The sequence below is a fragment of the Cetorhinus maximus genome, chromosome 25 (genome assembly GCF_964194155.1).
Source record: "Cetorhinus maximus chromosome 25, sCetMax3.hap1.1, whole genome shotgun sequence".
Taxonomy (NCBI): domain Eukaryota; kingdom Metazoa; phylum Chordata; class Chondrichthyes; order Lamniformes; family Cetorhinidae; genus Cetorhinus; species Cetorhinus maximus.
Genome location: NC_135903.1, coordinates 41,292,011 through 41,364,099, shown reverse-complemented (window position 1 = coordinate 41,364,099; position 72,089 = coordinate 41,292,011). Strand labels below are relative to the sequence as shown.

At 45.5% G+C, this 72,089-nt stretch overlaps 1 protein-coding gene across 1 annotated transcript; it reads left to right on the top strand.

Moving 5' to 3' along the window:
- The first annotated feature begins 18,588 nt into the window (after positions 1–18,588).
- On the top strand, positions 18,589–46,571 carry LOC144668075 (proline-rich protein 29-like). The gene is made up of 6 exons (XM_078529846.1): positions 18,589–18,782; positions 24,088–24,178; positions 26,426–26,544; positions 28,870–29,096; positions 37,506–37,576; positions 46,401–46,571. Exons 1-6 carry the CDS (start codon positions 18,702–18,704, stop codon positions 46,430–46,432), a joined length of 621 nt encoding a protein of 206 aa, XP_078385972.1. The 5' UTR covers positions 18,589–18,701; the 3' UTR covers positions 46,433–46,571.
- Positions 46,572–72,089: the final 25,518 nt, after the last annotated feature.

Genomic DNA, 72,089 nt, shown 5'->3' with positions numbered 1-72,089 from the left:
GCACTCGAATCCCCTCGCTATGAAGGCCAACATACCATTTGCTTTCTTTACCACCTGCTGCACCTGCATGCTTACCTTCAGCGACTGGTGTACGAGGACACCCAGGTCTCGTTGCACATTTCCCTCTCTCAATTTATAGCCATTCAGATAATAATCTGCCTTCCTGTTTTTGCTACCAAACTGATAACCTCACATTCATCCACATAATACTGCATCTGCCATGCATTTGCCCACTCACTCAGCTTGTCCAAATCTCTGCATCCTCCTCACAGCTCACCCTCCCACCCAGCTTTGTGTCATCTGCAAATTTGGAGATATTACATTTAGTTCCCTCATTTAAATCATTAATACATATTGTGAATAACTGGGTCCCAGCACCAATCCCTGCGGCACTCCACTAGTCACTGCCTGCCATTCGTAAAAAGATCCGTTTATTCCTACTCTTTGTTTCCTGTCTGCCAACCAGTTTTCTATCCATCTCAATACACTACCCCCAATCCCATGCACTTTAATTTTACACGCTAATCTCTTAAGTGGGACTTTGTCGAAAACCTTCTGAAAGTCCAAATAAACCACATCAACTATCTCTCCCTCATCAACTTTACTAGTTACATCCTCAAAAAATTTCAGTAGATTTGTCAAGCATTACTTCCCTTTTGTAAATCCATGCTGACTCTGTCCGATTCTGCCACTGTTTTCCAAGTGCTCAGCTATTAAATTATTTATAATGGACTCTCGAATATTCCCCACTACCGACATCAGGCTGACTGGTCTATAATTCCCTCTTTTCTCTCTACCTCCCTTCTTAAATAGCAGGGTTAATTAGCTACCCTCCAATCTGTAGGAACTGTTCCAGAGTCTATAGAATCTTGGAAGATGACCACCAATGCATCTACTATTTCTAGGGCCACTTCCTTAAATACTTTGGGATGTAGATGATCAGGCCCTGGGGATTTATCGGCCTTCAATCCCATCAATTTCCCCAACACCATTTCCCTGCTAATACTGATTTCTTTCAGTTCCTCCCTCTGACTAAACCTTGTGTTCCCAACATTTCTGGTATGTTATTTGTGTCCTCCTTTGTGAAGACAGAACCAAAGTGTGTATTTAGTTGGTCAGCCATTTCTTTGTTCCCCATTATAAATTCCCCTGTTTCTGACTGTAAGGGACTTACATTTGTCTTCATCAATCTTTTTCTCTTCACATACCTATAGAAACTTTTACAGTCAGTTTTTATGTTCCCCGCAAGCTTACTCTCGTACTCTATTTTCCCCTTCTTAAACAATCCCTTGATCCTCTTTTGCTGAATACTAAACTGCTCCCAATACTCAGGTCTGTTGTTTTTTTCTGGCCAATTTGTATGCCTCTTCCTTGGATCTAATACTATCTCTAATTTCCCTTGTAAGCCATGGTTTAGCCATCTTTCCTGTTTTATTTTTGCACCAGACAGGAATAAACAATTGTTGCAGTTCACCCATGTGCTCTTTGAAAGTTTACCACTGCCTATCCACCGTCATCCCTTTAAATAATGTTTCCCAATCCATCATAGCCAACTTGCGCCTCATACCATCGTAGTTTCCTTTATTAAGATTCAGGACCCTAGTCTCAGAATCAACTACATCACTCGCCATCTTGATGAAGAATTCTATCGTATTATGGTCGCTCATCCCCAAGGGGCCTCGCACAACTAGATTGCCAACTATTCCTTTCTCATTACACAATATCCAGTCTAGGATGGCCTGTTCTCTAGTTGGTTCCTCAATACATTGGTCCAGAAAACCATCCTCCTCTACGGTATTGTTACTAATTTGATTTACCCAGACTATATGCAGATTAAAGTCACCCATAATTACAGATGTTCCTTTATTGCATGCATCTCTAATTTCCTGTTTAATGCCATTCCCAACATCACCACTACAATTTGAGGGTTAATATACAACCTCCACTAACATTTTTTGCCCTTTAATGTTTCTCAGCTCTAACCATACAGATTTGACATCGTCAGAGCTAATATCTTTCCTCACTATTGCATTAATTTCCTCTTTAACCAGCAATGCAATTCCACCGCCTTTTCCTTTTTGTGTGTCCTTCCTAAACGCAGAATACCCCTGGATGTTCAGTTCCCATCCCTGGTCACCCTGCAGCCATGTCTCCATAATCCCGACTATATCACAACTGTTTACATCTATTTGCGCAGTTAATTCATCCACTTTATTGTGAATGCTCCTCGTGTTAAGGCACAAAGCCTTAAGGCTTGTCTTTTTAACATTACTTGTCCCATTCCCACTATTTTTCACTGAGGCCCTGTTTGATTCTTGCCCTTGATTTCTCTGCCTATCACTTTTCTTATTCCCCTTTCTGTCTTTTGTTCTTGTCCTTTATTCCCCCTCCTCTGATCCTTGCATTGGTTCCCATCACCCTGCCATTTTAGTTTAAACCCCCCCCAACCATTCTAGTAAATATTCCCCCAGGGACATTGGTCTCGGTCCTGCCCAGGTGTAACCCTTCCAGTTTGTGCTGGTCCCACCTCCCCCAGAGCCGGTCCCAATGTCTCAGGAATCCAAAACCCTCCCCTTCACACCATCTCTTCAACCATGTATTCATCCAATATATCCTACTGTTTCTACTCTGACTAGCACATGGCACTGGTAGTAATCCTGAGATCACTACCTTTGAGGTCCTACTTTCCAACTTATTTCCTAACTCCCTATATTCTGCTTTTAGGACCTCATCCCTATTTTCACCTATGTCATTTGTACCAATGTGTACCACAACCACTGGCTGTTCACCCTCCCTTTTCAAAATGTCCTCTAGCTGCTGTGAGACATCCTTGACCCTAGCACCAGGGAGGCAACAAACCATCCTGGAGTCTCGTTTGCGGCCACAGAAATGCCTATATATTCCCCTTACAATTGAATATCCTATAACTATTGCATTCCCACACAGTTTACTCCTCCCCTGTGCAGCAGAGCCAACCATGATGCAATGAATTTGGCTGTTGCTGCTTTCTCCTGAGAGGCCATTCCCGTCAACAGTATCCAAAGCGGTATATCTGTTTTGCAGGGGAATAGCCACAGGAGATTCCCACACTCCTTGCCTAGTCCTCTTGCTCTGCCTGGTGGTCATCCATTCCCTTCCTGCCTGTGGACTCTTAGCCTGCGGATGCTCCACAGTGTCCCCAGCCACCGCTCCACTCCGAAACCCGGGCTTTCAGGAGCTGCAGCTGGAGACACTTCATGCACACGTGCTGGCCCCGGGCATTGGAAATGTTCCCAGCTTCCCACATAGAGCAGGAGGAGCACACCACAGATTTGAGCTCTCCTGCCATGACTTACCCCTTTAAATTAAATTAAAGCTTTTGGAAGATACTAAATATCAAATAATATCAATTACTCTAGGGCCCTTCTCCCCTGCTCCTTGTTGTTACAGAATATAGCCCTTACCAATGATGAACCACAAAATAAGACCTTAAAAACCATAAGCGATAAAAGTAGTAAATACTTACCCGACCGTACTCAAGGTGCTCAAAGGATCACCTCGTTCCCTCCTCACCAAACTCCCTCAGTCACCAAACTCCAACTTAAGCACTCTACTGCAGCCCAAAGCAGCACTCTAGTGCAGACAAAGTCAGCCCTGTAAAATGGCCTTGTTTTTATACTCTCTGAATCTAGCCTCTGAAAACCTGTTTAAGCCAGATATCTAATTAACTAGTTGTAGCTGCAGTCAGAGCCTGCATAACCCCTGTTTTAAAGCTGGCCTAAAACTCACCTTCTTCCAACCCAAATAGCAACTTTTAGTTAATTACTAAATTAAAGAAATACTAGACTTTAGGTAGAAATTAACCCTTATGTTCCCTTAGTCACCAAACTCCAACTTGAACACTGTACGTGCACTGGAGTGCAGCCCAAAGCAGCATTCCAGTGCATGTCAATGGCAGTATAGGTAGGAGTCACCTTCGCACAGTGCTTGTGGAGCCAAAGTCCCATCATCACATTGAGAATACCCTCCATCGTGCTATGTGGCACTACCACTGTGCTAAATGGAATAGATTTCAAACAGATCTCAACTGGACATCCATGAGTTATTGTGGCCATCAGCAGCAGCAGAATTGTACATACCGAAAATCTGTAACCTCATGGATTGGCATATGCCCTACTCTATCATTACGAGGAGGGCATGCCAGGAGCAGCACTAGGCATACTTAATAATGAGGCGTCAACCTGGTGAAGCTACAACTCAAGACTACTTGCATGCCAACCAGCATAAGAAGCAAGTGATAAATAGAGCTAAGCTATTCCACAACCATCAGTTCAGATTTAAGCTCTGCAGTCCTGCCACATCCAGTCGTGAATGGTGGTGGACAATTAAACAACCCGCTGGAGGAGGAGGCTCCAAAAATATCCCCATACTCAATGATGGAGGAGCCCAGCACATCAGTACAAAAGATAAGGCTGAAGCATTGGCTACAATCATCAGCCAGAAGTGCTGAGTGGATGATCCATCTCGGCCTCCTCTGGAGGTCCCCAGCATCACAGATTCCAGTCTTCAGCCAATTCAGTTCACTCCACATGATATCAAGAAATGGCTGAAGGCACTGGACACTGCAAAGGCTATGGGCCCTGACAATATTTCGGCAATAGTACTGAAGACTTGTGCTCCAGAACTTGCCACACCCCTAGCTAAGCTGCTTCAGTACAGCTGCAACACTGGCATCTACCTCGCTATATGGAAAATTGCCCAGGTACGTCCTGTACACAAAAAGCAGGACAAATCCAAGCTGCCCAATTACCACCCCATCAGTCTACTCTTGATAATCAGTAAAGTGATGGAAGGGGTCATCAACAGTGCTATCAAGTGGCACTTGCTTAGCAATAACCTGCTCACTGGTGCTTACTTTGAGTTCCGCCTGGGCCACTCAGCTCCTGACCTCATTACAGCCTTGGCTCAAACATGTACAAAAGAACTGAACACCGAGGTGAGGTGCGAGTGACTGCCCTTGACATCAAGGCAGCATTTGACAGAGTGTGGTATCAAGGAGCCCTAGCAACACTGTAGCCAATGGGAATCAGGGGGAAAGCTCTCCACTAGTTGGAGTCATACCTAGCACAAAGGAAGATTGTTGTGGTTGTTGGAGGTCAATCATCTCAATTTCGGGACATCATTGCATGTGTTCCTCAGGGTAGTGCCCCAGGCCCAACCATCTTCAGCTGCTTCATCAATGACCTGCGTCCCATCAGAAGGTCAGAAGTGGAGATGTTTGCTGATGATGTTCACTGATATTCAGCACCATTCATGACTCCTTAGATACTGAAGCAGTCCATGTTCAAATGCAGCAAGACCTGGACAATATCCAGCCTGGGCTGATAAGTGGCAAGTAACATTTGTGCCACACAAGTGCCAGGCAATGACCATCTCCAACAAAAGAGAATCTAACCATCATCCCTTGTCTTTCAATGGCATTACCATCACTGAATCCCCCACTATCAACATCATGAAGGTTACCTGGATTGACCAGAAACTGTACTGGACTAGCTGTATAAACACTGTGGCTACAAGAGCAGGTCAGAGACTGGGAATCCTGTGGTGAGTAACTCACCTCCTGACTTCCCAAAGCCTGTCCACCACCTATAAGACACAAGTCAGGAGTATGATGGAATACTCCCCATTTGCATGAATGAGTACAGCTCCAACAACACTCAAGAACCTTGACCCAAGACAAAGCAGCCCTCTTACTTGGCAACCCTTCTGTAGACGCTCACTCCTTCCACCACTGACAAACAGTAGCAGCAGTGTATACCATCTACAAGGTGCACTGCAGCAACTCACCAAGGCTCTTTAGGCAGCACCTTCCAAACCCACGACCACTACCGTCTAGAAAGACAAGGTAGCAGACACATTGGAACATCATCAACTGCAAGTTCCCCTCCAAGCTTCTCACCATCTTGACTGGGAAATATATCACCGTTCCTTCACTGTCACTGGGTCAAAATCCTGGAACTCCCTCCCTAACAGCACTGTGAATGTACCTATAACACTGGGGCTGCAGCACTTTAAGAAGGCAGCTCATCATCACGTTCTCAAGGGCATTAGGGATGGGAAAAAGATTCTGGCCTAGCCAGCAACACCCACATCCCGTGAATGAACAAAAAAAAACAAGTTGTGTTGAAAGACCACCTATTGAATATCAATGGCCATTAATCATGTGATTGAAACTGTTTTCCTGATACAGGACCCCTTTTATCCCAAAACCCAGAGAGACCTAGGAAGTCTGTGGAATAACACCAACAAGACCACAACAGCAGAGAAAGGCTGTGCCACCTTCCCCTTTCAGGGACTGCAAGACTTTAAGGGTTTTTCAAAAATCCCAGCTTTATTCTTACAATTGCAGTGTGGGAAATGGTTCCTCTTTGTCAAACTCTCAAAGACACATGAACTGTTAACTATTCTTGTGGTTTAATACTTGTAGGAAGGCACAATCTTCTTTAGCTGTATCGTTATTGAGTATGTGCTGTGTGACTGACGTAGTGTTTAGATCTTTCAGGGTAAGTGAGTGTATCAATAATCATCTTTTTAAACCCACAAACATCTGCTACTGGTGCTTTTAAATTGACCACACACTAATGGGGGCTTAGAAACAGACATCTATCTATTCCAAACTAAACCACATTGATAATGGACAGAAGCAAGGGGAATTCGGTGTTTCAGTTTATCTAACCTTGAACCGCTGCAGCCCATGTGATGTAGGTATTCCCACAGTGTTGTTAGGGAGGAAGTTCCATGTTTTTGACCCAGAGACAGGAAGGAATGGTGATATAGTTTGAAGTTAGGATGGTATCATGACTGATGCAGTTGGTAAAGTGGAGTTATTTTTAAAAATCCCAGAGGGAAACTTTAAACAACTGTCATAACCAATAATTTAAGTGTTATGTTTGAGATGCGACTCTAAATTCAGGAAGCAGACCACCAGTTCTCAAGGTTTTACATTAAACTAAATGGAACCTTTTATTAATTTACACAGGTTAAAATATATGTACACATGGCTACAAATTACTACTATCATAACTTTTAACAAATCCCCAAACTAATCTCCATTAAGGCAACAGCAACCCATAGACTTAACCAAACACCAGGCAAAGCATTTTCACCTTATAAATTCAAAATGAGGTTCTTTTCACAGTGGAGCCAGTTGGAGGCTTACAGCTGCCTTTTGATCTTACATTGCCTCTGCCTGCACACCCGAAAACTACTCAAGTTATACCTACCAACACTGATTGAATTCAAATTCTCATTCTTTCACCAGCCTCTTTGAACCTTATCTTTTAACAATGAAACCCCTTTCATAGTACTAATTTTATTAGTAATATAAACATATTGCTTGGTAGCTGTTAGAAAAACTTCAAGTTTTCACCCCACTTCTTGAATGCTCTATTCAAAAAATGCAAATGCACATTATCTCCCCCACATATCAAAACTAGTACATATCAAAGCACCCAGGCTAGCTGGCTTTAATCCAATTGAGACACACCCACAGACTAAGCCTCTATTTTAAAAGAAAAATATTTTCTAAAATATTATATACATTAATAGCTTCATGATTTGATTGAATTCTTTGAGGAAGTGACAAGAAGGGTTGATGAAGGTAGTGCAGTGGATGTTGTGTACATGGATTTTAGCAAGGCAATTTGACAAGGTCCCACATGGCAGATTGGTCAGGAAAGTAAAAGCCCATAGGATTCAGGGTAATGTGGCAAACTGGATAAAAGGTTGGCTTTGTAACAGGAAACAAAGGGTAATAGTCGATGGATGCCCTTGCGAATGGAAAGTTGCCTCAAGTGGTGTTACACAGGGCTCGGTGTTGGGACCCTTGCTGTTTGTGTTATATATTAACGATTTGAACGTGAACATGGGGGGCACGATTGGGAAATTTGCAGATGACACGAAGATTGGCCAAGTAGTGGATAGTGTAGAGGATAGCCAGGATCTCCAAAACGATATAGATGGGTTGGTGGAGTGGGCGGCAAAGTGGCAGATGGATTTTAACATAGAGAAGTGTGAGGTCATACATTTAGGGAGGTCAAACAGTTACAGGGATTACGCAATAAATGGAAATATACTAAGAGGGGTAGATGAAGTGAGAGGTCTTGCGTACAAGTACACAGGTCCCTGAAGGCAGCAGTTCAAGTAGACAAAGTTGTAAAGAAGGCATATGGAATGCTCTCCTTCATTGGCAGAGGTATAGAATATAAAAGTAAGGATATAATGTTGGAATTGTATAAAACACTGGTGAGGCCACAACTGGAGTATTGCGTGCAGTTCTGGTCACATTACAGGAAGGACGTAATAGCTCTGGAGAGAGTGCAGAGGAGGTTTACAAGAATGTTGCCAGGGTTAGGAAAGTGTAGCTACGAGGAGAGATTGGATAGGTTGGGGTTATTTTCCTTAGAACAAAAAAGGCTGAGAGGTGACTTGATTGAGGTGTACAAAATTATGAGGGGAATAGATAGAGTGGACAGGAAAAAATTGTTTCCCTTGATGGAGAATTCTAGAACCAGGGGACATAGATTCAAGATAAGTGGCAGAAGGTGTAGGGGGGACATGAGGAAGAACTTTTTTTTACACAGAGGGTAGTGGGTGTCTGGAATTCGCTGCCCAAGTTGGTGGTAGAGTCAGAAACTCTAAACTCTTTTAAAAAGTACCTGGATCTGCACCTAAAGTGCTGTAAGCTGCAGGGCTATGGGCCGGGTGCAGGAAGGTGGGATTAGAAAGGGCACCTGGGTGTCCTCGAGCTGGCATGGACAAGATGGGCCAAATGGCCTCCTTCTGTGCTTTAACCTTTCTATGGTTCTATGACACATGGTGTGTGACTTGGAAGGGAACTTGCAGGTGGTGGTGTTCCCATGGATCTGCTGCGCTGGTCTTTCTGGGTGTTAGAGGTCGCGCATTTGGACGGTGCTGTCTAAGGAGCCTTGGTGAGTTCCTGCAGTGCATCTTGTAGATGGTACACACTGCTGCTACTGTACGTCAGTGGTGGAGGGAGTGGATGTTTGTGGATGGGTTGCTTTGTCCTCGATGATGTTGAGCTTCTTGAGCGTTGTTAGAGTTGCACTCATCCAGGCAAGTGGATAATATTCCATCACACTCCTGACTTGTGACTTGTAGATGGTGGACAGGCTTTGGGGAGTCAGAAGGTGAGTTACTCACCACAGAATTCCCAGCCCTTGTAGCCGCATAATTTATATGGCTGATCCAGTTCAGTTTCTTGAGGCAAATGAGGAGAAAGTTAACAAAATAATTTTTGGCACCTTTCCCAAACTCAGGACATCCCAAAACACTTTATGGCCAATGAACTGTTTGAAGTGTAGTCATTGTTATAATGCAGGAAATGCAGCCACCGATTTGTGCACAGCAAGATCCCACAAGCAGTAATGTGATGATGGCCAGATAATCTCTTTCACTAATGTTGGTTGAGGGTTAATTATTGATCAAGGTACCACAGAGAATTCCCCTACTTCTCCTTTAAATATTATCATGGAGTCTTTCATGTCCACCTGAAAGGATATAAATGGGACCTTGGTTTGAAGTCTCATCTGAAAAGCGGCAGCTCTGATTGAGTGAGGTGCTCACTACCACCCTGAAGTGTCAGCCTGGATTCTGTACTCGAGTCTCTGCAGTGAGGCTTGAACCCATTACATCCTGATTCAGAAGCTTGGGTGTTACCCATTGAGTCACGACTGACACCTTAAGACAACTAGCCAAAATTCCTCCCAGAGCGGTGTGTCAAAACCAACACTAACTTTAACTAGTCTGTGAGGCAATAGGTTCAGGATTTTATATTATACAGATGCAGACCAATCCCAGAAACCTGTCAGGCTGGAGAAGGAGAAAATGGCATGAATAAACCCAGAGCTGAAAATACCCAGCATGAATCACTGCTCCCAGCCAATAATCTGAAATAGCCAATGCCTGCAATGGGAGTTTTGAGGCTTTTTAAATGGTGGCCTGGAAGTGCAAAACACAAATTCAAAATGCAGAGCAGAAATGCACCAAAACAAAGATTAGATAAACTGGAGATTCTCACAACGAAGCTGATAATGTGCCCCTCAAAATGGCTCCTTTCAACCAGATGAACAAACTCCATTCGCAGATCGAGGACCAAAGGTTATAGTCACTGCTTGAGTTGCCAACATTACAAGTAGACACGTCTCAGAGTCACTGCTACATGTGATGCAGATGAGATTTCAGTTGCTGTGGACAGTATAAACAGTTGTCTTGCCTGTGGCATGAAATTTTGTTTATTGTTTGATTGGAAGAAATGACCATCGCAGAAGAATCAAATCATGTAGTTCATTGGACACTTCGGGGACCTAGGCCCAAATCCAACTCTAAACTGCTGAAGAGACTCAATTGTGTGAACTCTGGGTTAGTAACATGCTTTTCTCCAGCCTTCAGAGATGACAGGATCCATCAAGTAGTGTCTTGTCATTGGTGGTTCATTTTGGAAACTGAGAACAGATTAACACCTGCAATGTCCATGTGGATTGGGGTGGGCAGTTTTCTGATCTCCTGCCAAAATTTGGGTTGAAAGTCTGTAATAATTGTAGCTTTAAGGAATGTAGTGACTGTAGCTTAAAGGCTTATTGTGTTGTTTAGTATCATGTGACAGTGTGAACGAATCAGCTCTAAACGGGGGGACTTTTGGAGTGGGAGTTCTTCTTCCAGCTGTGGAGCTTGATGGAAGCATGTAACTGCTGCTGCAGCCTGTAAATAAAGTTTGCTGTTTCTAATGGGAAACTGTCTGGAAAATCAAGTCCATTATAAACTGGCAACGAGGGTAAATCGGGTCTGGCTTTGTCCCTCTCCCAGCAATTGTGAGTATCGTGTTTAAACAGATGAAAAGGGAGATCTACTCACCAGATATGCTGCATTTTGGCAGGATTGACCCCTTCGAAATATCCACGGAGGATTGGTGTCAATAAGTAGAATACCTCGGACTTTATTTCCAGGCAAAGAACTAATGGGGGAGGAAATGAGGAGAGTAATTCTCCGAAGCATTTGCAGGGGTAAAACCTATAATTTAATGCGAAGTTTGACGCCCCGAACGCCCAGATTCGAAGACCTTTAGTGAATTGATAGACCTCATTAAGGGGCACTTTCAACCCAAACCCTCAGTCACCATACAGAGATTCAGGTCTAATTTGAGGGCTAGAGCCCTGGTGGCGACCATTGCTACATATATGACGAAATTGAAACAACTGACTGAACACTCTGATTTCGGGGACACCTCAAGCAATATGCTCAGGGATCGTTTGGTCTGTGGGGTGCAAGATGATTTCATTCTATGATAATTATTAGCTGAAGTAAACCTCAATTTTAAAAAAGCATTGGAAATAGCACTCGCAATGGAAAGCGCCGAATGGGATGCGTAGACTATACCAGGAGCACAAAATGGCACCATTTTCCAGTTGGGTGGGAACAGTCAGCCGGGTGTGGCGCAAAAAGCCGGGACTCCACCACAAAGTGGGAGGCAGTCCCCGCTACCCAAAAATTTAAAATAAATACAGGAAACAGCTCAGCAGCAAATCTGAAAATGAATTGTTACAGATGTGGAAGCAATCATACTCCTGAAACTTGCCATTTTTAAGAGGTGGAGTGCTATTTTTGCACATACTGAAGCAATGTAAACAAAATTGAGACAGACTCCTGGGCAGAAAACTAAGTTAATTGAAGTACATAACGTAGAAAAACCAGAAACCACCAATTCTGATATCTATTCCCTATTTAATGTAAAAATAAGGAAGACAGAGCCAATCACTGTTACTCTGCAGGTAAATGGAAGACCTTTAATTATGGAAGTGGACACTGGTGCTTCAGCCACTGTAGTGGGAGACACACCTTCAAATATTTAAACAAAGGTACTCAACAATTGAATTTGGAGCAGACTTCAGCCAAATTTAAAACTTATACTGGTGAAGCTATCCAAGTGAAGCATATTACCACTGTACCTGTTTATTACAAGCACCAAACAGCACAACTCCGAGTGACAGTAGTAAAAAGCAAAGGACCAAGCCTTCTAGGTCGTGATTGGTTGAAAGAAATTAAGCTAAGTTGGTCTGAAATTTTCCTGCTATAAGTAGAATGACTGCCAGAGCTGCTAAAGAAATGTGACAAGGTTTCTAGAGACGAACTGGGGAGAATCAAAGGCCTACAGGCTAAGATCTACGTTGACTTGGAAGCAACTCCTCATTTCTTTAGAACAAGGCCAGTGCCATATGCTCTGAGGGAGAAGGTTGACACCGAATTGAACCGTTTAGAGTGGCTGGGGGTCATACAGACAGTTCAATTCTCAGTGTGGGCAGCACCTATAGCCCTGTCTTAAAACGGGGTCAGAACATCTGGATCTGTGGAGACTGTAAGCTAACAGTAAACAAAGCTGACATGTTGGATAAGAATGCTATCCCCAAGATTGAGGATCTCCATGCTAAATTAACAGGAGAAACAACTTATACTGAACTGGATATGAGTCACGCGTATCAGCAGCTGGAACTGGATGAAACCCCCAGAGAGTTTGTGACCATAAACACCCACAAAGGGTTACATCATTACGTGCGCCTATTCTTGGATGTTTCTTCGGCCTGCGCGATTTTCCAGAGGATGATGGAGAGTTTGCTACAAGGATTACTTCAGGCCGTGGTCTACCTGGTTGACGTCCTAATAATGAGGTTCACAGAAGTTGAACACTTGGCTAATTTGGAGGAAGCCTTGAAGTGATTTTTGGAAGCAAAGGTGCGCTTAAAAAAAGAGAACTGTGTCTTTCAGGCCAGCAAAGTCATTTATTTGGGCCATTGGGTGGATGCCCAAGGGTTATACCCGATAGAAGAAACAGTTATAGGTATTAAGCAGGTACCTTCGCCTAAAAATATTTCTGAACTCAAGTCATTCTTAGATATGGTTAATTATTATTGTAGATTCCTACCCAACTTATCAATGGTCCTAGTCCCTCTACACTCATTATTAAAGAAAAACCAGCACTGGCTTTGAAAGTCACCCCAAGAAGAAACCTTCACAAAGGTTAAACAACTCTTTATCTCTTCAAACTTGTTAGTACACTACTGGTACTAAGCTGCGACATGTCCCTCTATGGCGTGGGAGCAGTACTATTGCACAAGATGGACGACGATTCAGAAAGGGCGATAGGCTATGCGTCCAGCACCCTTTCCATGTCCGATAAAGGGTATTCGCAAATCAAGAACGAAAGATTATTGATTATTTTTGGAGTTAAAAAATTCCAACAATATGTACATGACCAACACTTTACGATAGTGTCTGACCACAAACTGTTATTGGATTTCTCTCGACCTCTCCCTCCAGCAGCACTGACTCACCTCATCTCTAAGCTGTCCTTGTGCCCAGTTTCATTTTATTCTTTGTCTCATCCGATACCTTAACAAGAAACTTTTTCTCTTTCTTTCAGGTGCTAAGAAACCCAAGCTCCAACAATTCATTGACACCAACGTCCATCCAGGACCCTCCACCCGTTTCCATCCCTCTGACCCCATCCCGTCTTCTAATCCCAGCCCCGGCCATGTATTCACCGTACTCCCTGACCTTCCCCTCTCTGATGCTGAATGTTCAGTGCTCAGCAAAGGACTCAGTTTCATACCCTTACGCCCTCATCTCAATGAATTTCGGGCTCGGCACGATGCTGAACTCTTCTTCTGCCGCCTTTGTCTCCATGCTCACTTCTTTGGGCAGGAATCCTCTCCCTGTTTAATGGATCCTTTCACCCACCTCCAGTATCCTCCCTCCACCTGGACCTCTCTCTCTGGCCTCTTACCTGCTCTTGATCTTTTCATTGAGAACTGTTGGTGTGACATCGACCATCTCAATTTCTCTGCTCCTCTCACCCACTCTAACCTGTCTCTCTCTGAACTTGCTGCACTCCGTTCCCTCAGGTCAAGCCCTGACATTGTCATCAAATCCGCTGACAAGGGTGGTGCTGTTGTTGTCTGGCGAACTGACCTCTACCTCGCAGAGGCTGAGTGTCAACTCGCAGACACTTCCTCCTACCTCCCCCGGGACCATGACCCCACCACCGAACATTAAAACATTGTGTCCAGGACTGTTACTGACCTCATCTCCTCTGGAGATCTTCCCTCCACAGCTTCCAACCTCAGAGTCTCCCAAGCTCGCACAGCCCGCTTCTACCTCCTCCCAAAATCCACAGACAGGACTGTCCCGGCAGGCCGATCGTGTCAGCCTGTTCCTGCCCCACAGAACTCATTTCTTCCTATCTTGACTCCATTCTCTCTCCCCTTGTCCAGGCTCTTTCCACCTACATCCGCGATTCCTCTGACCCCCTACATCATATCAACAATTTCCAGTTCCCTGGCCCCAACCACCTCCTCTTCACCATGGACGTCCAATCCCTCTACACCTCCGTCCCCCACCGGGATGGTCTGAGGGCTTTCCGCTTCTCCCTTGAACAGAGTCCCGAGCAATCCCCATCCACCACTACTCTCCTCCGTCTGGCTTAACTTGTTCTCTCACTGAACAATTTCTCCTTAAACTTGCCTCATTTCCTCCAAATAAAAGGTGTGGCTATGGGTACTCGAATGGGCCCCAGTTAGGCCTGTCTCTTTATGGGGTATGCAGATTCCTTGTTCCAGTCCTGCTCAGGCCCCCTCCCACAACTCTTTCTCTGGTACATCAATGACTGTTTTGGTGCTGCTTCATGCTCTCGTCTGGATCTGGAAAAATTTATTAATTTTGCTTCCAATTTCCACCCCTCCATCACTTTGACATGGTCCATCACTAACTCTTCCCTTCCCTTCCCTGACCTCTCTGTCTCAATTTCTGGTGATAGACTGTCCACCAATATTTATTATAAGCCCACCAATTCCCACAGCTACCTTGACTACAGCTCCTCACACCCTGCTTCCAGTAAGGACTCCATCCCATTCTCTCAGTTCCTTCGCCTCCGTCGCATCTGTTCCGATGATGCCACTTTCCAAAACAGTTCTTCAGAAATGTCTTCCTTCACCGAGGTTTCCCACCCACCGTGGTTGACAGGGCCCTCAACCGTGTCCAACCCATCTCCCGCGCCTCTACCTTCACACCTTCCTCCCTCCCAGAAACATGATAGGGTCCCCCTTGACCTCATTTATCACCCCACCAACCTTCGTATTCAAAGGATCATCCTCCGCCATTTCCACCAACTCCAGCATGATGCCACCACCAAACACATCTTCCCTTCGCCCCACCCCTGCCCCGGCCGGCATTTCTTGGGGACCGTTCCCTCTGGGACACACTGGTCCACTCCTCCATCACCCCCTACACCTCAACCCCTTCCCACGGCACCTTCCCATGCAATCGCAGAAGGTGCAACACCTGCCACTTTACTTCCCCTCTCCTCACCGTCCAAGGGCCCAAACACTCCTTTCAAGTGAAGCAGCATTTCACTTGCACTTCCCTCAACTTAGTCTACTGCATTCACTGCTCCCAATGCGGTTTCCTCTACATTGGAGAGACCAAATGCAGACTGGGTGACCGCTTTGCAGAACACCTTCGGTCTGTCCGCAAGCATTACCCAGACCTCCCTGTCGCTTGCCGTTTCAACACTCCACCCTGCTCTCATGCCCACATGTCTGTCCTTTGCCTGCTGCATTGTTCCAGTGAAGCTCAACGCAAACTGGAGGAACAGCACCTCATCTTCCGACTAGGCACTTTACAGCCTTCTGGACTGAATATTGAGTTCAACCAACTTCATTTATGATCCCCTTTTTTCAATATTTATTTTTAAGATTTTTATATACATTTTTTTTCCCACCTATTTCTATTGTTATTTTTAAAATTTATTTCCATTCATTGTTTTATCCCCACCTTTCAACCTATTTCGACCTATTCTCCCACACCATCCCCTCCCCCACCCCACCCCCACTAGGGCTATCTGTCACTTGCTCATTCTGCTTTCTACTCTTGATGTCACCATTAGCACCTCCTTTAGCCAGTATTATCACCATCAACAACCCTTCGACCTTTTGTTTATGACATCTTTGGCAATCTCTCTTTTGCCTCCACCTATCATTGGCCCCCTATCGAGCGTCACCTGTCTCACCCCATTAAACAGTATAAATTTCATCACATTTCTACTTCTCTTTAGTTCTGACGAAGAGTCATAGGGACTCGAAACGTTAACTCTGTTTTTCTTTCCACAGATGCTGTCAGACCTGCTGAGTTTTTCCAGCTATTTTTGTTTTCGTTCCTCTCTTGGGCCTGTACAGTGAAGATAAAGCCGTCCCTCCCATAGCTTCTGCAGGGGCTCAAAGATGGAATCTAATTTTATCTACGTATGAATACACTTTTGCGCACAGGCCATGGATGTGTATAACCAATGCCGATGCCCTAAGTCGCCTTCCTTTGCAGGAGAGCAATGAACATGCCCCAAATCCCCAAGAGATCGTACTAGCGATGAATTTCCTGGATTCCTCGCCAGTCTGCAGCGAGACTGGGTGATAGTGCACACAGGTTATATATATTCTTTTCTAGGCACCATGTTCTTACTAATAATTGACGGACATTCCAAATAGTTTACGAGGTTTGGTCGCCAACGTCAGGTGCGACTGAAGAAAACTTACGCCAAAGCTTTTCAATACATGGATTGCCAGAAGTAATCATCTCAGGCAATGGGACTGCATTCACCAGTGCTGTTTCAAAGGTTTTTGGGCCTAAATGGTATCAAACACGTAAAGACGACACCATATCATCCGTCATCTAACGGATTGGCTGAGAGAGCAGTAAAGACTTGTAAAGCTGGGATGAAAAAATTATCAGGAGGATCACTGGAGACTAAACTTTCATGTTTCCTGTTTCACTATAGAACAACCCCCCCGCCACCGCCAACACTATAACAGGCTCGGCAGCTTTAGAATTACTTATAAAGCCCCTCCTTCTACGCGATAAGGCCTGGTACCTCCCAGTTTGGAGGGGAAGGTGGAGAAAAGTCAAGGGAATCAAAAAGCGACCCATGGTATGCATAGTTGAGAGCGAGAATTTACTGTTGATGAAACAGTATTTGCGTGGATCGAGTTGGTTACCTGGTGTAATAGTTTCTGTGACCGGACCGTTGTCATACCATGTAGAAGTGGAGGGCCAGATCACCCGAAAACACGTCGATCATTTGAGAAGAAGGGAGATACCCCAACAAAATGATGTTCCACCTGTAACTATTGTAGAACCTGTGGTTCGTGTTGAAATTGTTCAACCGAGGATAGACTCACCAGATGTCTCTGTCAGAGTAGATAAGACTGAACTGCCTGTGCCTAAAGCAGTACCTGATGCTGCTGCAGTTCCAGGTAATGTGGATCCTGTAAGAGATTCGAAAGTCACGGAGCCATGACTCAGGGAACCACCTGAGAGACTGAACTTATAATTCCGTGACCCATGTATATATTTGTAATATCATGAAGGCAGATGTTCTTGTAAATACAAGCTGTACAAAAAATTTGCGGGGGGAGAGAATGTAGTAATTGTAACTTTAAGGAATGTATTGACTGTAGCTTTAAGACTTGTGTTGTATAGCATCATTTGACAGTGTGAACTAATCAGCTGTAACTTATGGGGAACCTTAGAGTGGGAGTTCTTCTTCCAGTTGTGGAGCTTGATGGAAACATGTAACTGCTGCTGCAGCCTGTAAGTAAAGTTTGATATTTCTGACAAGAAACCTGTCTGGAAAATAAGCCCATAACAAAGTCCTACAGAAATTCTACTGTGAAAGAAAGACTTGCATTTATGTAGCGCCTTTCACCATCCCATGACATCTCAAAGCACTTTACAACCAATTAAATGCTAAAACTTAATCACTGTAGCCACCAAGGAAAATGGCCAAAACACACACACTGCAACAAAATAATGACCAGATAATCAGATAGTCATAAAAGCTAAATAGTGCGGATGTTGGAAATCTGAAATAAAAACAGGAAATGCTGGAAAAACTCAGCATGTCTGACAGCATCTGTGGGGAGAGAAACAGAGTTAAATGTTTCGAGTCTGTTTGACCTTATGCTTTGAAGAAGTGTCATACAGACTCGAAACGTTCCTCTCTACACAGATGCTATCAGACCTATTGAGTGTTTCCAGCATTTTCTGTTTTTAAATCAGATAATCATGTTGGTTAATGTGTAAACAGTGGCTAGGGTGTAGGGGAGAACTCTCATGCCCTTCAAAATAATATCATCAAATCTTTTTTATCCACCCGAGGGTAGAAGGGACCTTGGTTTAAAGTCTCATTTGAAACATGGCACCTCTGACAGTGCAGCACTCTCTCAGTAGTGCACTGGAGTGTCAGATTATACGTATTAAACCTCTTCAGTGGGATTTGAATCTATAATGCTAAGCACAAAGCCCAGGATATTAAATCACAGAAAAGTTATTTGTTGCTCTGATCTTTGAGTTTTTATATTGCAGTATCAGGCTGTTTACACTCACTGCACACATTCCTATTGGTAAGCATTGTGTCTCCCCTGATGCAATCAAAGCCCAGTGTCAGTAGTTATTCACAGTGAGTGCCATGTTCGCCTCAAGCACGTCAGTGTTTATGGCTGGTTCCCAAGGCAACCAGCTGTATGGTTTCTGAAACTGTTTACTAGCTGGCTGATCTACAGCGGCTTTCTCAATCCAGATTGTAGCGCCTGTGGGTGAAGAACATGTACTTTGCAGAGAACAATGTCTTTCCTCCTCAAGCGAGGAAGCAGGACCCACAGGGAGTGCAAATAATTCAACAGCAGGTTAGTGAGGCCGACAGGAGGGGTGCCAGCAACATTCTTATAGGCCATTTGAAACCATCTCTCTTAAACTGGATAGCTTATTAATGCTAGTTAATAATTCCGTACAATAACGATGTGAGCCATGGCTTGCTCAGTGGCAGCACACTTAGCGCTGGGTCAGAATGTTTTGGGTTTAAGTCCTACTCCAGGATTTGAGCACTAAATGCAGGCAGACGCTCCAGTGTTAGTACTGAGGGAATGTTGCACTGTCTTTCAGATGAGACATTAAACCGAGGCCATATCTGCCCGCTCAGGTAGACGTAAAAGATCCCATGGGACTATTTGAAAGCCGGGTTGGGCAGGGAGCTCTCCTCAGTATCCTGGGCAAATATTTATCCCTTGACCAACATCATGAAATCAGACTGTACGTAGGTGGTGATCAGGTACATAGGACTGCGATCAGCTCTTACCTTCCCTTCACTTCCCCTCTCCTACCCCATGTGCCCCCCCACCCCTGCTCCAAGCCCCTGCAAGAGGTGAATAGGCTGACCTTACACATGATGATGGCCATTTGGGAGGGTGTCTGCTGATACCTTAGTAAGAGTCAGTGCCATTAGGAGAGAAGGGCTGGGAAATTGGAAGGGAGAATCATTTTAGACTTGTTAATAACTATAAAGGATGTGATGCATTAAATTTAAAAAAAACTTGCATTTCTATAGCACCTTTCTAACCTCAAAACATCTTAAAGCGCATTACATCCAATGAAGCACTTTTGAAGTGTGGGCACAGTTGTGATTTAGGAAATTGGCAGCCAGGTTCAGCATAGCAAGCTCCCACAAACAGCAACATGAATGAATTGTTTCTATTTATTCCTGTGACGGAATCCTGGCTGTTTTCTCCCACATGCTCAATGAGTCATCATTGGGTGATCACTATTTTTAATACCATGTTCCCCTTAGGCCACAAGCCAGTCATAGCACGCCCCCCACAATAAAGTTACCTGGAGCTAGGCAGTCGACCTAAAAGGGCCAAGTGAACATTAGGCCCAGGGTCCAAACTTTCCCTCCACCTTTGAGCCAGTGTTCAGCAACTTCTTAGCAGAGATTGGAAACTCAGCAGTGGAGGAGGGAAATTGCCCATTCTTCCTCTCCATGGTGCCCTCAGTAGCCGTTCCAGCTTTGTGTCACCCAGCAGGGGTCTTTATTTCACCTGGTATGTCTGATTAAGGCAGTGCCCCTTTCTGTTCCTCTGCCCTGAGATACAGCTTGTCTGAAATATTGAGTGCAGTTTGAAAGCATTTCCACTTCTTAAGTATGGATTTTGCCCAATCTCAGCTCCATTTGGCTGAATATTGTTTGCTTAGCCCCTTCAATCACTGGTGGAGCAACATTTCAGGTTTCCATGGCGATGCTTGTGAAGTGTCATCACACAGGAAGGCTCCTAAAGCCTCAGGCCCAGCACGCTACAACCGTGAGCTACTGGTGGAAGTATAACTGCAGGAGTTCCTCAGGGTAGCGTCCTAGGCCCAACTATCTTCAGCTTCATCAATGACCTTCCCTCCATCGTAAGGGTCAGAAGTGGAGATGTTTGTTGATGATAGCACAATGCTCAGCACCATTCGTGACACACCAGATACTGAAGCAGCCTGTGCCCAAATGCAGCAAGACCTGGACAAGGCAAGTTAACTTTCTTAGATTACTTTGAGGAACTACAGCTCTCTATTTTCATATAAATGGCCCTAATTATGTTGCATGTATTATATCAGGTAAAACTATATCTGACCATGATTGTTGTTGAATTTCTTATTATTTATTTGTTGGGGGCAGGGGAGGGTTTCTTTTCTCTTTCCTTTTTCTTCTTCCTCCTCCTGCTTCACTTTTCTTTCTCTTTCTCTTCCAAATATAAGCGTATTGAATTATTGTTGTACTGTAAGCTTTCTTTTTGTATGGTTACTCATTATGACCGTTGTTAATTTTCCTTTTAAATAAAGAATTAATTATTAAAACAGAAAAAGAAAAAAAACAAGAAAATGAAAAAGAGGGAAAAACATAGTTGGCCTCCTCCTCACCAACCTGCTTCCCACAGATGCATCTGTCAATGACTGTATCGGTTGGGGTCACCACTGCACTAGCCTTGCAGAGACGAAGCCCCATCTTTACATTGAGGATACTCTCCACTGAGTTGTGTGGCACTACCACCATGCTAAATGGAATAGATTCTGAACAGATCCAGCAACTCAAGACTGGGCATCCATGAGGTGCTGTGGGCCATCAGCAGCAGCATAATTGTGCTCAACCACAATCTGTAACCTCATGGCCCGGTATATCCCCCACTCTACATTACCACCAAGCCTGGTTCAATGAAGAGAATAGGAGGGCATGCCAGGAGCAGCACCAGGCATACCTAAAAATGAGGTGTCAACCTGATGAAGCTACAACACAGGACTACTTGCATGCCAAACAGCATAAGCAGCAGGTGATAGACAGAGCTAAATGATTCCACAATCAACAGATCAGACCTAAGCTCTGCAGTCCTGCCACATCCAGTCGTAAATGGTGGTGGACAATTAAACAACTCACTGGGTTGCAAAAGATGGGCTGAATCATTTGCAACAATATTCAGCCAGAACTGCCGAGTGAATGATTCATCTTGGCCTCCTCCGGAGGTCCCCTGCATCACAGATGCCAGTCTTCAGCCAATTTGATTCACTCTATGTGATATCAAGAAATGGCTGAAGGCACTGGATACTCCAAAGGCACTGGGCCCTGACAACATTCCGGCAATAGTACTGAAGACTTTGCTCCAGAACTTGCTGTGCCCCTAGCCAAGCTGTTCCGGCACAGCTACAACACTGGCATCTACCCAGCAATGTGGAAAATTGCCCAGGTACGTCCTGTACACAAAAATCAGGACAAATCCAACCCAGCCAATTACTGCCTCATCAGTCTACTCTCAATCATCAGTAAAGTGATGGAAGGGGTCATCAACAGTGCTATCAAGTGGCACTTGCTTAGCAATGACCTGTTCATTGACGCTCAGTTTGTGTTCTGCCAGGGCCACTCAGCTCCTGACCTCATTACAGCCTTGGCTCAAACATGAACAAAAGAGCTGAACTCCAGAGGTGAGGTGAGGGTGACTGCCCTTGACATCAAGGCAGCATTTGACCAACTGGTATCAAGGAACCCTAGCAAAACTGGAGTCAATGGGAATCAGGGGGAAATCTTTCCATTGGTTGGAGTCATACCTAACACAAAGGAAGATGGTTGTGGTTGTTGGAGGTCAGTCATCTCAATTCCAGGACATCACTGCAGGAGTTCCTCAGGATAGTGTCCCAGGCCCAGCCACTTTAAGCTGCTTCATCAATGACCTTCCTGTCATCATGAGGTCAGAAGTGGGGATGTTCACTGATGATTGCACAATGTTCAGCACCATTTGCGACTCCTCAGATACTGAAGCAGCCCATGTCCAAATGCAACAAGAGCTGGACAATACCCAGGCTTGGGCTGACAATTGGCAAGTAACATTCACGCCACACAAGTGCCAGGCAATGACCACCCCCAACAAGAGAGAATCTAACCATCTTCCCTTGACATTCAATGGCATTATCATCACTGAATCCCCCACTAGCAACATCCTGGGGGTTACCATTGACCAGAAACTGAACTAGACTAGCCACATAAATACTGTGGATACAAGAGCAGGTCAGATGCTAGGAATCCTGTGGTGAGTAACTCACCTCCTGACTCCTCAAAGCCTGTCCACCATCTACAAGGCACAAGTCAGGAGTATGATGGAATACTGTCCTCTTGCCTGGATGAGTGCAGCTCCCACAACACTCAAGAAGCTTGACACCATCTAGGACAAAGCAGCCCGTTTGATTGGCACCCCATCCACAGACATTCACTCCCTCCACCACTGACGCATCGTGGCAGCAGTGTGTACCAGCTACAAGATACACAACTGAAACCCTTACCAAGACTCCTTAGACAGCACCTCCCAAACCCACAACCACTGCTATCTAGAAGGACAGGGGCAGCAGACACATGGAAACACCACCACCTACAAGTTCCCCACCAAGTCACTCACCATCCTGACTTGGAAATATATCGCCGTTCCTTCACTGTCGCTGGGTCAAAATCCTGGAACTCCCTCCCTAACAGCACTGTGGGTGTACCTACACCACATGGACTACGGCAGTTCAATAAGGCAGCTCACCACCACCTTCTCAAGGGAAAATAGGGATGGGCAATAAATGCTGATCTAGCTTGCGACACCCACATCCTATGAATGAATAAAAAAAGTATGTTTTTCCCATTTGTTGGTTCCCTCACCACCTGCCGCAGACCTGGTCTAACAGTTATATCCTTTAGAACTCGGCCAGCTCGGTAAATAGTGGTGTTACTGAGTCACTCTTGGTGCTGCACATTGAAGACCCCATCCCGAGTACATTCTGCATCCTTGCCACCCTCAGTGCTTCCTCCAAGCGGTGTTCAACATGGAGGAGCACTGATTCACCAGTTTGGGAGGGAGGGGTGCTGGGGGAGAGGGGGGGTTGGTAGGTGGTAATCAGCAAGAGGTTTCCTTGCCCATGTTTGACCTGATGCCATGAGACTTCATGGGGTCCGGAGTTGATGTTGAGATCTCCCAGGCAACTCTCTCCTGACCATATATCACTGTGCCGCCACCTCTGCTGGACCTGTCCTGTCGATGATGGTGATGGTGGTGTCTGGAACATTATCTGTAAGGTATGATTCCGAGAGGATGACTATGTCAGGCTGTTGCTTGACTAGCTCGAGACAGCTCTCCCAATTTAGGCTCTAGCCCCCAGAAGTTAGTAAGGAGGGCTTTGCAGAGTTGACAGGGCTGGGGTTTGCCGTTGTTATTTCCAGTGCCTTGGTAGGAGCTGGCTGACCTATCCACTTTCATTCCTTTTTGTAGACTTTGTATGACACAACTGGGTGGCTTGTTAGACCATTTCAGAGGGAGTTAAGAGTCAACCACATTGGTGTGGGTCTGTAGTCACATGTAGGCCAGACCAGGGAAGGATGGCAGATTTCCTTCCCTAAAGGATGTTAGTGATCCAGATCGATTTTTATGACAATCAACAATGGTTTCATGGTCACCGTTATGGAGACTAGCTTTTTAATTCCAGATTTATTAATTGAATTTAAATACCACCGGTTGCTGTGGTGGGATTCGAACTTGTCTCCCCCAGCATTAGCCTGGGCCTCTGAATTTCTGGGCCTCTGAATTACTAGTCTGGTGATATTACCACTACTCCAACGCCTCTCATCCACATTATTTTAATCTGTCTCATTTCCCAAAGATTCCACAACAGCCGACAACTATATTCCAGAATCTCTCCGGACTGCAGCATCTTCAAACTCCACCAACCAGGAATGGGCACGTGAAGGAAGGTAACAGCCCCTTTTATGCAGGGACTAAGAGTAATGATGAAGGACTAACCAGAATAACCAGGGACTAGCCGGCTGGATTAAGTGTTAACGCCTTCTACCTGATGTGCGTCAATATGGCTGAGAGTGGGGGTGGAGTGGCATGGATGATTTGCTCTCCCAGTGGGTAACTGCGTGCTGGGAGCACTCTCTCAGATTGACAAGGAAGGAAAATCGACGAAAAACGTAAGAGAGGGAAGCAGAGGAAAAAAATAGATGACGGATATAATAAAAGCAAAATGCTGCAGATGCTGGAAATCTGAAATAAAAATAGGAAATACTGGAAAACTCAGCAGGTCTGGCAGCATCTGTGGACGTTTTCTGTTTCTCTCTCCACAGATGCTGCCAGACCTGCTGAGTTTTTCCAGCATTTTTTGGTTTTTGTTTCAGGTTTCCAGCATCCGCAGTATTTTGCCTTGAGACGGTTTAAGTTTATTGAGAAGCAACAGTTTAGATATGTAGCATTAATTAATTAGACAAAAAAATGTCACGACCCGTGACAGTTGAGAGCGGTTTACTGACCCCAGAGGATGAACGGATGATTGGCACAGAGCATGTGGATCTCAGTGTTGGCAGCATTCTGCTCTCTCATCCAAGCCTCCAGGAACTCTTCACTCGGTCTTCTTCCTCCTCCTCTTCTCCCTCTTCCATCTGACTGAGCACTGCCACCTCACCAGCCCTGCCCCCTGTCCCTCAGCAATTGCTAACATACCCTTTTTCTGGGGGGTTGGTAGCTTACCCAGTGTCAATCATCTATTCAAATCCTTCTGACCAATAGATGCAGGACAGGTACCCAAAATGACAGGGCGGTTACCGCCTCCCATGTTTGTCACCCTCCCCGAGGTTAGTCTTTTAGTTTACATCATGCTGAGGGTCATATCCTGGCCCTTTCTAAACACTTGCATAGACAAGCGGGGGTACATAAGATGCCATCCTACCAAGGTAGGAATGTCAGCGTGGCAGTCTGAACCAAGTGACCTTGCCATTTCCAGGGACTGTTTAGAAGTCGAAGTGTTTAGAAATTGCCTTTCCAGCGAGAGAATCAATGCTGTTTAGCTAATCTCACAAAGGTTCTGCGCTATGTGGAAAAGACCAGTTCATTAAAGACCCCAATTTCTTACAACACTGGCAGACTCCTGGGGATCCCACCCCCAAATGACCTATTGTCATGTGAGAGCCTCGACTGTGGCTGTTATAGATGCCAACGTGACTGTATGGGGCCTGTAGTTTGAGCTTGACAATGTCCTCACTAACCGTGCAATGCACACACCTTCTAGTATGGCTAGTAATTGCAATCGTGAATGGAAATAACAATTTCATCCCCTCCATAACCTGAGGGCACTGACACTGATATGAGGCCCATTTGGTACCCTGATAGTGATGTGTTTAATCAGCGCAGGCTGTGGGTTGTTCCTGGACCCTGATGGTCAGTATAGCTCACAACTGCATTAAATCGTGGGGAGTCACTGGGGAGAAGAGGCTACAATTTAAACAATTAATCTATAGCCGGTGCAGTGAGTCACACTGTCATTTCACAGATAACTTCAATCCGGCCAAGAATGAATGTTTCTTTAAATTGCGTGAATTACAGTTAGGGAAATCTCAACCCTCTCCTTATTGGGTGTCAAAACATAGCACATAAAATGGTAATGAATTAAAATCCAACAAAGAAACGCAGCTTCACTGTGAGGGAAAATGAATGTTACTGATGCAAGACAGGGGCACACAGATTGATATTAAGAAGCATTCATGTAACTGCTCTGGGAGTGTTTGATGGAGACAGCGTAGAGGAAGATTTATTCTGTATCTAACCCTGTGCTGTACCTGTCCTGGGAGTGTTTGATGGTGACAGTGTAGAGGGAGATTTATTCTGTATCTAACCCCGTGCTGTACCTGTCCTGGGAGTGATGGAAACACTATTCAGCAACGAGTTCAACGACTTTAGTGAGAATAGATAAGTTTTTTAAATGATCTGGTTGAGTAAAATGGTCCAGAAACTAAATGGAGCACAAGGGATACTAAATCTGGTGGCATGAATGTGAGGAGGGGATTTTGTAAATTGATTACAAGACAAATGAAAAGAAAATCCCGGAAACACACAAGAGAGTCAAAGCTTCTTCATTCCAGAGCTCCTGTTAGTTTCTCATTGGATTCCTGAGTCTAGGAATTCACTGGGTTACATGTTCTGACAGTTCATGTTTTATCTTCTAGACCTGGTGGAGCTGATGATGATACAGAATGCCCAGATGCACCAAGTGATCATGAATAACATCACCATGGCAGCACTCACGAGCTTTGGTTACAATACGCAGCCACAGCCTGCCGTGCAGGTCAGATATCAATTATTTTCACCTTAAGCTGAAAAACCACTGTGCGTTAGAGGTCAGAAGGCATTTCTTTTGGGGTAGGTAATGGAGCAGCACAAAATGAACCAGGGTCCCAAGTCCCAGTCATAACCCACACTTCAACCATGGCTCAGTGGGTAGCTTCCTCAACCGAGTCAGGAGGTGTGGGTTCAAAAGCCAGCTCATAGACCTGAGCACAGAATCAAGGCTGACATGCCAGTGCATTACTGAGGAAGTGCTGCACTGTCAGAGGAGCTGTCTATCAGATAAGATGTTAAACTGAGGTCCCACCTGCTCTCTCAAGTGGACATTAAAGATCCCATGACACCGTTTCGAAGTAGAGCAGGAGTGTACCCGTGTATTTACTTTTCAATCAAGATCACAAAAATGCTTCATCTGGTCATTATCACTTGGGAGCTTGCTGTGCAATTGATTGTTGTATTTCCTACAACACAACAGTGACAGCAATGTGCTAATGACCAGAGAATCTGCCTTAGTGATCTTTTACACCCAGCTGGGACGACAGACAGGACCCCCGTTTAACAACCCATCCAAAAGATGGTACCTCCAACAGTGTAGCACTCCTTCAGTACAGCACTGGGGTATCAGTTTAGATTATGGAGGGGGCCTTGAACTCACAACCTTCTAACATGGAGGGAAAGGTGCTGTGACTCAGCCATGGCAGGCACAGCTTGCTGGGGTCTCCCCTCGCACAATATTAACGCAAAGTCAGCTGGTTATATTCCTGGACTAATAATCCAGAGAATGGGAGTTCAAAGACCATTAACACAGTTTGAGAATTTGAATTCAATTTGAAAAGAAAATGGAAATAAAAAATAATAGTGACCCTGCGGCTGCCATTAAACCCCAATTGGCTCACAAGTGTATTTTAGGGAAAGAAACTTGTTCTGGCCTACACGTGACTCGAGACCCACACCAATGTGGTTGACCCTTAATTTCCCTCAGAAATATCCCAGCAAGGCACTCAGTTATATCAAACTGCTACAATAAGGGCAATGAGAAATGGACAATATATGGCCACCTTGCCAGCAACAAGGAGAATGTTTTTTTTGTAAAGGTTGATCCAGTAAGTGGGACAAGGTCATGGTCAGTCACACTGACAAACAGCAGGGTAGCCCTGCCGCACATGCCCAGTGGACAGGCATTTCACAGGGTGAAATCTAATCAGCTGGAAACAACACCCAAGCATCTACAGTCAGACAGGAGAATGAACTGTACTCACTTCCACTGTAGGAAGGGGAAAGCCTGGGAGAATGAAGTGGGTAGTTAGAAAAATGTTTCTCATGTTGGGTTGTTAGAACATGACTTCACAGCACCCAGTTATTTGGCAATGGGACTCTGGCATTTCTAAAATGTAAATTGAATATAAAAAAATAGGTTTGAACAGAAAAAAATTAGAAGTTTTTGTTTATGCCTGAGTCTCACATCGCGATGATGCTGGTTATGAAGGGTTAGTGAATTGTGATGCCATAGAAACAAAGTTGACAACTCAAACGCTAAGGATGGATTGACCCACGGCCTTGTCCACAATGAGGGGAGCTGATCCGCAGAGTAGGGTTCGGGAACAGGCCACTGATTTTCAAATCCATGCCTCTAATTTGCTCTTATCAACTCAAACATCATATAACAGGGATGATGGAAGATGCCACCCCCCCCCTCATTAAGGACCTCAGCTGTCTACACCATAAACTCCATAATTCCTGTCCAGCAAACCTCAATTTTAAAAACCTCATCCTTCTGTTCAAAATCACCCATGGCCTAATCCACCTGTAGCACTGCAAACCTCCTCTAGACTTACAACCTCCTGAGAACACCACATTCCTCCAATTCTGGGCTCTTCTGCACCCCCCACTAAATTCATGATGCTATTGGCAGCTAGTCCTACAGCTATCCAGATCCAAATCCCTCGGAATTCCCTCCATGAACCTCTCCACCTCTCTTTCCTCCTAAAGACCATCCCTAACATCTAACATTTTGACCAAGCATTTGGTCACCTGTCTTAATACCTCCTTATGTGGTTTGGTGCCAATTTTGACCTAATAATATTCCTGTCACTGTCGTTGGGGCGGTTTCCCATGTCAAAGGTGCTATATAAATGAAAGTTGTTGTTGAATTGTGATGTGGACTCATTCCACCTGATATGGGTAACACCAGTAGCCATTTGAAATTCCCAGCATTACAATAGTTATTTTAAAATCTAGAACTTTGAAACCTCCACATGCTGGACAGAAAGTCTGTGGTTTAAGAAATCAGTCAGAGAGTGTGCTGTCTTTCATTTGTTGTGTTTAGAACCCAGTGTCAGTCAGAATGGAAGAGGATGAGCCCGACACTGTCTATCACCATCACTATGAGCCTTGGCCATACCCTGCATACCCCTCTTGGCCGACACTGCCACCCCAGGCCCAGGTCCAGAGCCAACCTCAGGCACACCACATGATGAGACTACTGCAAGAGAACCTGAGGCCGACGGTACGGCATGTCAGTGGAGACGCACCTCCGGGTCCCCGGAGAGAGATGTAAGCACTTTCATTCTACAAGGGGGCTGCAGAGCATTGGAGGGTGGGGGTCATGGAGCATCCCAAAACTGGAGGCTTGAAGCTTCCAGGGGTGATATTGGGATTAGGATCAGTGGATTTGGTAAGGCATTCCATCAGCAGCTCTATGGATAGGCGCCATTCCTGACATGGGTAGAGCACCACTGGCTAGGAAGGCCCCAGGTTAGAATCCTACTCTATGCTACATTGGCTGATCTCAGCCATGTGCTACAATTGGCCTGTGCACCTCTAAGATGGGGAAGAGAAATATGTCAACACTTCCATGCGGGAGTGCATCTGGGGGTGAGGGGGAGTATATGAGGGCGGGAAATCGGAGGAAAGGGTCCTATCCGTGGAAGCATCTGACTCGAAATTGGACAACAGTTGTTGATGCTCCATATTGCCTTCTATCTACCACCATGGGACCTCTGACTCCCTCCTATTGTCTACTCTCTATTCCCTGTTTAATAACAGGTTTTGTGCATCCTATTAATTGTCACAAAACCAGGACTTTAAATTGCGTGAAAAACAAAATACTGTGGATGCTCTGAAGAGTCATATGGACTCAAAACGTTAACTCTGTCTTTCTCTCCACAGATGCTATTAGACCTGAGTTTCTCCAGCATTTTCTGTTTTTGCTCTAAATTGTATTTTCTCTGTGTCCATTCATGTGTGCATTTTGTCAGTGGCTCCAGGCCAGTTCTGCTATTTCCACTTTCTCCCCCATTGACCCCTCTCCCCTATTGTTATACCCTGACCATTCACCAGTACAACTCTCATTTCTGCTCCCTTGACTACACGGGATGCAGAGTTGAACAGATACGGCAGATAACTGGTTTCGCACTCACCGCCAGATCTGGCCAGATCTCTTAAAACACTAACCAGCCCTGCTCTCATCTGCCAAAACTGTTTACTATTCCAGGATCATCCTGCTACAGCAAACTGTTTTCTTAAAGCCTCCTTCCCCATCTCCTCTGCTCTCACCTCCATCAGCAATTGAGAGAAGCTCAGGGACTTTTTGTCACTAAGATAAAAACTATCCCTTCAGCTGCCTCTGCCAGCTTGAACTCCAAAATCCCTGCTCCCAACACCTTCCCTAGTCCTGCTCCTGTAGTTTTATCTACTTTCTCTCATATTGCCCCTCATTCTCTTCCAAGCTCATCTTGCCCACCATGTCCTGTTCTCCTGACTATTCCACTAAGCTGCTGGCCACCCAGCTACCCTCCCATCTCTGTGTTAGCTGATACTGTGAAAGGTTTTCTCTCTTCAGATACTTTCAAATTTGCCCTCATCACCCCTCTCAAAACACCCCCTGACCCCTCTTGACCTCACCTCCAACCTCCTTTTTCTCTCCAAATTTCTTGACCATGTTGTCTTCTTCCAAATCCACCCCCATATTTTGAGAACTCCACATTTGAATCCTTCCAATCAGGTTTGCAGCCCTGACAGTATCAAGTTAGTACCTAAATAGCTTGTAGCAGATTCACAAATGACATCCATGTGACTGTGTGAAGGGTAAACTTTCCTTCCTCATCCTTCTCAGCCTCTCTGCAGTATTTGACACAGTTGACCACACCATCCTCCTCCAATGCCTCTCCCCTGATGTCCGGCTGGGTGGGGCTGCTCTCACATCCGTAACATTGTCCAACTCAGTTCCTGCACCAGCTCATCTGCTGCTAAAACCATCAATCATGCCTTTACTAACTCTGGACTCGACTATTCCAATGCAAATCTAGCTGGTCATCCAACACCCTGCTGCCCGTGACCTTATTGCACCAAGCCCTGTTCTCCCATCACCCCATGCTTGCTGACCTACATTGGCTCCTGGTTCAGTCACACCTCGATTTTAAAATATTCGTTTTTATTTTCAGAGCACTCCATAACCCTGCCCCGAGCAATCTCATTAATCCCCTCCAGCCCACAACCCTCTGAGATATCTGCATTCCACAAATTCTGGCCTCTTGCATATTTTTTTTTTTGAAAAATATACTTTATTCATAAAACATCTGGAAGAACATTCCAAAACATTTCAAAATCACCATCACAAAAGTACAATCAGATTCAACTTTTACACATGGATCACGAGATGCTTCAATACAATCAATGAATATTACAGTCATTTCAATATGGTCATTACAGACAGTCAGACAGTGCAATGGTATTGGAGTTATCAACATACATCATGTTGCACTCTGAGGTGCTTCAATACAATTATAATACAATTAGTATTCACTGCATACATTCATTGTGAGCTGTACAGCCCGAGGGGCTCTCAACAGTTCCCAGCCCCTCGGTGCACTATGGCAGAAAGGTCTTAGACAGCGACCTTTCCCCATTGCGCCTTTGCGGCGGCTGCCCCAAACTTTAGTGTGTCCCTCAGCACATAGTCCTGGACCTTGGAATGTGCTAGTCTGCAACACTCGGTTGGGGACAACTCTTTGCGCTGGAAGACCAACAAGTTTCGGGCAGACCAAAGAGCGTCTTTCACTGAGTTGATGATCCTCCAGCTGCAGTTGATGATCCTCCAGCTGCAGTTGGTGTTTGTCTCGGTGTGTGTCACTGGGAACAGCCCGTAGAGCACAGAGTCCTGTGTCACAGAACTGCTCGGGATGAACCTCGACAGAAACCACTGCATCTCTCTCCAGACCTTCTTTGCAAAGGCACAATCCACAAGGAGGTGAACAATGGTCTTGACCCCACCACAGCCACCTCGAGGGCAACGTGCCGAGGGGGTGAGACTCCTGGCGTGTTGGAAGGATCTGACGGGGAGGGCCTTTCTCACCACCAGCCAAGCTACGTCTTGGTGCTTGTTGGAAAGTTCTGGCGATGAGGCATTCTGCCAAATGACTTTGACAGTCTGCTCGGGGAACCATCCCACAGGATCCACCATCTCCTTTTCCCTCAGGGCCTCTAAGACGTTACGTGCTGACCACTGCCTGATGGACTTGTGGTCAAAGGTGTTTTTTTGTATAAATTTTTCAACGAGGGACAGGTGGTACGGCACGGTCCAACTACTTGGAGCGTTCTGCGGCAGCGTGGCCAGACCCATCCTTCGCAACACCGGGGACAGGTAGAACCTCAGCACGTAGTGACACTTGGTGTTTGCGTACTGAGGGTCTACACACAGCTTGATGCAGCCGCACACAAAGGTGGCCATCAGTATGAGGGTGATGTTGGGCACGTTTCTTCCCCCTTTATCTAGAGGCTTGTACATCACGTCGCTGCGGACACGATCCATTTTCGACCTCCAGATAAAGCGAAAGATGGCTCGGGTGATCGCCATTATGCAGGAGTCTGGAATGGGCCAGACCTGCGCCACGTACAGCAACAGCGAGAGTTTTCTTTTCCATTTTTCCTAATCATGTGCAAATTGCTCCCCTTTAATAGATGCTGATTGGTGGAAACTCTGCTTTCAGACCAAGCCCAAGGCCTGCCAGCTGGGCCTGTCTCCCAACTGCATGGCTGGGATTCGGGGAAATAGCTGCCCCTCACCCCAAGACTCACTGTTGTCTTCTGGCCGTGACCGGATGGATTACTCCAGGTTGGGGCATACAGCATCATGGCCTTCAGAGTGACAGCATTTATGGCCACCACCCACCCCCCCACAACATGGATAAAGAGTCCACAGGCAGAATAGGATGCGCCCATTCATCATTTATGTCCTAGGATTCCAACTGTTGTTGCTCTCTGAATCTATGAAGAGTCTGAGTAAAGTCGCTTTCAGTGGAATATTATATTCTCTTTGGCCCAGCACTCAACGTCAGTGCAACATGACAACCCGTTCAATGTCTAGTAACTAACACACTCAATCCCAGCCCCACTGTGTTTTATCCCATCCTGCCCTCCTATTCTCAGCAGGTGAAGAGGCTGATTCCCAGTTAGACCTATTTCAGTTGGACCAATAAAGGGGGCACCGGGTTACCCCAGCGACACTTGACAGAGGTCAGCCTCACCTGTGCCCCTTTTGAAGAGCGGCACGGGTACAGAATAATGCACAATCCAATTAGGCTGAAAGGGGATTAAAATAACGGCGTGCAGTCCAATCACAAAAAAGGCGAAGGAATCTTGCAGAACTAAATCTCAATATTAATGCAAGTGTCTACCCAACACGCTATCCCTTGTGGTGCCCACTAGTCACACAAGGCTTCAGGCATTTTGGGGAATGCTGCCTGCTCCATCTCACAGACCACCAGGCACGGTTAAGACCAGGGAAGAGAGGCAAGCAAAAACAGAATTACCTGGAAAAACTCAGCAGGTCTGGCAGCATCGGTGGAGAAGAAATCAGTTAACGTTTCGAGTCTTCATGACCCTTCGGCAGAACTGAAGCATAGTTAGGAGAAAGGTGAAATATAAGCTGGTTTAAGGTGGTGGGCGGGGGGAGAGAATTTGAGGGTGGGGTGGTTGTAGGGATAAGCAAGCAGTGATAGGAGCAGATAATCAAAACATGTCACAGACAAAAGGATCAAAGAGGCGTTGAAGGTGGTGATATTATCTAAGAAAAGTGCTAATTAAGAATGGAAGACAGGACACTCAAGGTACAGCTCTAGTGGGGGTGGGGTGGAAAGACTAACAAGTTTTAGTTTTAGATTTAAAAATAATGGAAATAGGTGGGAAAAGAAGAATCTATATAAATTATTGAAAAAAAAGGGAGGGGGAAGAAACGGGGTGGGGATGGGGGGAGGGGGAGTTTAAGATCCAAAGTTGTTGAATTCAATATTCAGCCCGGAAGGCTGTAAAGTGCCTAGTCAGAAGATGAGGTGCTGTTCCTCCAGTTTGCGTTGGGCTTCACTGGAACAATGCAGCAAGCCAAGGACAGACATGTGGGCAAGAGAACAGGGTGGAGTGTTAAAATGGCAAGCGACAGGGAGGTTTGGGTCTTTCTTGAGGACAGACCGCAGGTGTTCTGCAAAGCGGTCGCCCAGTTTGCGTTTGGTCTCTCCAATGTAGAGGAGACCGCATTGGGAGCAACGAATGCAGTAGACCAAGTTAGGGAAAATGCAAGTGAAATGCTGCTTCACTTGAAAGGAGTGTTTGGGCCCTTGGACGGTGAGGAGAGAGGAAGTGAAGGGGCAGGTGTTGCATCTTCTGTGTGGGCATGGGGAGGTGCCATAGGTGGGGGTTGAGGAGTAGGGGGTGATGGAGGAGTGGACGAGGGTGTCCCGGAGGGAACGATCCCTACGGAATGCTGTCAGGGGGGGTGAAGGGAAGATGTGTTTGGTGGTGGCATCATGCTGGAGTTGGCGGAAATGGCGGAGGATGATCCTTTGAATGCGGAGGCTGGTGGGGTGATAAGTGAGGACAAGGGGGACCCAATCATGTTTCTGGGAAGGAGGAGAAGGCGTGAGGGAGGATGCGCGGGATATGGGCCGGACACGGTTGAGGGCCCTGTCAACGACCGTGGGTGGAAAACCTCGGTTAAGGAAGAAGGAGGACATGTCAGAGGAGCTGTTTTTGAAGGTAGCGTCATCAGAACAGATGCGACGGAGGCGAAGGAACTGAGAGAATGGGATGGAGTCCTTACAGGAAGCGGGGTGTGAGGAGCTGTAGTCGAGGTAGCTGTGGGAGTCGGTAGGCTTGTAATGGATATTGGTGGACAGTCTATCATCAGAAATTGAGACAGAGAGGTCAAGGAAGGGAAGAGAAGTGTCAGAGATGGACCATGTGAAAATGATGGAGGGGTGGAGATTGGAAGCAAAATTAATAAATTTTTCCAGGTCCCGACGAGAGCATGAAGCAGCACCGAAGTAATCATCGATGTACCGGAGAAAGAGTTGTGGGAGGGGGCCGGAGTAGGACTGGAACAAGGAATGTTCCACATACCCCATAAAGAGACAGGTATAGCTGGGGCCCATGCGGGTACCCATAGCCACACCTTTTATTTGGAGGAAGTGAGAGGAGTTAAAGAAGAAATTGTTCAGTGTGAGAACAAGTTCAGCCAGACGGAGGAGAGTAGTGGTGGATGGGGATTGTTCAGGCCTCTGTTCAAGGAAGAAGCTAAGGGCCCTCAGACCATCCTGGTGGGGGTGGAGGTGTAGAGGGATTGGACATCCATGGTGAAGAGGAAACGGTTGGGGCCAGGGAACTGGAAATTGTTGATGTGACGTAAGGTGTCAGAGGAATCACGGATGTAGGTGGGAAGGGACTGGACAAGGGGAGAGAGAAGAGAGTTAAGAGAGGCAATCAGCTATAGCCACTGCTTCCCCCAGGCTACAAACATCCATGCCCAGCAGGGGTGTGGACTGGAATCTGTCTGATGTATGGGGCCTGATCTATCATCAAACATGACTGGAGAGCCGGTCCCACAAACCACAAATGGGATAAGCCGCCAATCGATCTGACTACTTGGGACATCAGGAGAACAACCTGTTCTTCGAATGGCACCATGTTAGCAGAAAAATCTCTGTAACCGTGGAAACAGCCTATGAAGTATGGATGCTGGAAAAACACATTGGCCCAAATCTTCCCATATCTGTACCATTGAAACCTCGACTTATGACTACCCCTCCTGACTATCCCGGACCCCATCTAACTACCCCAAACCCCATCCCATTACCCCCAACCACACCCCACTACCCTCCTGACGCGCATACAGGTGATGAAATTGCCCGATAAGTTTAAACTTCCGATGGGCTGATTTCCACTGTCCGGATGCCTCTGTGAAAGTCTTCAATGCTGAGCTCAGTGTCAGAGACTTGGGCTGGATACACGGGACATGCCTGTATACAAACCCTGGAAACGCTACGCTGGGTAATAACTGGTCTAACTCAGTGATTAGCCAGTGTAACTGAACTGAGCACCACAACCAACCCCCACCAAATCACTCCCCCAACCCCACCTGACTGTCCCTCCCGACTACCCCGACCCCATCTGACTATCTCCGACCCCTCCCAACTACCCCAACCACCAACCCCACCCCACCACCTTCCAACCCTACCCAACTACCCCTGACCCACCCCACTACCCCCAACCCCACTCCACTACCCCCAATCCTACCAGACTATGCCTTCCGGTTACCCGACTACATCTAACTATCGCCAACCCATTACTCCCAACCCCACCCGACTATCCCCCAATCCTACCCAACTATGCCTTCTGATTACCCCTGACTGCATCTAACTATCCCCAACCCCACTCCACCCCACTAATCACCACCCCGCTAACCCCCAACCCTACCTGACCCCACCCCACTACCCCCGAGCTCACTATCCCCCAATCCTACCCAACTATGACTTCTGATTACCCCTGACTGCATCTAACTATCCCCAACCCCACCCCACTACTCCCAACCCCACCCCACTAACCCCCAACACTACCTGACCCTACCCTACTACCCCCGAGCTCACTATTCCCCAATCCTACCCGACTACCCCTCCTGACTACCCCAGACCCCATCTAACTACCCCAAACCCCACCCCATTACCCCCAACCCCACCCTACTACCCTCTGACCCCACCCGAGGACCCCTCTGACCCATTCATCCACTGAAAGACTGGAGACCTTTAAAGATTTTGCGGTAGATACTATTGTGAAAAAGGGGGGTGTTTCTGGTCTTCACCAACCTTCTCTTGTGCCTGACGACCTTCCCTGTGGGTGGTCGCACTGACCCATCGATGCTTCAGCTGGGGTCGGGAGTCCTGGCCGAAAAATTGTAAAAGGGTCGGCTGACAGAAATCATCATGGACAGCGGCAAATACACACCGTGGCTTTAACTGTAAGATTTGGACCAACCTGTTTTAACTTTCTCCTATTGTCAATTGTACAATTTTCCACATGTAAAATGACACATATCTCACCAAACCAAAAAAAAAAATTAGATCCTGAAATGAAAAGTGTCTCAATTTCAATCGAGCGATAGCACATCAGGTAAAACCAGCGAATATGTATCTGAGGCTCCCCACTCAAAACAAAGCAAATGTTCCAAGTGATCTACTCCTCAGCAAAAACCTGTCCTCGCTCCACTTTCAACTGTATCCAAACCTGTCTTTCCAAGCCCCATGCAGTGGATAAACTTTATGCATGGCCATGTGGAGCTGGTAAACTTGCCTGCGCCTCTGGTAAAACTGTCAAACGTACCTATGAACATATAATTTAGGAGCAGGAGTAGGCCACTCGGCCCCTCGAGCCTGCTCTTCCCTTTAACAAGATCATGGATGGTCTAATTTTAACCTCAGCTTCACATTCCTGCCTACCCCGATAACCTTTCACTAACTCGATTATCAAGCATCTATCTACCACTGCCTTAAAAATATTCAATGCTTCTGCCTCAACCTCCACTGACTCAGTGGGATAATCTGGTAAAACTGGCAATGAATATAGGGCCAGTTGGCCACAGTTGCTTTAGTCGCTAGAACGGGCTCATCATTAACCAGGAGCTGTTGGATTTTCTCCTAGGAAATCTGTGCCCCCACCCCCACCGCCAAGCGCCACAGGGACGGTTGGGGCTGATGTGCGTCCAGATTCAGGTAAGCTGAAACGACATGAATTATCTTGTGCTCCTGTCTAGCACTGTCTAAGCTTCCCCATCCAAAGTAATCTCCCTTACAGTCGCTGTTAAAAGACTGTCGCCTTTAACTTCAACTTGGCCCAAACCAGACTCCCCAAGGTGCCCCAGAATTGGGCAGTTCCCTTGTTTCCGACACTCCTCCTCCTCCCCATCCCATCCACAGGTCTTGAAAATATCTTTGGGTCTTTAAAATCTAGGTTTGGGATTGTGTAACACCATAACCGGATTCATTCTGTCTTTTACTACACTGTTCTCCTGCACTATGGGGCCTTCCCTTCACCTTGATAGTCCCAATGTTAAAAGTATAACATGCCCATTTTCGGATTTGTTTTCCCAAAGGCTAAATTTCTGAGCAGCAACTTGTTCTTTTTAATTCTCTCCCTCCCCAAAATCTCACCTCAAACATCCAAAAGGGCCAGACTCAGAGTAAGAATTCTTCAGTCCCCTGATGCCAAAATCCGTTAAAATACCAGCACATAGTAAAATGTATATAAAAAAAAGACCTGTAACATGTTTCATTCTACATCAATATGCTGTGTTCTTGTTGTCTTTTAGTTCCCAAATATTGGTAATAATCACACGTTAAGCTTGGAAAGATCAGAACTTGTCATGATGTCTTGTACAAGAAGGACTGGTTTGAATTGGTTCTGTTACACATCACATGAGTCTCTGGTGCAGCTGTGAAATGTGGCCCCCTGGAACACTTACATATAACAATTAGTTCCTAGCTCTTTACATATATTTACAGATAATACAACAATAACAAATAACAGAACAAATAATCAAAAAAAAACTGCATTCATGCCTAGTGGGGCACCCATAAACATAGCCGAGGCTCCTGGGCACGGGTCTTCACTCAGCCACGTGGTTACCTGCCCTGCTCCCACACAACTGGTGACGAGCTGCGAATTGAGACCCAAAGACTCATGGAGCAGAGAGTTAGCAGGGAGGAGGCAGCCTGCAAACAACCCCAGAGTTACATTGAGTGGCACTGGCCTACAATGTGTGAATAGTCAGCTATTCGCAGAGCCAATTAGCTGCTGAAACTATTTGGGCAGAATTTTCTGCCTGTCGGGTGGGCGGGCCCGACCCAATCTCTGGCAGGTGGGGAGCTGATCCCCGCCGGAGAAGCGGGCGCCGCCGCCATTTTACATGGACGGGCCAATTAAGGCCCGTCCAACGTGACATCCGGCGGGAAGCGCTATGCGCTCCCTGTGCGGGCGGGGGAGGGATTCCCCAAAAGCGAGAGTGCGCTCTTTCACGCATGCACACATCTCCCTGAGGCTAAGTGCTGCCTCAGAGATCGCTGACACTTTAAAAAATATTAAAAATAGAAAAAAAAATATTCCTTAACATGTCCTCCTCATGTGACAATGTCACTTGAGATGGGACTTGTTCATAATTTACACTATAACTTTATTAAACTTTTTTAAACCCTACATGAAGCCTCATCCCGCCAGTGGATGAGGTTTCATGTTTTTTCTATTCCCCGTCGGGGCTCCTGGCCTTCCCACCAACCTTAAGGTTGGACAGGCAGGTCCTTTAATTGTTTAAATGATCCTGTCAATGGCCTCAATTGGCCATTGACAGGTCAGTGGGTGCACAGCTGATTTTGCTGCGCTCCCGTCTTCCTGAAAATTTAAATGGGTCGGGATGATGTCGGGGGTTCCGCCTGACATCATCCCGCGTTATTTTAAGCGTCGGCGAGCTGGCCCCGCCCCCTGCTCACCGACGGCAATATTCTGCCCACTGACTTGGGGAAGTGAACAGAGGGGCACTCCAGGGCTATTCAACCCCTGCAGTCTGCTCTTCCATTCAATTTGTTCATGGGCGACCTGTACAGTTTCATTTAGTTGCTGTAGTTGCAACATATCCCTTGATGCCCTTACTGAACAAAAATCTCTCCAACTTCAGTCTCACTTGATCTGCCCATAACCACAACTATTTGATGGAAGAGAGTTGAGATTTCCACTTCTCTATATGTGAAGTAGTTCCTGGCATCTCCCTTCAATGGCCGACCTGTATTTTGAAGATTATAGCCCCTTGTTCTGGATTCCCTCACCAGAGGCAAATGTTTCCCTGAAGGGAAAGGCGAGAGGCACAGGGAAATCAGGGGAGGGAGAAATGTGCGGGGAAATCAACTTCAGTCACTGCCTTTGTTTCTTCTTATTGTTTGTACAGTTATCCAGGACAGTCATGTTAAACATGTGTTTCAGTTATAACACAGATATTGCTGTAGAATACAAAGGGGCTTGCATCCCTCCGAGGTAGCTACACTCCTCCAACTCCAGCATCTAGTACATCTCCCACTCACTTCATCCACAGTTGGAGGACATGCCTTCAGCTGCCAAGGCGCTGTGCTCTGAAATTACTTCCCTAAACTTCTTTTCCTTTAAAGACCTGAAAATCTACCTCTTGCAGCAAGTCTTTGACTGCTTCTCGAGTCAACATAAAAGATCCCATGACAGCCTTTTGAAGAAGGGAACGGAATCGTTCTCCCTGGTGTCCCGGACAGTATGTAGCCCTCAATAAACATCACAAAAACAGATTTCCTGGATATTCAGACATTAACAGTCACTTGGACAAATGCGGATTAACAAAGGAAAGCCATCATGGATTTGTTAAGGACAAATCGTGTTTAACTCACTTGCTTGAGTTTTTTGATGAGATGAAGTAACAGAGAGAGTTGATGAGGTAATGCAGTTGATGTAGACATGGTCTTTCAAAAGGCATTTGATAAAGTGCCACATAACAGGTTTGTCGGCAAAGTTGAAGCTCATAGAATAAAAGTGACATTAGCAACATGGATATGGAATTGGCTGAACGATGGAAAACAGAAAGTAATGGTGAACGGATGATTTTTCATACTGGAGAAAGGTATAGAGTGGAGTTCTCCAGGAGTCAGTATTAAACCCCAACTTTTCCTGATGCATATGAAATGACCTAGACTTCAGTGTACAGGGTGCAATTTCAAGATTTGCGGATAACACAAAACTTGGAAGTATTGTGAACTGAGGAGGATAGTGATAAACTTCAAGAGGGCATAGACAGGCTGGTGGAATGAGTAGACAAGTGGCAGGTGAAATTTAATGCAGAGAAGAATTAAGTGATTCATTTTGATAGGAAGAATGCGGAAAAGCGACATAAAATAAAGGGTACAATTCTAAAGTGGGTGCAGGAAGAGAGGGAAATGGGATGTATGTACACAAATCATTGAGGTGGAAGGACAGATTGAGAACGCGGTTAATTAAGTATACAGGATCCTAGGCTTTAAAAGTCAGGATGTAGAGTAAAAAAGCAAGGAAGTTATGATAAACCTGTATAAGATGCTTGTTCAGCCCCAACTGGAGTATGGCATCCAGTTCTGGGCACCCCACTATAGATAGGATGTGAAGACATCAGAAAGGGTGCAGAAAAGATTTATGACAACCCTTCCAGTGATGAGGAACTTGGGTTACTTAGATACATTGGAGAAGATAGGGCTACTCTCCTTGAAGAAGAGGAGATTAAGAGGAGATTTGATAGAGGTGTTCAAAATCATGAAGGGTTTGGATAGAATAGACAGGAAGAAACTGTTCCCATTGGCAGAAAGATCAAGAACCAGAGGGTACCAATTTAAGGCGATTGGTAAAAGAAGCAATGGCAATGGTGACAGTTTTACACAGTCAGTGCTTAGGATCTGGAATTCACTGTCCGAGAGCATAGAAACATAGAAACTAGGAGCAGGAGTAGGCCATTTGGCCATTCGAGCCTGCTCCGCCATTCAATATGCTCATGGCTGATCCTCTATCTCAACGCCATATTCCCGCTTTCTCTCCATACCCCTTGATGCCCCTAATATCCAAAAATTTATCAATTTCTTTCTTGAATATACTCAGTAAAATGGCCTCCACAGCCTCCTGTGATAGAGAATTCCACAGGTTGAGCACCCTCTGAGTGAAGAAGTTTCTCCTCATCTCAGTTCCAAATGGCCTGCCCCATATCCTGAGACTGTGACCCTTGGTTTTAGACTCCCCAACCAGGGGAAACATCCTCCCTACATTCAGTCTGTCTAACCCTGTTGGAATTTTATACGTTTCAATCAGATCCCCTCTCACTCTTCTAAACTCCAGTGAATACAGACCCAGTTGAACCAAACTCTCCTCATCCGACAGTGCTGCCATCCTTGGTATCAGCCTAGTGAACCTTTGCTGCACTCCCTCGATGGCAAGTATATCCTCTCTTAGATAGGGAGACCAAAACTACACGCAATACTCGAGGTGTGGTCTCACCAAGGCCCTGTATAACTGCAATCAGGCATCTCTACTTCTGAACTCAAATCCTCTTGCAATGAAGGCCAACATATCATTTGCCTTCATAATTGCTTGCAGCACCTGCCTATTTACTTTCATTGACGGGTGTACAAGGACACCCAGATCCCTTTGTATATCCACATTTCCCAATATATCACCATTTGCCATTTATGACACCGAAGCGTAGAACTTCACATTCATACATGTTATACTGCATCTGCCATGTGTTTGCCCACACACACACAACTTGTCGAAATCGCCCTGAGGCCTCCTTGCATCCTCCTCACAATCCCACCCAGTTTTGTGTCATCAGCAAACTTGGAAATATTGCATTTGGTTGCCTCATCCAAGTCATTTATATATATTGTGAATAGTTGGGGCCCAAGCACTGATCCTTGTGGTACACCACTACTCACCATCTGCCACCCGGAAAAAGAACCATTTATTCCCACTCTCTATTTCTGGTCTGTCAACCAATTCTCAATCCATGCCAGTATATTACACCCGATCCCATGTGCTTTAATTTTGCCCACTAGCCTCTTATGTGGGACCTTATCAAAAGCCTTCTTGAAATCCAAATACACCACATCCCCTGGTTCTCCCTTATCTATTCTACTAGTTACATCGTCAAAAAACTTCAGTAGATTAGTTAAGCATGAATTCCCTTTCATAAATCCATGCTGACTTTGTCTAATCTTGTTAATGCTTTCTGTTACCACGTCTTTTATAATAGACTCTAGCATTTTCCACGCTACTGATGTTAGGCTAACTGCTCTGTAATTCTGTTTTTTAAATAGTGGGGTTATATTTGCTACCCTCCAAACCGTAGGAACTGCTCCAGAGTCTATAGAATTTTGGAAGATGACCACCAACGTATCCAATATTTCCAGGGCCATTTTGTTTAGTGCTCTGGGGTGTAGATTATCAGGCCATGGGGATTTTTCAGCCTTTAACCCCATTAATTTCTCTAGCACCATTTTTTTTACTAATACTGATCTCCTTCAATTCCTCCCTCTCACTAGCCCCCTGGTTCCCTAAAATTTCTGGGAAATCATTTAAGTCCTCTTTTGTGAAGACAGAACCAAAATATGTGTTCAATTTTTCTGTCATTTCTTTGTTCCCCATTATAATTTCCCCCCGTTTCTGACTGTAAGGGACCTACATTTGTCTTTGCTAATCTTTTTCTCTTCGCATATTCATAGAAGCTTTTACAATCAGTTTTTATGTTCCTTGCATGTTTACTCTCATATTCCATTTTCCCCTTCTTGATCAATCTTTTTGTCCACTTTTGCTGAATTCTAAACCATTCCCAACCCTCAGGCTTGCTGCTTTTTCTGGCAATTTTATATGTCTCCTCTTTGGATCTAATACTATCCCTAATTTCTTTTGTAAGCCATTGTTGAGCCACCTTCCCTATTTTATTTTTGCATCAAACAGGAATGAATAATTGTTGTAATTCATGCATATGTTCCTTAAATATTAGCCATTACTTATCCACCAAAAACTCTTTTAGTACATCAGGCAATCCATCTTCGTCAACTCGCACTTTATACCCTCGTAGTTCCCTTTATTTAGCTACAGGACCCTAGTTTCGGATTCAACTTCTTCTCCATCCTAATGAACAATTCAATCATTTTATGGTCACTCTTCCCCAAGGAAGATTATTAATGAATCCTTTCTCATTGCACAATACCCAGTCTAGGATAGACTGTTCTCTAGTTGGTTCCTCAGTGTATTGGTCTAAAAAACCATCATATACACACTCCAGGAAACCCTCCTCCACAGTATTATTGCTAGTTTGGTTTGTCCAATCTATATGTACATTAAAGTCATTCATGATTACAATTGTACCCTTGTTCCATGTGTCTCTAATTTTCAGCTTAATGCCTTCCCTCACATCTCCATTACTGTTTGAGGGCCTATAGACAACCCCCACCAACTTTTTCCTGCCCCTTGGTGTTTCTTATCTCCACCCAAACAGATTCCACATCATGATTTTCCAAGCCAATATCCTTCCTCACTATTGCACTGATTTCCTCCTTTATTAACAATGCCACCCCACCTCCTTTTCCCTATTTGTCTGTCCTTCCTAAATATTGAATACCCCTGGATGTTCAGTTCCCGTCCTTGGTCACTCTGCAGCCATGTCTCCGTAATTGCAATTATATCATAAACGTTTATATCTATTTGTGCTGTTAATTCATCTACCTTATTGCAAATGCTCCATGCATTAAGATACAATGCCTTTAGATTTGTCTTTTTAACTCTGTTAGTCATCTTAGCTTTATTTTGCACTATGACCCCATTTGTTTTGTGCCCTTGTTTTTTCTGCCCTCCACTTTTGCTTCTTACTTTTCTGTTTCCCCCTCCTCTGTCTCCCTGCTCAGGTTCCCATCCCCCTGCCATTCTAGTTTAAACCCTCCCCGACCTCACTGGCAAACACCCCGTCCCAAGGACATTGGTCCTGGTCCTGCCCAGATGCAACCCGCCCTATTTGTACTGGTCCCACCTCCCCCAGAACCAGAACCAGTCCCAATGTCCCAGGAATCTGAATCCCACCCCTCTACACCATTTCTTCAGCCATGTATTCATCTGATATATCCTGTAATTTCTACTCTCACTAGCACATGGCACTGGTAGTAATCCTGAGATTACTACCTTTGAGGTCTTACTTTGTAATTTACATTCTAACTCCCTATATTCAGCTTGTAGGGCCTCATCCCTTTTTTTACATTTGTCGTTGGTAACAATATGTACCAAGACCACTGGCTGTTCACCCACCCCCTTCAGCATGCCCTGCAGCCTCTCTGAGACATCCTTGACCCTGACACCAGGGAGGCAACATACCATCCTGGAGTCTCTTTTGGGGCTGCAGGAACGTCTGTCTGTTCCCCTTACTATTGAATCCCCTATCACTATAGCCCTGCCACTCTTCATCCTCCCCTCTTGTGCAGCAGAGCCACCCGTGGTGCCATGGACTTGGCTCCTGCTGCTTTCCCCTGAGAAGTCATCTCCCCCAACAGTATCCAAAACAGTATATCTGTTAGAGAGGGGGACGGCCACAGGAGACTCCTGTACTACCTGCCTTCCTCTACTCTGCCTGGTGGTCACCTATCCCCTTTCTGCCTGTTCAATCTTTACCTGCGATGTGAGCACTTCACTGTCTGTGCTGTCCACGACAACATCAGCATCACTGATGCTCCACAGTGAATCCACCCACAGCTCCAGCCCTGAAATGTGGTTAGCCAGTTGCTGCAGCAGGACACACTTCCTGCACACATGGTTGCCAAGGACGCTGGAAGTGTCCATGACTTCCCACACAGCGCAGGAGGAGCATATTACAGGTGTGAGCTTTGCTTCCATGCTTTCCCTTTAGATTAAGCTCATTAGCTACTCCCTTTAAATAATACTAACTACGCTAGGGGCCTTATTCCACTCCAAACACTCCCACTACAGTCCAAAGTCCTCACCTTATTTTGTTTAAGCTAATGGACTGCAGCAGTTTAATTAGTAGAAAAAGTAGATGTAGAAGTAGTCACCTGACCCTACTTACCAATCAGCTGCCTCTCCTGCGCCGTGTCACTTTTTGAATCATGACATCACTTCGAACTCCACCGCCCAAAGGTCCTGAGGGTAACGCCTCTTTTCTCCGGTCTTGGCCTTTGTTTTTCGCGCCCTTTCCTACTGCTCCCACTGGCCTCTCCTTTCCGGAATCAGCTTGTGTTTTTTGCGCCCTTATATACCGCCATCACTGGCTTTTCCTCTCCGGTCTTGGCCTTTGTTTTTCCCACCCTTTGATACCGCTCTCACTGGCCTCTCCTCTCCAGTCAACCCTGTCTCTCCTCCGAACTCTAGCTTTGTCCTCGCGCCGCTTTCAGCCCCGAGTCCAGCTCCTGCTGTTTTTAAATCTCCCTGGTAGGGGCAGATTCCATATTGTGGCTTTCAAAAGGGAAATGGACATACTTCTGAAAGAAAACATTTGCAGGTCTCCATGGAAAATTCGGGGGAGTGGGACAAGACACCTCACTCTTGCAGAGAGCTGGCACAGACATGATGGGTTAAATGGTCTCCTTCTATGGTGTAGCCGTTCTATAATTCTATGGTCATTATCACATTGCTGTTTGTGGAAGTCTACTGTGTGCAAATTGGCTGCCACCATTCCTACATTACAACAGTGACCACACCTCAAAGAGTACTTCATTGGCTGCAAAGCACTTTGGGATGCCTGGTGGTCAAGAAGGTGCTATAAAAATGCAAGTCTTTCTTTCTTTAATGTCTCTTTTGCCTTAGTGTCCATTTTCATCTGTTAATACTCCTGTGAATTGCCTTGGGATGCTTTACTCTATTAAAGGTGTTATATAATTTTAAGTTGTAAATCTCCAAGGAAAGGAGAGATGGTGCAATATATTTACCAATTAGGCTTATACAACTCTTAGCAATTTCCATGAGTTACTTTTGAAAGTAACCGATGATCTGTTCTTCGCTATGCAGAGTATTATGATGTGGCTGATGGCCAAATGTGACGAGTCCCATCTGTTCGGTGGAGATCCTTCCTCAAACCACCCTTCTGGCTCCTTGACTGCCGAGACCTCACAGCCTGAACACCCGCAGCTAATGAAATGAGACTCTGTAATCATTGCAATAAATGCGCACGTGGCTGGACTTGTCTCGAAACTTTGCTGTTGCTTTGATGATCGCTGGCTCGTTCATGGTCCTCTGCTGACCACTCCATTTTAATTGTTTATTCATCGGGGATACCAAGTCCACTAGCAAACTGAAACAAAAAACAGCACACAGTGCACATGGTATACATTTCTGACGGGTCCCCTACGACAGAACATTATCCTGGTTTTTGTACAGTAAGCTGCCCTGCTGGGTGCTTCCTTATTTCATTATTCCTGATTCAGATTTTAAGATGATTTATGTAGAATATACAGCACAGAAACAGGTCTTGCTCACAATTATTTTCCTCTTGATCCTCCTCCCATCCTTCCTCATCTAACTCTATCCGAAAAACCTTTTGTTCTCTTCTCCCTCATGTGCCACATCTATCTTCCCCTCAAATGCATCTAAACTATTTGCTTCAATTACTCCTTGTTATAGAATTCCATATTCTCACCGCTCTCTGGCTACAAGAGCAGGTCAGAGGCTGGGAATTCTGTGGAGAATAATTTACCTCCTGACTTCCCAAACCTGTCCACCATATACAAGGGAGAAGTCAGGAGTGTGATGGGATGCTCCCCCACTTGCCTGGATGAGTGCAGCTTCAACAACACTCAAGAAGCTTGACACCATCCAGAGCAAAGCAGTCCACTTGAGTGGCATAACATCCACAAACATTCACTCCCTTCACCACCAATGCACAGTACCAGCAGTGTGTACCATCTACAAGATGCACTGCAGGAATTCACCAAGGCTCCTTCGATAGCACCTTCCAAACCCCCAACTGTTACCATCTAGAAAGACAAGGGCAGCATATAGATGGGAACACCACCATCTGGAGGTTCCACTCCAAGTCATTCACCATCCTGACTTGGAAATATGTCACTGTTCCTTAACTGTCGCTGGGTCAAAATCCTGGAACTCCCTTCCTAACAGCACTGTGGGTGTACCTACACCACATGGACTGCAGCGGTTCAAGAAGGCAGCTCACCACCACCTTCTCAATGGCAACTAGATATGGCCAATAAATGCTGGCCCAGCCTGCAAACCCCACATCCCATGAATGAATTTAAAAAAAAATTCACTCTGTCATGTTGTTATAATGATATAAAAGCACTAATCACTCATAAGTGATTGTGTAAATACATTGTGGGTTCATTTATTTAGACTAAGCCCATGTGAACAGATATACATAGATATAAACCTTGAAGACACATCAGCAGCAGAACTGTGTTTGTGTGTTCTCTGTTTAAAAGCAAAAGTGAAACTAAAACTTGATCACAAGACAAACTTCCTTTCTAGTGATGTCATGCTGCAATCCCTGAAAGGCATATTACAACACACACTATTAAAACCTTGCACAATTTTAAAGACCTCTAATGGGTCATCCCCACGCTTTCTCTTTTCAGGAGAAGAGGCATCAAATATTCATTCTTTCCTGATAGTTGTAACCTCACAGTTCTGGTGAATCTTTTTTGCATCCTCTCCAGTGTCTTGATATTCTTTTTATAATGTGGTGATCAGAACGGTACAACATTCTCCAAGCATCTAATCAAGATGTGTTATAAGTTTAGCATCACTCCTCTATTTTTCAATTCTATTGAACAAGAACAAAGAACAAAGAAAAATACAGCACAGGAACAGGCCCTTCGGCCCTCCAAGCCTGCGCCGATCATATTGCCCGTCAACTAAACATTTTGCATTTCCGGGGTCCGTATCCCTCTATTCCCATCCTATTCATGTATTTGTCAAGCTGCCTCTTAAACACCACTATCGTACCTGCTTCCACCACCTCCTCTGGCAGCGAATTCCAGACACTCACTACCCTCTGCGTAAAAAACTTGCCCCGCACATCTCCTCTATAGTTTTCTCCTCTCACCTTAAATCTATGTCCTCTGGTAATTGACTCTTCCACCCTGGGAAAAAGCTTCTGACTATCTACTCTGTCCATGCCACTCAATTTTGTAAACTTCTATCAAGTCGCCCCTCAATCTCCGTCACTCTAGTGAGAACAATCCGAGTTTCTCCAACCTCTCCTCATAGCTAATAACCTCCAGACCAGGCAACATCCTGGTAAACCTCCTCTGCACAATTTTTTTTTTTCTTAAAATGTTGCTGACTGCCTGTCTCAGGGCCCTCCTCTCGCACCCTCGTATGAGGGTGCCCTAGAAATAACAAAAGCAAAGCAAGCTATAGGGGTTATGTGATCTCTCTATTTTTCTTATCAAAATGTAATAACTTCCACTTAGATTAGACAACTTGGAGAAACTGGGGCTGTTCTCCTTGGAGGAAAGTGGGGCGAGAGGGATTTGATAGAAGTGTTCAAAATCGTGAAGGTTTGGACGGAGAAGATAAGAGAGAAACTAATCCCATTGGTAGAAGGGTTAGGTACTGGAGGACACCAATTTAAAATGATTGGCCAAAAAACCAATGTGACATGAAGAAAAACGTTTGAATGCATTGAGTGGTTAGGATCTGGAACGTACTGCCTGAGAGAGTGGTGGAAGCAGGGTCAATCAAGGTTTTTGAAAAGAAATTGAATAAACACCTGAAAAGCAAAAAATTGCAGGGTTATGGGGACGAGGCAGGGAGTGGGACTAGTTAAATTGTTCTTTCTCAAAGTGGAATCAGACCTGATGCTCTAAATTGACTCCTTCCGTGCTAGAACCATTCCATGATTCTGTTTTAATGTTGAAACACATTTGCCAATTATAATCCCATTCTACAGGTTTAATAGTGTATTCTTGTCATTTTTTGCAGTCTCCTCAGAAATGTCTACCTTCACCAACCCCCACCCCCACCCCTACCCCCTACCCCCCACCCCCACTACATGTCCTACCAATCTGGTGTCTTTTGCACATTTAAAAATTGTGTTTTTGATGAGGATGAGTAAATTGTTAATATAAATTGTGAAAACAACAATAGCCCCAGCATTAACCTATCCCACTTTCTACCACTCTGAATAGTCGCCCTTTGCACCTATTCTCAGCTTTTTGCCTATCAAATAGCCAACTATGCATTCAGCTACTTGTCCCCTATCTCCACATGCTCTGACCTTATACATTAGTGTATTAAGTCGCATCTGAGTCCGATGCGCGCCTGCCGAACTGACAATCTAGGTGACACGGGGTGACGTTGGGACGCCTGACATCATCCCACCTCATTTTACATGTCGGCAAGTGGGCCCCACCCCCGCTCGCCGACTGGAAGATGCTGGCCCGAGTTTCTTACCTCAATATTCTTTCAATTGTTTCTTGCCTGGCCTTCCGACTCAGGCTGGGCGAGAACCGTGCTGTGCAGTGTGCTCCTGAGGCCTTCTGACAAGGTCTGTAGAACCAGACTCAAGGAGGGCCACATCCTCTTTTTTACGACAATAGCCTGAGGGTGAGTGGGTGGGGGATGGGTCCCATGGGGTTGGAGGCGTCTGGTTGGGGGGCTGGGGGTGTCAGAACAATAGTAAGAACCATAGAACCATAGAACACTACAGCACAGAAAACAGGCCATTCAGCCCTTCTAGTCTGTGCTGAAATATTATTCCGCTAGTCCCATTGACCTGCACCTAGTCCATAACCCTCCAGACCTCTCCCATCCATGTATCTATCCAATTTATTCTTAAAAACTTAAGAGTGAGCCCGCATTTACCACGTCAGATGGTAGCTCGTTCCACACTGTCACCACTCTCTTAGTGAAGAAGTTCCCCCTAATGTTCCCCCTAAACATTTCCCCTTTCACCCTAAAGCCATGTCCTCTCGTGTTTATCTCTCCTAATCTAAGTGGAAAGAGCCTACTCGCATTTACTCTGTCTATACCCCTCATGATTTTGTAAACTTCTATCAAATCACCCCTCATCCTTCTACGCTCCAAGGAATAAAGTCCTAACCTGTTTAATCTTTCCCTGTAACTCAACTCCTTAAGACCCGGCAACATCCTAGTAAATCTTCTCTGCACTCTCTCAATCTTACTGATATCCTTCCTGTAGTTAGGTGACCAGAACTGCACACAATACTCCAAAGTTGGCCTCACCAATGTCTTATACAACCTCACCATAACATCCCAACTCCTATACTCAATACTTTGATTTATGAAGGCCAGTATGCCAAAAGCTTTCTTTACAACCCTGTCTACCTGTGACACCACTTTCAGGGAATTATGTATCTGAACTCCCAGATCCCTTTGTTCCTCCGCACTCCTCAGTGCCCTACCATTTACTGTGTATGTCCTACCTTGGTTTGTCCTTCCAAAATGCAACACCTCACACTTTTCCACGTTAAATTTCATCTGCCATTTTCTGGCCCATTTTTCCAGTTGGTCCAGATCCCTCTGCAAGCTTTGAAAGCCTTCCTCGCTGTCCACAATGCCTCCAATCTTTGTGTCATCAGCAAACTTGCTGATCCAATTCACCACATTATCATCCAAATCATTGATAAAGACAACAAACAACAATGGTCCCAGCACAGATCCCTGAGGCACACCACTAGTCACAGAGCTCCAGTCTGAGAAGCAATCATCCACAACCACTCTCTGTCTTCTCCCACACAGCCAATTACGAATCCAGTTTACAACCTCTCCATGGATACCAAGTGTCTGAACCTTCTGAACTAACCTCCCATGTGGGACCTTGTCAAAGGCCTTACTAAAGTCCATGTAGACAACATCCACAGCCTTTCCTTCATCTACTTTCTTGGTAACCTCCTCGAAAAACTCTACAAGGTTCGTTAAACACGACCTACCACGCACAAAGTCATGCTGACTATCCTTAATCAGCCCTTGGCTGTCCAAATAATTGTATATCCGATCTCTCAGAACACCTTCCAATAATTTACCTACTACTGATGTCAGGCTCACTGGCCTGTAATTACCTGGTTTATTTTTGGAGCCTTTTCTAAACAACGGAACAACATGAGCTATCCTCCAATCCTCTGGCACCTCACCCGTGGCTAAGGACATTTTAAATATTTCTGCCAGGGCCCCTGCAATTTCTACACTAGTCTCCCTCAAGGTCTGAGGGAATATCATGTCAGGCCCAGGGGATTTATCTACCTTTATTCGCTGTAAGGCAGCAAGCACCTCCTCCTCTTTAATCTCTATATGTTCCATGACACTACTGCTTATTTCCCTTCCTTCCTTATACACTATGCCAGTTTCCTGAGTAAATACTGATGCAAAAAAAACTGTTTAAGATCTCCCCCATCTCGTGAGGCTCCACACATAGATGACCATGACATAGTTACCCAGAAGCTAGAAGCGGTTTTAATTCTTCTAACGTTTTCTGGATAACATTTGCAGTTTGGCAGTTAGTGATCAGTTGTGTAACTTTGGTTAACAGTTAGAATCTGCCTTAGAACTTTAAAACTGCCAGCTAGTTAAGATATTGCATTAAGAGATGCTGTCTGGCAGTGCAGCTATCTGCCAATCCATTGAAAGCAGAGGCCTGAATAACTGCTAATTACTTAACAGTTGTAACTTGAATGTGAATCAGAAGCTCTCTGTATAAAGTAGGCAGTGTTTGTGTGATCACACGGTGTGATCTGGGGGCAGAGTGCTTTGTGAACCCTGTGCTGAGTCAGGAATTTAATGCAGAAGGTGAAAGGAATCGATGTTTTGTATTATTTTTGTTTCACCTCCAGTAGCTTGTCCCTAAACTCAAGAGACTGTAACTTGCTGCTACTTTAACTGATTAAATTAGTAACTATTAACTGGTAGTAATCCCTGGATTACTGCTTGACCCATGATTTAACTAATGCGTGTGTCCCGACGTCACCGCTCGTCATTCCGATCTTCAGTTCAGCGGGTGCGCACCAGAGTCGGCTGTGCGCTCACCGAACTGTCAAAGGCCTGTTAAGGCCATTTAAAAACTAATTGACATAATTAACAGGGCTGCCTGTCCAACCTTAAGGCTGGCGGGGGGTCAGACGAAGAGCCCAGGCGGCCTTCGCATTTTTCATGGAACCTCATCCACAGGCGGGATGAGATTTCGTGAAGGGTTTTTAAATGTATTAAAACATTTTTTCGTGAAATTCATTGCCATGTCCCAGCTGATGTGACTCTGTCACGTGAGGGGACATGTCCGAATAACTTTTAAATTTATTTTTCAGATTTTCACGATGAAATTCAACTCCCCGAGGCAGCTCCGTGCCTCAAGGAGATTTATGCACTATTTCGGGCAGATGAGGGAAAGAGCACAGACCCAACTCTCCCTCTTCCCCTCACCTGTACAGGGGGCGCTGAGCGCTTCTGGGTGTGCGTCACGCTGGGCGGGCCTTAATTGGCCCACCATGTAAAATGGTAGCGCGCAGTCGATCGCGGGCAGCGATCAGCTGCACGCCCGCCCACCCGCCCGTGCCCGCTCCAAACCCAGCCTGCACAACGGGGAGAAAACTCTCCCCATGGTCTCAAATGGAAAGAAAAAGCATACATTTCTGCAAAGGTTAGTGGCAGGTCAGAAGATTGGACAGATTTTAGAAACCAGAAAAGGATAACTAAAAATAATATGGAGGGAGAAAGCTAGCTAGAAATATCTAAAAAAAAAGTAAGAGTTGCTAGAAGTATTTAAAAAGGAAATGATTAATGATAACGGCCATTGGTCCTTTAGAGGATGAGACTGGGGAATTAATAATGCAAAACAAAGATATGGTGGAAGCATTGAACAGGCATTGGTGTCTGCCTTCACTGTAGAAGACAGAAAAACATCCCAAGAATACCTGAAAATCACGAGGTAAAATGGAGGGAGGAACCTAAAGCGATCACAAGGGCAATGGTATTGTGACACTATTAGGGCTAAAGTTGACAAGTCCATGGACCTGACGGCTTCCTAAGGTCTTAAAATAAGTGGCAGCAGAAAAAGTAGTTAAACTGTGATCTTCCAAAATTGCCTAGATTTTGAAAAGGGTCCCAGTGGATTGGAAAATCACTAATGTAACATCTTTATTCAGGAAAGGAGGGAGACGGAAAGCAGGGGCAGGATTTTCGGGTCATAGGGTGGGCAGACCCAGGAACGGCCGGGAAACAGCCCGCTGCCCGCGATCGGCCCCCTAACCGCGATTTCACGCTGCTTGGCCAATTATTTAAATGGGGAGAGACTACAGAACTCTGAGATACAGAGGGATCTGGGTGTACTGGTACATGAATCACAAAAAGTTAGTATGCAGGTACAGCCAGTGATTAGGAAAGCAAATGGAATGTTGTTATTTATCTCAAGGGGAATGGAATATAAAAGCACGGAAGTTTTGCTACAGATGTACAGAGCATTGGTGAGGCCACATTTGGAGAACTGTATACAGTTTTGGCCTCCTTATTTAAGAAAGGATATAATTGCATTAGAAGCTGTTCAGGGAAGGTTCACTCAACTCATCCCTGGGATGAAGGGGTAAGATTATGAGGAAAAGTCAAACATGCTGGGCCTACACACATTGGGGTTTAGAAGAATGAGAGGTGATCTTATTAAAACATATAAGATCCTGAGGGGACTTGACATGGTGGATACTGGGAGGATGTTTCCCCTTGTGGAGGAGTCTAGAATGAGGGGACATGGTTTAAAAATTATGGTCTCCCATTTGAGACAGAGATTATGAGATTTTTTTTCTCTCAGAGCATCATCAGTCTGTGGAATTCTCTTCCCAGAGAGCAGTGGAGGCCGCGTCATTGAATATATTCAAGACTGAGTTAGACAGATTTTTGATCAACAAGGATCAAATAACATCGAGTGTTATGTGGAGTAGACTGGAAAGTGAGGCAGAGGCCACAATCAGGTTAGCCATGATCTCATCAAATGACAGAGCAGGCTTGAGGGGCCGAATGGCCAACACCTGCTCCTAATTCTTGTGTTCTTGTGTTCTAATTAACTAATCAAATAAATAAAGATAGACAGACACAGCAGTGCTGATGGAGTGCCGTCACTGTAAGGTGTGGGTGGTTCTAGAAATCAATGCATTCCCGGGCAACTATATCTGCGGTAAGTGTCTGCCGCTGGAGCAACTTTGGCTCAGAGTTGCTGAACTGGAGTCTGAGATACAGACATTATGAGGCGTCAGGGAGGGCTAGAGTTACCTGCTTATTATGTTTCAGGAGGCAGTCACACCCTTTAGGTCAAGTAAATCTTTAGAGTCGATCAATGGTCAGGGTGTAGCTGCGAGTCAGGCAGGTATGGAGATCCAGCGTGAAGTGACAGAGGAGCCTCAGCTCTTAATTTTGACCAACAGGTGCAAGGCGCTCACTACATGTGTGAATGGGAACAAGGACGGCAGAGTGGATGAGCAAACTCACCAAAGAACCACCAAAGCACCATGTTGCAGGATGCCTTTCAAGTGGGGGCATTGAAAAGGAATGTAGCAGTGATAGGGGGCAGTACAGTCAGGGAGATAGACACTGTTATCTGCAGCCTCCACTGGGAGCTCTGAAGGTTGTTCTATCTGCCTGGTGACAGGGTTAAAGACATCTCCTTGTGGCTGAGGATGAACCTTGTGTGGGGGAGGGGCGATCCAGTTTTCATGGCCCTCGTAGCAACCAATGACATAGGTAGAATCAGGAATGATGTTCTGCTGAGACAGTTTGAGGAGTTAGGGCCCAAATTAAATCAAAATCTCAAACAATCATCTCTGCTTTGTTAGCCAAGCCGCACACGACTCAGAGAGTGGTAAAGGGGTTTCGATTCATGGGGCACTGGCACCAGTACACAGGAAAGAGTGAGCTCTTCCATTGGCATGGGTTCCACTTTAACCAGGCTGGGGCCAGTGTCCTAGTGAATTGTATAACTAGGGTTGTGGTTTAGGTTTTAAGCTAATAGAGTGGGGTGGGGGGGGTGGGGGGGGCGGGGGGGGGGGTGGGTGGGTGGGTGGGAGGGGGGCGTTGCTATGGTGTAGGCAGGTTTAGAAATCCAAAGAGAAATGTTGAGGCAATAGAACAATGTAGCCATGTGGGTAAAGACAAGAAGAGAGGCACAGGAAGGGTTAGAGTGTTTAACGGTAATAGTGCATCAGTGAGTAAGGTCCATGCAGAGAATAGCAGGGGCAAAACTAACAAAATGCTTAACGCAGTATCCTAGTATTCTGTCTTCTCTCTTTACTGCTTAAACTAGTTTTGATTAATTTGTTTAGTCCCTTTAATGAGTGCTGGTTTTACTGCCTATGTAGTGTTAGAAATATAGCTGCCATTGCTTAAGAGAAACTACAAAGCTGAGCCGATAAAATGAGACGATGGTGTGAGATTAGAGGATCAGCAGATGGTGGTGTGAGATTAGAGGATCAGCAGACGATGGTGTGGGATTAGAGGATCAGCAGATGGTGGTGTGAGATTAGAGGATTAGCAGACGATGGTGTGAGATTAGAGGATCAGCAGACTCGGACAAAACAAGCAGGAAGACTTGCTCAAACGATAAGATACATGCCTTGCTGGAGTTGTGATTTGTTATGTGTAAGCGTTGTTCACGTGCACAACTACCTGATGGGCTAAGGGCTGCGAGACACACTTGTAATGTACATGGGAAAATCTATGATTGACCATAAGAGGAGTGACCAGGAGAGCACCAACAACATAAGGGCTGTCCCCTCTGGGATGCATGGCAGAGCAGAGAAGAACTAGAGAAAGAGGAGATGGAAAGAGGACATGAAGACCAAAAAACTTACAAGAAGAGAAAGAGTGCCCTGCAATTCAGCTACAGTAATATCGGAAATACACAGCTTGGCTGGTTCTGTAAATCGCTGCCCAAATTCATAATATTTTATTGCGTGAACTTCTCCTACCTGTATTTTAATAAAGCTGTTTTACAACTAACCAAATTGGTAAATCATGTCAATCCTGATTTAGTAATGTGTTGAAAACTTTCAGCAGTAAAAAAATTAAAATTAAAGCCTCTTTTCCTGAATTCATGGAGCATCCTCAATGCAATAGATGGACAGGTGGAACAAATAGAGATAAACTGTTTAGATCTAATCACTATATCAGAGGCATGATTACAAGGTGACCAGGGTTGGGAAATAAATATTCCAGGGCATACAACATTATGAGAAGACAGACAGAATGGAAAAGCAGGACGAGTGGCCCTGATAGGAAAGGATGACATAAGCTCATTAGCGAGAAAGGATCTTAGGTCAGAAGATCAGGAAGTCAAATCAATATGGCTGGAGATTAAGAATGGTAAGAGTCTGAGAACACTGGTGGGGGTAGTTTATAGCACCCCCCCCGCCCCCCCCCACCACCAATATATGTACCATTGGGCAAAGCATTAAACAAAAATAATTGGAGCTTGTAACAAAGTCACTGTAATAATTGTAATAGGCTGTAATCTTCATATAGACTAGGCAAGTTAAATTGGCAAAGGTATTCTGGAAGATGTTTGTAGAATGCTTTTGTGACAGTTTCCTGGAACCATATGGGGTGGAGCCAACTAGGAATAAAGCTATTTTAGATCTAACATGAGGCAGGGTTAGTTAGTATTATAACAGTAAATGATCCACATGACCATAATACAACTGAATTCCATATTTGAAAGTGTCATTACCCAATCAAAAACAAGCATCTTAATCTTAAACAAGGCCAGTACATAAGCAAGAGGAGAAAACTGGCTACGGTTGATAGATAAATGGACTAATAGGTATGGAAGTATATAAACAGTGGAAGACATTTAAAGAAACAATTCGAAATGTTCAACAAAAATACATTCCATTGGGGAAAAAAGCTTCAGCAAGAAAAATCCATCTGTGCCTTACTAAGGAGGTTAAGAATAGTATTTGATTAAAAGAGGAGGTTTATAATGTTGCATTATCACCCACACCCTTAAGCAGCATTACAAAGATGTCAGCAAACTTTAAGGACCATGATTAAATGTGCTAAATGTGTCAGGAATGAGCTAATGATTGGGATAATGAGATTCTATTTTTACTGTTTGCTATTAGGGATGCCCCTAAGGATACAGTCCTTTTGAACTGATATATGGACATGAGGTGAGAGGACCCCTTAAATTAATTAAAGAAAAATTGAAAAACCAAAGTTCAGAGACTACACTTTTGACCAATGTGTCAAATTTCCAGGAAAGATTAACCAAAGCGTGAGAGTTCGCCAAAGAGTGTTTGAAAATCGCTCAACAAACAATGAAAACTAGAGCAGATAAAAATAACAAAGCTCGAAATGTTGTTGCTGGAGACAAAGTGTCAATGTTCCTGGTGAACCATTAAAAGTGAGGTTCACTGGACCTTGTCAAATCAAAAAGTAATTCAATGATGTAATGAAGAAGCAGAAATAAAGGCTATCTTGTATTTTCCAGTGCCTAAGACAAAATGAGAGATTCTGTGGTATATCGGCATGAGTGGATTCTATCGGAAGTTTGTTCTGAATTTCAGCGCTGCAGTGGCTCCCCGACACGCCTGTTAAAGAGAGGCTAGAAATTTTAATGGACAGAGGAGTGCCAAAGTGCCTTTGACAGCTTGAAAGCTGGACTGACTACCACACCAGTTTTAGCAGCACCAAATTATGCTGACAAATTTAAACTGACTGTTGATGCCAGTGATGTAGGTGTTGGTGCAGTTTTATTACAGGAGGATGAGATGGGGATCAAACGGCCAGTCTGTTATTTTCCTTGAAAGTTAAATTCTTACCCGCAGAAATACTCAACTGTGGAAAAAGAAACTTCGAGTTTGGTGTTGACCCTACAACATTTTGAAGTCTGCATATCCAACAACTCTGCTGGGATGGTTATTTCCATGGACCATATCATCTAACCTTTTTAGTGAAGTTTCATAGAGAATCTGAGACTATTTAATTGGAGTTTAATGCTACAAACATACAATTTGAAAATCATTCATGTAGTGGGAAGGGACAATGTCATAGCAGATGCTTTATCAGGAGCAAATATGGAGGAATAAGAATGTCATAATCAAAATGGACTTGTATAGAAAAAGGTTTTTTTAATGAAAAAGCCCTTGTGCGTTGTTAATACATTGTTACTGCTAGTATAAAACCTGTATAAGTAACATAGAGATAGTGATAGCAGGACATTGTAATAGAAAGTGAAAATGCCTCTTAAAGATACCTTTTCATTTTCTGCAGGGAGGTGTTAGGAACAACGCATAGCTTTAAGTTTAATTTAAATTCGTATTTGGGTGTTAAGAAAGGTGAAACCTGGTTTTAGTTTAGAGGGTTTGGTGAGCTGAGTGCTGGGAAGTCTGGAGACCTGCTTGTACACATGCATTTTTATTGAGGTTTTATAACGCTTGAAGTGAAGAGATGGGTTATTAGTTTAGTGAAGTTAAATAGAAAACATAAAGTCGGAAAGCTATGCTGTTGCCTAGCGACAGGTGTCCAGATACACGTAGAGAAACAGGGAAGGGCAGAAGGGCAGTCAGTTAATGTGTGTGTACCAGAGAGTGCAGGCAGAAGGTCTAATCTCTAATAAGAAATCCTGCAGGTCTGCTGGAGAACTGAGTTTAGGGAACTCGTGTTTGCTCTGAAGTTGAAGTAATAATGGGCAGAATTTTGCTGTCGGTGAGCAGGGGGCGGGGCCAGCTCGCCGATGCGGGATGACGTCTGGCGGAACCCCCGACATCACCCCGCCCCATTTAAATTTTCAGGAAGGCGGGGGCGCAGCAAAATCAGCCGCGGGCCCACCGACCTGTCAATGGCCAATTGAGGCCATTGACAGGATAATTAAAACAATTAAAGGACCTGCCCGTCCAACCTTAAGGTTGGCGGGTCGGCCAGAAGCCCCGGCGGGGAATAGAAAAAACATGAAACCTCATCCAGCGGCGGGATGAGGTTTCATGCAGGGATTTAAAAATTTTAATAAATTCATTCTGTAAATTATGAACATGTCCCAACTCATGTAACATTGTCACGAGGAGGACATGTTAGGAAATGTTTTTTTTTCTATTTTTAATATTTTTCAAAGTGTAAGCGATCTCCCTGAGGCTGCACTTAGCCTCAAGGAGATGTGCGCATGCGCGAAAAAGCGCACTCTCACTTTTAAGGAATCCCCCCGCCCGCACAGGGAGCGCTTGGCGTTTCCCGCCAGATGTCACGCTGGGCAGGCCTTAATTGGCCCGCCCATGTAAAATGGCGGCGGGGCCCACTTCTCCGGCGGGGATCGGCTCCCTGCCCGCCGGAGATTGGGTCGGGCCCGCCCGCCCGACATGCAGAAAATCCTGCCCAATGAGTTTAGATTGTGGTTTTTCAGTGTCTCAGGCAGAGATACCAGTTGGAGAAAAGCACCTAGTGAATGCTCAGAAGTCCACTAAAGGAAAACTGTTTGAAACTGAGCTAACCCAAGCAAGAAACCGTGCTGTTAAGACAGTGATAAATCTTCACTGGGCTTTTGTGTCTGTAAGAGTTGCTGGGTTAAAAGAGATAGTGTGAGTTTGAATCCCTTTCTGGTGTTTGCATTGAAAACTTTCCAACCGTTCTTTCAAGTGTAATATAGTTCATTGCTTTCATGTTTAATAAACATTTTATTCTTTGTGTTAACAGTATAGTGGCAGGCTCTTGTGAATGTGTTCAGTAACTGACCTCCATGGTTTCTAAAAAAAAAAACAAAGTTAGGGTCTACCAAGCCAGGTTTTGCTCTGGGGTCTGTCTTGTCCAGTATTAATATCAGCTGGAATCATAACCATGGGAAAGTCTGTTGTTATTTACTTTGGTTGTAACAATAGAAAAACCGAATATATTTAAAAGGTGTGAAATTTGTAAATGTTGATGTTCAGAGAGACTTGGGTGCACTTGTACAAAAGAACACAGTTAGCATGCAGGTACAGCAAGTTATTAAAAAAACAAATGGCATGTTGACCTTAATTGCAAGGGGATTAGAGTACAAGAATAAAGAAGTATTGCTACAATTGTACAGGGTTTTGGTGAGACCACATCTGGAGTAGTGTGTGCAGTTTTGGTCTCTATATTTGAGAAAGGGTATACTGATGGTTGGGAGGAGGGGTTTCCCCTATGATAAGAGGCTGGGTAAATTGGGACTTCATTTTCTGGAGTTTAGAAGAATGAGAGGTGATATCATTGAAGCCTACATGATTCTGAAAGGGACTGACAGGGTAGGTACTGAGTCATTGTGCCCCCTGGTTGGGGAATCTTGAACACAGGGGACACAGCCTCATGATCAGGGATCGATTGTTTAGGACTGAGACGAAGAGAAATTTCTTCACACAAAGGGTTGTGAATCTTAGGGATTTTCTAGCCCAGAAGGTTTTGGATGCTCCATCATCCAATATATTTAAGACTGAGCTAGGGAGGTTTCTGGTCTCTCACGGAATCAAAGGGTATAGGGAACGAGTCGGAAAGTGGAATTGAAGGTGAAGATCTGCCAATGGTTGTATTTAATGCTGGAGCAGGTTGAACAGACCAGGTGATCTACTCCTGCACCTATTTCTGACGTCCTCATGTAATAAATCCTTTAGTTTGGGTTTTTTCCCCCCGACAAGCTCTAAGAAAAGGAGGTGAAAGAAATCTCTGGCGCTCTATTCACACATGGCTCCTGCCTCAGATCACATGCAGCTGAAATCATCATTCGCGATTCTGTTATTCCAATTTTCCAGACAATTCCAATTTTCTCCTCTCTCACCTCCTACCCTCTAAGCTCCAGTTCATGCAAAGGTCAGCTGCTCAAATCCTAATTCTCACCAAGTCCAGTTGACCTCTCCCCAGTGCTCCCTGACCTCTACAGTAGCTCCTGGCCCAAGAGCAGTTCAAATTTAACAGTCACCTCCTGATGGTCATACACCTCCACGGCCTCACCTTTCTTCAACATCCTGCAGCCATAGAACTGAACTCTATATTCCTCCAATTCTGACTCCTTTACATCCCCAGGAGTGTCTTTAACTGCCTACGTCCCAAGCCTTGGAATTATCTCCCTAAACCTTCCACCTCTTCCTTCCTTAAAAACTACTACCACGACAGTTACCTGCCTTAATTCCCCTTATTTCATTCATCACAAATTTTATTAAAGAGCAATTCTGTGAAGTATCTTGTGTTAATTATGTTTAACGTTAAGCAGGTGGTGGCGATTAACTGGGATTAACCCTTTCAACACAACATAGACACCGAGCAAAACTATTGGATTAGGGGATGTTTGCATGTAATCTGTAACTGCAAATAAATGCTTATAAAAGTGTGAGAATTCTGGTTCCGAGATCATCCTACAACTGACTTTCTAGACTCCCAGTATGCGGAGTCTGAGAGAGAGAGGAGGAGGCAACAGGCAGAGTTAATAACATCTGCTCTGGAATAGAGACACAACAACACTTACATCAAGAGGTGATGTGCTTGGGATACTTTTCTGTTAAGGATTGTTACTTGGAGTTGGATAAAGGAAAGATGACAGCCTGGGGAGATCATGTGTTTGTGTACCTGAAAATGGTCTATGCTGTGTACACCACTAACCGATCCCCACACTACATTGCCAAACATGGGACAGCTTGGTCTGCTTAGGTGAATTTTTCTTTGATCCCATCAACAGGACGTGGTAGAGGACTGTGCCTTGTACTGGGTGAAGATACCCCCTTCCATACCAGGGAGACATTAGCAAGGATTGTGATAATCCCCAGAAGGTGTATCTCTGCAACACCCACCCACCCACCGAGCCTTATGTCTGAGCGGTGACCCATCTTATAACCTTCCCCATTCACTCCTTTTCTCTTGTGCTGCCGCAGTCAACTTGACCTTGGGTCTCCGCACCAGTTGTTGTATCTTTGAATTGCAGGAAGCCACTCTCTCAACCCAAGCTAAGGGGAGGGGAGGGGAGGGGGAGGGGAAAGGGGAGAGGGGGAAGGGGGAGGGGAGGGAGGGGAGGGGAGGGGAGTGTTTCCTGCCTTTCTCTTTGGTTGTGCTTCTGTGCAGCTTGAAGCTGTCACCAGGCCTGGGACTTCGGGTTTGCTTACAAAGCTTCAATGGTGACCCCGTCTTCACTGGTTTGCGGGATCTGAACCTGTGTCTCCTGCTCCCATAGCCTCATCACAACTTAACCTAATAACAAAACACACGTGGGGGTGAGGAGCTACACCCACCCCAGCACGTCAACCGAGGCGTGCGTTAAAGCCGTGGCTGGGACTGTCGGCCCCTCAGCCATCGTTGCTGCCTCAAAACAAAAAAAAGCACAGGTTAACCTCGTTCTTCCTGAGGGCTGAGGGTGTGGTGCATCTGCTCATTGAGAGGAGGCTGATGGTGGGCAGGACCCTCCTGAGGCCACTGCAGAGCTGTCAGCCATTTCAAACATCCAGCCCTTTATCCCGGGTGACCTCCTTCTCCACCTCCTTTGCCAGCTGGGGGAGGTGAGGCCAGGGATAGTGCGGAACCTGCTCAGCCTGAGGGAGTCCAGTCTCCTCCCACCGTCACCAAGCCTACCATAGGGATTAATGTTAAAACTGGAGCTAGGTTCCTTCCGACACTCCTTTCCCAGAAAAACCAACGTACTAGTTAAAATACTGTACTATAGACGTGCAGCACTGTGCATTCCTAGCTAAACTAACTTGCAAAATAAAATAAATCACTAAATATAAAAGAGATACTGTACAGTTAGATACTTTAGGACCTTTCTCAGCAAAAAAAACGTTATGTTGAAATGCTGTACATTCCTAAATGCCTCCATTCATAAATAAAATAACCTTTAAAATAAAATAAATTAAAACCTATAAAAGAATCACAACATAAATGTAAATACTGTAAATGTTAAAAATTACTGTACACTCAGCCACTGCAGTTTCAGGTTGACCCAGGCTCCATCTAGTGGCAGAGGTTGGTTGGTGCAGGGCTGCGAGATGGAGCCCAGGACTTCAGTCCCAGTTCAAAACCAGAGCCAGCAGCGAAGCCAGGAGCAGAGCTGCTGAAAACAGACCCCGGGACTAAGGTAGAAACAGGAAACAGGAAACGGGAGCTGGGAGAAGAGGGACTGAGGGCAAGGGCAGGAGCAGGAGCCTTGCCATGAGCCTGGATAGAGCAGGGGGAGCAACTGAAGTCCCTGGTGATCACAATGGACACTGGAGACTTTAAAGTTAAGAATAGAGGGCAGGACCCTGAGCCGGGGGCGGGGGAAGGGGGGCTTCAGTCAGCACAGAGAGCGGGAGTGGAAGCAATGTGGAAAAGATCATGTGAGCAGCCAGGACACTGGACAGGAAGCCTGTGGCAAACAACGTTAAACTGAAACTGGCAATGTTAAGTGGATATACTGACGTTATTAAGGTCAGCAAGCAAGGTCACCAATCCAACATGGGAGGCAGTGGCAGCGGTGGTCAGTGCCAATGCCCTGCAAAAGAGACCAGCTGCCCAGTACTGAAAGAGGATGAATGGACTCATCAGTTCCGTCAGGGTAAGTTACTTCTCATCACTCTCAACTCACACACTCACAAACCCATCACACATCCACAGGGATCTTACACCTCAACGGACACCATCACTAACTCTCACACACCCTCACATCACCACCAGGCTCCTGTTCCCTCAATCTCGTATCCTCATCCTGTCCATGACTCCGCTCACAGCACAAACATTCCACTCAGTGCCATGTGTCCAGCTCACACTCTCTCCAGCTGTTTCCATGTAGGAGAAGCAGGCTCATGTCAGTAGGGAGAGGTCCCAGACCCGGGGTGGAGTGGCCCACATTAGATCCCTCACTCACTTTGAGGAGGTGTCATCTCACTGACTGGTGTGGCCGTGGACTGTGCCTGTGGCAACAATGAGGTCGGCGACAAACACTCTCCTGAGGATCCTGCACCACATCATCCCTCTCTCAACGAAATGTGAGTTCTCTCTCTCCCGCTTTTGACTCTGCTGCCATGCACTAATTATCTCTACTTTGGTCCACAGGGAGCTCTGCCAAGCGACCGACACCCTCAGCCAGCCAGTCCCTCAGCTCCATCCAGGTCCTCACCTCCAGCCAAGAGGACACCTCCTCCATTGAAGAGCTGGAAATAAACAGCGTGGAAGACCCGTCACAGCGCTTACCCACACCCTCCACCAATGCAGAGACACACACCTCGATGGGACCTAGATCTAGAGCAGGCTCGGGTTCACAACCTGATGGTCACCACATGGACATGTGTCAGCAGCAGGAGGAGGAAGGTGCAGCCAATCTCCCCGGCACTCGGAGGACGGCTGGGGAAGAGGCGTCTGTGAGGTCTGGGTCAGAGGACAAGCCTTCCAACTCATTGTGTAGAGTCAGCAGAAGGTGGGGGAACATCACGCAGAGCTGTTGGAAGCCCTCAGCAGAGTGGCTCACGTGTCAGAGGAGTGTGTCCGTCTGCTCTCTGATGAAGTGGTGCCCACATGTGGGCGTATGGAGGTCTCCATGGGGAGGATGGCAGATGGCATGGTCCAGCAGAACCTGGAGATGTGCACAGACCTGCACTCCATCGTGGTAACCATGGGTGAGTTCCTGCAGTGGCAACGTGAGGGGGAAACTGGGCACCTCAATGTCCCTCCAGGTGTTACTTCCCCTCAAGGAGTTAGGCGGGACCCTCGGACACCCGAAGGGAGGAGGAGCAGCAGCTGGACACCCCTGGGTCATCCACTCAGCAATGTCAGAGGCTGTCCACTCCCTCCGAGTCCCCTTTGCCTGTGACCCCCCCTCAACCTCATCCTCTGTCACCGCAAAAGGAGCAACTGGACCACAAGAGGACAGCCAAAGCAAGCTGGGGCCCCCAAAGCACCAAAGTCATCAGAGGCAACAGGGCCAACCATTGCACAGGCTGTCTCCACGCCTGCTGAGGATGTCAGGGCAGCACCTAAAAGTGACAGACCCAGAAAAGTGAAGGAATTCTGATCACAGTTGGTTGCTCAGGTGAACATATTTTGTCACTTTATAATCTGAAAACATATTCACCTTCACTGAATAATGTGTAACGGTGTCTTTCAGATTCATTCACAGGCTTCACGAGTCGCTCCATCTGCATCCTCCCCACCTCCCCCACTCCCCCCACCTCCCCCCACCTCCCCCACCGCCCCCACCTCCCCCACCTCCCCCACCTCCCCATTAGCAGTTCAGCTGCAAGCAGCCGGCCCACGAGTGATTCCGGACGGTGAAGTGTGTGTGTGACGGGGCCTTTCGGAGCCTCGTGCAAGCCTCTCCCACGCACACGGAGCCTTCATCCATCACACTCACCTCACTGTCTGGGGCATTTTCAATGCTGCCCTCTGGGGTCTCTTTCAGTTGTCTATCTGAGCCGACCTGTGTCTCCGCCCACCCACTGACCACACTCCCAGCAGCACCTGATCTCATCAACCACAAATCTCCGCTCACTTTTGCATTTACAGGCGTGGTGCATTTAACATTCTTCTTCAGATCCCCATCCTTTCCCCTCCCCCAGTCACCCATGTCCTTTCCCCCAACACTGTCGACTCCCCTGGCAACACCTACCAGCCACAACACTTTTCCTTCGGGGATGTCCAGGTGAACGTGCACGTTCCCTACCATCCCAAAAAAACCACCCCCATCCACACTGACCAGCCCAACCTCCCCCTTCCCACCCCCAGGGTCTGTATCTGCCTCCGAGACCCCACCAACCACCCTCGCTGTCCCTTCTACCGATACCTTCACACACCCACCCTCCCGGCTCACTCTGCCCTCTCTCCGTTCTCACCATTCCCTCCTACCACGCCCACCCTAATGTTGCTCCCAAACTCCACAGACCAGCCCCTCTTGTATGTTCACCTAGACAACTACCCCATTACTCCTTCCCCCCTCTGGAATCTCTTCCCCCCCCTCTGGACTCCTTCCCCTACACCTTCCTCCCCCTTACACCTACCTCCCCAGTTACCATATTCTCCTCCGTTAGTGCCTCCTCCCCCCCACCTCAGCCCCTGACACCTTGTTTCCCCCCTCTCCCAACCTCTCCCCACTGGTACGCATTCCTCTCCCAGTGAAACCTCGACCTCCCTCTCCCACCTCCTCCCCATTACATCTTCCTCTCCCTCTCACAGCTGGACCTTCCTCTCCACCCCCTCAACGATCATCTGTAGCAGCCCATGGCCAAGACACTGATGTCCCAAAGCAGACCCTCAACAATGACCTCCCACCTTCCGTGAGCTGCTTCGCGGTGGAGTCACGTCCATTAGAATCTACCCAGCAGGCCATGGACGTTCCTCCAGGGTCCAGTTGCTTTCGGGCTCCAGTATCTTCTGCTCCTCGGGTGTCCGCAATGTGAGCAAGGCCCTGGCGGTAAGTCCCGACTTCTGAACATCACACTTGTCAAGATGTGTTCTGCACCGGTGTGTTTTCCCGCTGACGAGGGCAGTAAGTTTGAAGGAGGGGGATGATTCTGGCGAGCTGGGCTTATAATGATATGCAGATGTATTACAGGGAAGTTCCCAATGTACAGCAGTGGGAAATGTTGGCCGCCATTGACAATCGGAAACCTGTTTCACGATGGTGTGAAACCAATTTTTGGCCTTTCCGCCATATTGTCCGCTCACACCTGCCGTGACATCTGACGCCAGCGGACACGGACGATTCCGCCCTGGGTGTTCGGGTCAGGCACACAGGCCCATTCAGGTACACATTCAGATGGCCTGAATGGGAGAGCAGGGAGGGTCTGGGCCAGCCTGAGGGTTAGGCAGTGCCGACTCCTGACTGGGGAAGTGGGATTTGGGAGAGAATGGAGGTGGGGATGGAAGGTGAACTGCAAGATTGTGGTTTTGTACCGACAGTGGGCAGTAGGTCTTTCCCTTAAAAATTATTTACTCTCAGTAATTAAGTTTAGAGCAACACTTAAGACTAGTAGGCTTCTCCTTGATCGTGCCAAAGAGCTGGATATTGACATTATTGGAGTAAGCTTTCATGTGGGAAGTCGTTGTACAGATGCCCAAACATATGCCCAGGCTATTGCTTTTTCTTGATCTTGCCCCTTCAGGCTTAAGTCTTGTTGGGATGCCCAGTTTTCTTGGGCAGTAGCATGGCCTGGATGTTGGGCAGGGCCTCGCCCTAAGCTATGGTGACTCCTCCCAGCAGCTTGTTAAACTCCTCGGTGTTGAGGTTAGTGAGCTGCAAATGGCGGAGGGTGATACAGGTCTTCTTGTTGTCCTGGGCTGCATTGCCCACCAGCTCCAGCATCTCTGTAGTCAGGTACTCAAAACCGAATTCCACTGCACTCTTATTTCTCCAATAGCGCCACACTTACATTGTTGTTGTTGAGTGTTTCTTCGTCATGCCCCCACCCCACTCCTCCAGTGAAGCTTCCCTTAATCCCCCCCCCCCCCCAGAGTTGGTCACCCTGGTGGAGTCAGCAACAGCAGCAGAGACAAGGGCGGTGGAGAATGATTGGAGGAAAGGGGTAACGTGCAAGCTGAAATGGAAGGAGCAAAGGAAGTTCTTGGGAAAACTGCTGAAAATAGATGGTAGGATCTATTTATTTTTCCCATAGGAAGCTGCACTGATATCCTCATGATCACATTTGATACTGAATGATGGCTTTTGGACATTAATGACCACTTCCGAAAATTTAACAAGCTGTTATGGCCTTTTGAACACTTCAGAGCACTTTGGTGACTCCTGAAGTACAGGAGGGTCATGATGTTAATTGAGTGTTTTGATGAAAAGTGAGCACTGTTCCATCTGCAATTAAACCTCGTTTCAAATTACATCATCTAATGTCAAATGATGTACTGATCATTTTGAGCATAATTGAATACAAAATCAATGTCAAAAATTTCTTGTAGGAACTCTGACTGTCTACCTCTCTTTTGTGGTTATGTCCATGTTCACGTCTACTTGGAAAGGGAGCAAGTGTTGGCCATCAGTTCGCTTGAGGCCTTCCATGGCCAGTGAGCCCTGCAGGGACTGGAATGCATCATCAGCCCTGGGAACATTAATTTAATTTGATCATTTTCCTTCGTATTTTTTGTTTTATTTTCAGTATTCTGTTGAAGGGATGTTAATTAGCTAATTAGTTTAATTGTTTTTTGTTTATTCGAGAGTATAAAAAATGGACTGCTGGGACACTGGGTTGGTTGGTAGGTGGGAGTCAGAGATCTGTGATGTTGCATTCTGTAAGTAAACCAACAATTAAGAAATGGGGTCATGTCTAATTTCACACTTCAGCATCAGGCTTGGGATCCATTTAACACGGTAGCAGAGAATGGTTGCCTAAGGGTGAAGATTAGAAACTAAAAACTAAACTAAAAAGTTTTTCAGACCTGCGTTTGGTTTCCCCAATGTAGAGACAACTATATTCAGAGCAAGAAATAAAGTTTATTAAATTGAATAAAGTCCATGTAAATTTCTGCTTCACCTGGAAGGATTGTTGGGTCTTGGACATTGAGGAGAGGGGAGGCAGATTGGCAGGTGTTACATCTCCTGTGGTTACATGGAGAAGTGGTGTAGGAAGGGGATGGGGTGATGAGGGTGACTAAGGAGTGGACCAGGGGTGTCACAGAGGGAACAGTCCCTTCAGAATGCTGAAAGGGGAGTGCAGGGAAAGACATGTTTGATGGTGGCATTACATTGGATGTGGCTGAAATTGTGGAGGATGATCCATTGGAGGTTGGTGAAGTGGAAGGGGAAGCCAAGGGAAGCCCTATCAACCCTTCGGGAGGGAGGGGAAGGGATGAGAGAACAAGCATGAGAAATGGGTCAGATACAGTCTGGAGACCTGTCAGCCATGGTGGGGGTGGGAAGAGTCCTCATTTGAGAAAACAAAGACATTTTGGAAGTAGAATGGAAGGTTGCGAATTCAGAACAGATACGACAGCGACGGAGAAACTTGGAGAATGGATTAGAATCCTTAGAGGAAGTGGGGTGTGAGGAAGTGCAGTTGAAGTAAATTTGGGAGTCAGTCAGCTTATAATGAGTATTTGTTGACAGGCTAACACCAGAAACGGAGAGACGGAATCAAAGGGAAGGGAAGATTCAGAGATGTACCATGTGAAGGTGAAGGTGGAAACTGGAAGCAGAGTTGATGAAATTTTCTCATTCATGGTGACAGCAGAAGTAGAACTGGATAAGAAATGTTCTATATACTCCACAAAAAAGCCAGACGTGGCTAGAGTCAAGCAGGTACCCATGCCAACAAGTTCTATTTGGAGAAAGTGAGATGAATTAAAAGAGATGTTCACTGAGAGAACAAGTTCAGCCCTAGGTTGAAGTGGGTGGTGATGGATGGAAACTGGTTGGGCCTCCATTCAATGAAGTGGAGATCCCCTCAGGCCTTCCTGGTAAGGGATGGATCTGTAAAGGGATTGGACGCCTGTAGTGAAGAGGAGGCCAGTTAGGGACAGGAAATTGGAAACTATTTCCACTCATCCCATTACCATGGGAAAGAGGATTTGAATCCAATCCCCACCCCCGTGGGGAACAGTCCCTGCCCCATTTCCCATTACCATAGTGACAGCGAAACACACCCCACCCCACACTGGAAATGTGAAATGAGAACATGCTGGAAACTCTGATTCAGTTTTTCTCAACATTGAATGAGTTGAAAATTGAAGTAAAGGGATATTTCAGCACATTCTTCAACTGCTCCCTGAACTTGGTCTGGGTCACAGCGTAAATACAAGTGTTGGTGCAGCAACTCAGGAGCTGCAGCATGAAGCCTAATTCCTGTACATAAGCATTTAGAAATGCAGACCAATACCCCAATAACCATAACCGCCTACATAAAGAATATATCATTAACATTGCCCATAACAGGATGAAATTAGCAGAGATAACAAACAGTAAAATGATAGCTTTCCTTCGGCTCTCCATCTCTGGGTCTCGGGGACTCTTCTGACCGCTGTGAGCCCGGAGTCTTCTTCGGGCTCTGCTGCTCACTAAAATGTGTCTGACAGTGAAAACATTCAGCAGCAGAATCAGGACAAATGGGATCACTGGGGTTAGGATGTGATGGAAGAACTCACTTGTTACCCAGACCAAAGAAAACAGAACAGCAATTGTTACATCACAAAACCAGGGGTCATTTCTCATCGAATACTGGCCTGTTAACATAAAATACCAGAAAATGTTCTTTAAACAGCTCACCACGGTCACTGTTCCCAGAACTACAGCTGCCATTTTCTGAGTGCAATATTTACTTTTCAGATTCTGGCAAGATATGAACACAAATCGATCAAAGGTAAAAGCGACAGTGAACCAAACTGAACAGTCAGTGGTTGCATAAAGCAGGATGGCGTGGATATTACATATGGGGATGGATTGCAGGAAAAGAAACTGTTCATTATAAACAATCGGAATGTGCCTCAGTATCAGATCGAGGATAATAACTAGTAGATCTGCCGCTGCCATAGCCACCAGATAGCGAGTAACACATTTGGAGAGACCACACTTTCCCTGGGCCAGGATCACAAGTGTCACTACATTAACTGTAAGGAAGGGAAATAAACAGGGAAATTATATATCAGTCTGAGAGCAAAGTTGCAAGTTTTACTGAGGACTTATTGAGATTTTATAAATGTGTTATTGTACCTAGTGATGTATTGAAATGATTCTACCTGTGACACGGCTATCTGCTAGAGACAGAGATTACCATTCAATGAAAGCAATCATTAAATAGAAATTAATATTGTGGGTGAAATGGAACATAAGGAATAACAGGTTACAGGAGACTAGATAAAAGTCACTGCTGAGCTGACAGTTTTGTCCCTGCTCCATTAAATAAAGATAAACTAGGGTAAAGAGTGGTGGCAGTGCAGGCCCAAGACCAGCTGCAAGAGTGAGTGCAGAGCGAGACTGGCAGAGAGATCAAGTGGGGGCAGAGAAGCTGGAACAGAACAGGCCCAAGACAAGTATTCATGGTAGTACATATGAAACATCATCACTGCGTCAGTCTTGGAAACACAAAAGCACAGCCAGGGGTAACAATCTGTGTCAACCCTGTCAACACCCTCAAAATTTTAAGTTTCTATGAGATCACCTCTCATTCTGCTAATCTCCAAAGGGTTTGTTTTTTTAAGACTTCATACTACACATTTCTATGTGCCTATTTATGAGTGTTTATTTTTGCAGAAATGCTGGTTTGTGGCCAACTGTCAAATTATTTGGATCCATCAGATTATTTATAAAAGCATCATCTGTTGCTATTTCATTGTGAGTCATATATATCAGGGTTAATGTAGGTGAGGTAATAGAAGTGCAACAACAACAAGTTACATTTATACAGTGGGTTTCATTCAGTTAAACGTCCCAATGCCCTTAACAAGACTGATGCCAATAAAAACATTTTTGACACCGAGATATCCAATACATTCTAATAAAATGGAGCTTTTCTAAATTTAAAGTTAGTGCTAAGTTCAGCTCTAAATTCTGATCAAAGCTGCCTCAGCACCAAGTGGCTTCACATGACTGAACTATGGAACTGATACAAACAGTGAAGTGCTGTTAGTCGTGAGTGAAAATTGTACTTTATCAATTTACTTCTCTGTTATGTGTAGCAGATCCTAAAAGAAGTGAGCCCTAAACCAGCCCAGCTGTCTAAACTTAGCTTATTCATTCATTGTTCTTGTTAAATATGTAGTTATGATTGTTTTTGTGGAGAAGGACTCTAGTAGAAATGTACATGATCAATGTAATAAAGAGAATTTAGTAATAAGACATCTGGTGGCATTGTTGAC

Excerpts from the sequence above, each read along its gene's own strand:
- LOC144668075 (XM_078529846.1), top strand. The coding sequence starts at position 18,702 with ATGTACTTTGCAGAGAACAATGTCTTTCCTCCTCAAGCGAGGAAGCAG. Across the intron at positions 18,783-24,087 it reads TGCAAATAATTCAACAGCAG|ATTCCACAACAGCCGACAAC; the intron begins GTTAGTGAGGCC and ends CATTTCCCAAAG. Across the intron at positions 37,577-46,400 it reads TGATGTGCGTCCAGATTCAG|AGTATTATGATGTGGCTGAT; the intron begins GTAAGCTGAAAC and ends TTCGCTATGCAG.